Source organism: Sodiomyces alcalophilus (assembly GCF_042370955.1).
Source record: "Sodiomyces alcalophilus JCM 7366 unplaced genomic scaffold ACRALscaffold_2, whole genome shotgun sequence".
In the NCBI taxonomy this organism is placed as follows: Eukaryota; Fungi; Ascomycota; class Sordariomycetes; order Glomerellales; family Plectosphaerellaceae; genus Sodiomyces; species Sodiomyces alcalophilus.
In genome coordinates this window covers 6,959,273-7,031,361 of record NW_027263533.1, presented here as the reverse complement: position 1 = coordinate 7,031,361, position 72,089 = coordinate 6,959,273, and the positions used below count along the sequence as shown (strand labels likewise).

General features: G+C 39.1%; 5 protein-coding genes across 5 annotated transcripts; 2 read left to right on the top strand and 3 right to left on the bottom strand.

Moving 5' to 3' along the window:
- Positions 1-3,168: 3,168 nt before the first annotated feature.
- Positions 3,169-10,087, bottom strand: ACRALDRAFT_208312 (uncharacterized protein; the record flags this gene model as incomplete). The annotated part of the gene is made up of 4 exons (XM_071022438.1): positions 3,169-3,194; positions 3,265-3,299; positions 3,346-3,461; positions 10,079-10,087. The coding sequence occupies 4 exons, from the start codon at positions 10,085-10,087 to the stop codon at positions 3,169-3,171; spliced, it is 186 nt and encodes a 61-aa protein (XP_070878243.1).
- Positions 10,088-38,218: 28,131 nt separating this feature from the next.
- ACRALDRAFT_208310 (uncharacterized protein) lies at positions 38,219-41,737 on the bottom strand (the record flags this gene model as incomplete). The annotated part of the gene is made up of 4 exons (XM_071022437.1): positions 38,219-38,321; positions 38,356-38,398; positions 41,670-41,694; positions 41,729-41,737. 4 exons carry the CDS (start codon positions 41,735-41,737, stop codon positions 38,219-38,221), a joined length of 180 nt encoding a protein of 59 aa, XP_070878242.1.
- Positions 41,738-44,024: 2,287 nt separating this feature from the next.
- Positions 44,025-44,213, bottom strand: ACRALDRAFT_2098676 (uncharacterized protein; the record flags this gene model as incomplete). Its single annotated transcript, XM_071022897.1, has 1 exon — positions 44,025-44,213. A coding segment is annotated over one exon (189 nt), but the record flags the coding sequence as incomplete, so codon positions are not given.
- Positions 44,214-56,876: 12,663 nt separating this feature from the next.
- Positions 56,877-59,248, top strand: ACRALDRAFT_1062243 (uncharacterized protein). The gene is made up of 3 exons (XM_071016562.1): positions 56,877-57,514; positions 57,594-58,438; positions 58,513-59,248. Exons 1-3 carry the CDS (start codon positions 56,999-57,001, stop codon positions 58,634-58,636), a joined length of 1,485 nt encoding a protein of 494 aa, XP_070878240.1. The 5' UTR covers positions 56,877-56,998; the 3' UTR covers positions 58,637-59,248.
- A 9,764-nt stretch (positions 59,249-69,012) lies between these two features.
- ACRALDRAFT_208308 (uncharacterized protein) lies at positions 69,013-69,567 on the top strand (the record flags this gene model as incomplete). Its single annotated transcript, XM_071022436.1, has 2 exons — positions 69,013-69,029; positions 69,411-69,567. The coding sequence occupies 2 exons, from the start codon at positions 69,013-69,015 to the stop codon at positions 69,565-69,567; spliced, it is 174 nt and encodes a 57-aa protein (XP_070878239.1).
- Positions 69,568-72,089: the final 2,522 nt, after the last annotated feature.

Genomic DNA, 72,089 nt, shown 5'->3' with positions numbered 1-72,089 from the left:
AGTCTATTATCGGCTGAACTCGATTTCCTGATTAAGTATTGTAAGGACCGCTAAGCGCGCGAAAAGAAGGAGAAGCGCCTCCTTATTCTTTAATAAGGGAAGGACCCTGATACCTCCGAGTATATCCCCTAAGGGGACTCCTATAAAAGCTAGTATAAGGTCCTATAAAAAGTCCTTAAATAGGACGGGTAGTCCTATAACTAGTTCTAGATGTTTATGAAAGAAATCGAGGAGCGTTTTATACTCGATAAGGTTAAGCCGTCTGAAGCAGAGAAGATCTATCTTACCTTTACTATACTACTAAAGATTATAAAATCCTAATAATATACCTATTATAGGCGTATCTATACGAAGACTAAAGGTGCTACCTAGGAGGACCTTAATACCTTCCTAACTAAGTAGTTAGTTAATAATAAAACCTATAAGATATTTATAACTAAAAAGCTATTCTTAAATTAGACTATATAGAAACCTAATAAGACCTATACTAAGTTTATCGATAAGCTAGACTTATTATTTTATAAGCTATCCCTACTATTCCCTAATAAGTAGCGAATATAGTTAAGCTTAATAAAGCTTAATAAGCCGCTATATAACTAGATTATAGCCGCTAGTATCCCTACTAATAATAAGGCGTTAGGTGTTATAGTCTAATAGGCCGAGATTACTCTTTTATATAAAAATAAAGAAAAGACGCCCCGGAATAATCGCCTAAGGCAGCCCCGTAGTAAGAAGCGTGGGCGTAATGGGGCCCGTAATAGGGCCTATACTATAACTATTCGGCCCTTTATACCTCCTTAAGGTTTTATAGAATTAATTAAAGTAAACGATATAAAAGCCCCTAAGCCTTGTAAAAAACGTAATAATAATAGCGTTACGTACTATAGCTATAATAAAAAGGGTTATTACCGGAATAAGTACCCTAAAATACCTCTTAACTTAGGTTAGTTATTAGGATACTCTATTAGTTAGAACTCGAATAACCTACCGGTTAATATAAGGCACCCCGTTATTAGATAGGCTTAGGGCTAGGAAGGGCCGCCGTTTTAGCCGTTCTTTGCTAGTAAGAGGCCCATTAAGGCGACGTTAGAGTTATAGTTAAGCGGCGGATACGGCCACCTGAGCGCTAAGTTTAATAGAGGCACCGAGGTTAACTTAATCGACTAAAAGGCCTTACCTCCTAATTATAGTCCCCTAGGACTATTAAAGCGATTTAAATAGGTTATCTCTAGGGTCGATATATGATTTATTATGTCCTTTAAGATATATATTAAGGTTATAAATAGTTAGGACCGGACCCGGATATATCCGATTAAGTTCGAGGTACTAGATATAAACTCTAATAAGTCCTAAGTTACCCTTAGTATACCCTAGTTAGTAGAATATAACCCCGTTACCTCTTTCCGGTCCGGCGAATAGATATATTGACTTTAGTAAGAGGACCTTTAAGGCGTCCCGGGTTAAAGAGAGTTAAAGAAGGCGAAGGAGTATATATAGCTTATTATCCGCTTTATAAAGTCCGGTGCCCCCTATATCGGCTAAGTTATCGGTGTAAAGTAAAACGCTACGACGGAAGAAAAGGATATGTTACCTAATAGTCCTTTAATTCCTATTATCTAATCGGACCTATTATAACCTATACCCCCTATACCCCCTAACCCGACCTAACTAGATAAAGAGATCCTAGAATATCTTAATCCCGGGCCGTATTAAGAGTTACTAGATAAGGATAAGTTAGGGAGTATTATCTCTGAGTACTACTAAGAGTTTTTAGATATTGTAATATCGTGGGGGCCGGCCGTTTACCCGCCTATTAATATTAGGATCACGTAATTAAGATAAAGGAAGGTAAGTTACCCTTATTCGGCCCTATTTACCCCTTAGCTAAGTAAGAACTAGCTGTTTTACCAGACTATATTAAAGAGGCTATAGCTAAAGGGTGGATTCGCTTATCGATAAGCTCCACGGGCGACCTAATCCTATTTAGACTAAAAAAGGGTAGATAGCTATGTTTATATATAGATTATCGAGGTCTTAATAAGGTTACCTATAAGGCCTATACCTCGCTCCCCCTAATATATAAAATCCTTAACCGCCTTATATCCTCCACGGTTTATACTAAGTTAGGTCTTAAGGATATTTATTATCGCTTAAGGATTCGAGAAGGGGACGAGTAGAAGACGGCTCTTAGAACTAAGTACGGGCACTTTAAGTACTTAGTAATACCCTTTAGTCTAGATAATACCCCCGCTAGCTTTTAGCGTTATATTAATAAAACCTTAAGAGGCTTTGTCGATACTATCTATATTATATACCTAGACGATATCCTAATCTATAGTAAGGACCTTAGTATTTACCGCGTATATATTAAGGAGATCCTTACCCGCCTAAGGGAATAGGCCCTATTCGTAAACCCTTAAAAGTGCGTGTTCAAGATATAAGAGGTTAAGTTCTTAGCCTTTATATATAGCCCTACTAGTGTTTGTATAGGCCCTAAAAGTGTTAAGGCTATTAAGGATTAGGAGGAAGCGTTTTTATTAAGAGGATTTAGGTCTTCCTAGGTTTTACTGGTTTTTACTAATATTTTATCGAAGGCTACTCTAGGGTCGCTGCCCCTTTTACGGACCTATTAACGTTAGGGGGCAGACTAGGTATATTCTAGTTAGGGGATATAAAGACGGCCGTTTTTAAGAAGTTATGATTATTATTTTAGTCAGTACCTATACTACAGTATTTTAACCTAGCCTTACCTATTTATATAGAACCTAACACGTTTAACTTCGTATTAGGCGCTATAATTAGCTAGTATAAGGACCGAACCTAGCGACCCGTGGCGTTCCTATCTAGGAAGCTAAGGGGACCTAAACTAAACTATCCGATACTAGACACCGAGTTACTAGTGATTATAATAGCGTTCCCGTAATAGCATTATTATTTAGCGTATAATTAGACCCTAATAGAGGTGCTAACTAACTACTTAAACCACCGGTATCTATTAAATAAGCTTTAAATTAAGAGACCCGTTATTCCGACTATACCACTTGGTTATTCCGACTGTAGTTCATATATATAATATAGATAGACCCTTCGGAATACCAATACAGTACTTCGTAGCTACGGTCTGGTCTCTAACGTCCTTTGATAAGTTGATTAATTTGATCGCTCGGATTAATTGCGTTGTATTGATGGACAAGCTCATTAGTTCGATCGAAGCTAATAGCAGCAGTAATAGTAACGCCTTTTCCGCTTCCACGCCCACGCCACCCACGCCCACGCCCACGCCCACGGCTATCTTATTCCTGTGACGAGACAACAAACGCGCCGCCTCCTATTCCGTAGATTGACGATGTAGACTGACGACGTAGATTGACGACGTGGATCGTAGATTGACGACGTAGATTGAAGATGTAGATTGAAGATGTAGATCGATAAGGTAGTAGGAAGATTAGGTCTGATTGGAACTACAGTCGGAATAACCAAGTGGTATAGTCGGAATAACGGGCCTCTAAATTAAACCTTACCACGCCCGCTGACTAAAGGAGCTATTAAGGCTTAATTTTAAGATTTATTATTATTCGGGCGTTTAAAACCCCGTAGATAGGCTTTTATAGAAGCTATAGCTTATTATAGATTAGGCGGATCTTAAAGCAGAGCGGCAGAAGCCTATTAAGGGATTTACTAAGAAGTTCGTTATTAGCCTTATAAAAGCCTAAGGTATACCAAAGCCCTTAGGTCTATCTAGCCTAAAGGATAAGATTATCTTTACCTAGAAGGACGATCCCTTTTATATCTCCTTAGTATTAAAGGATAACTTAGCGGACCTATAGTCCTATAATACTTAGGGTACGGTCTATTTTAGAGACCGTCTCTTTATACCAAACTAGTTAGGTTTATACGATAAGGTCCTATAGGTATTTTATAACACACCTATTACGGGCTCTTATAAGTTAGGTCGGATTATTAAGAGAATTTCTAAGCCCTACTACTAGGAATACCTCTTACGAGATGTTAAGAAGGGCGTGCCTACGTGTAGTATCTATTAGAGGACTAAGCCACGCTAGTATAAGCCCTTTGGGTACCTAGTACCTTTACCTATACCCGAATAGCTATTCTAAGAGATCTTAATAGACTTCGTGATAGGCCTCCCCCTTATAACATTATACAGAAAGAAAACGGACTTTATCCTAGTCGTGGTGTATCGATATACTAAGTACACGGTTTACATTCCTTATAGGAGCTCTTTAATAGCTAAAGGTCTTACTGGTATCTTATAGGTATATGTTTTTACTATCTATAGCCTACCTAATAGTATCGTTTCGGATTAAGGGTCACTATTTACTAATAAGTTCTAGACTACCCTATATAACCTGCTGAGTGTCGAGCGGCGGTTATTAACTGCGTTCTACCCTTAGACGGATAGCTAGACGGAACGATAGAGCCAGAACTTAAAGCATGACCTACGGGTATTCGGTGCCTTATAATAAGATAACTAGGTTAACTAGCTACCCCTGGCCTAGTTTACTTATAATACTATATAGTATTTAGTTATCCGGTAAACCCCTTTTATTACGCTAATAGGTTTTAACCCGCGCGGACTATATAATATATAGATATATAAGTCGGGTAAGGTTCGCGCCGCTATAGCCGAGTAAAGGGTAAAGCACCTTATATCGAATCGTAGGGCTATAAAGGTCCTTATTAGGAAAGCCTAAACTATATATAGACGGTACTATAACGCCGGCTAGGCGGCCTAGTGCTTTAAGACTAGCGACTATATACTATTATCCTTAACGAATATTAAATAGTATCGCCCTAATAAAAAACTATTAGATAAGTTCCTCGAGCCCCATAAGATTACCTCCGTAATAGGCTAGTATAGGCTCGCCTATAAGCTATAGCTCCCGGAGTCGATAAAGATTTATAATATTTTCCTAATCTCACTCCTTAAAATATAGAAGTCTCGGGATAGCAGGTCGCCTATACCCGCGGATATTAAAAGCGAACTATAAGAGTCGGATAAATATCAGGTAGAGAAAGTCCTGGCTTATCGCTATAATAGAAATAGGCGCGAATACCTTATTAAGTGGGCCGGGTATAAATATAAATATAATATTTAGGAACCACGGAGATACCTCCTGTTATAGGTTTTATATAAGGAGTAAAGAGGGTCGTTAAGACTATAATAAGACCAGGTCACGAAGATAACCTTAGGGGGGAATGATTATAAGATTATTCGTTAAGCCCCTTTAACTCAGGACTTAACTACAAACACCCTACTTAAGGACCTGTGACTATCCTCCCTAGGATTAATATATAATAACCTAAGGCTCTAAGACTATAGGTCTTAGGCCAGCTTAATAATCCTAAAACATAATCGGTCCTAAATATCCCTAGGGTTAACCTTAGGACCGGTTCCGGGTTCTTAATATATTCCTTAACTCCTCTAAGTCCTATCCGATTCCCTCGAATAGAATATCCCTGACACTTATTCTAAGGCTCTATCTATAAGTTAATTCTTATTACCGTATCTTAGCTATAAGGCATTATCTTAGTGGTTTATCTCGAGTTCTTTAGAGGTCTTCTTATCGCGTTACGTGAGGTCCCCGGCTATCCCTTAGCTCTAGTAGTTCTAATATCTAGGAGCAGCTTATTATAAGCAGCTATTACTTAACTAATAATAATTCTCGATAATAATATACCTTAATCCCTTATAGAATAATAATATAAGTAATTATTATATATACTTCCTAAGCTTAACTAACACCCGCTTTCTAGTATAGCTCCTTAGAAGCGTTAGTTACGTGTAGCTAAAAGGTTAGCCCGTATACTTAAGCCCGCTAGTACTTCCCCCGCTAAGAAATCTATTACCCTTATAAAAAATAGTAAAAAGGCTAGCGGTGGCCTTAATACTATTATTAATAAGCCCCTTATCGTTAAGGGCGGCGTTATTAATAAGACCACTAAGAAAGGCAGGACTTATAACGGGTTAACTATACCCGGTACGGCGTCTAAGGCGCCTACTAAAGTATAGGGGCTGGCCGCGCCTAGTACGGAGTTACTTATAACTCCTATTAAAGCGCGCCTAAATAATAAAGGGTCCGCTATGCCTAGTATAGTATCTAAGATACCCGTTAAAATAAAGGGGTAGCCGTACCTAGTATAGGGTCGCTTATAACTCCTATAAAAGTAAGGGGCCTAGCCCTCGCTACTAAGGAGATCTTTATAGTTCCTAGTTATAAGATTAAAAAGGTTCTTACTCAGATATTCCCCGTGTTTAAGTCGGATAATGGTTTATTTAGTAGTTAGTCCGCCGGTACCTAGAGGACTCCGTCTCCGGTGCTAATAAGCTATAAGGATAATAATAATAATAATATTAATAACAGTATTATCGACTATAAGGGGGATATAACTATATCGGGTAGCGCCGATAGTATTACGGGTTAACCCCGTGGAGATAATCCGGTAAAGCACCGGATTTTCCGATTAATTATATTACGCGTCTAGTAAGTCGCTACGATATTATATTTAGGTCGTAAGCGCCTATAAAGATTTCCCCTTTTCCTCCTTTTCTCCTTAGCTTTAGATAATTTAATTATTTAGCCTTACTTTATAAATAACTCGTGGCCAGCCGCTTATATATATAAAGCTTAGCGAAACCTATACGCTACGCTAATAAAGATAGACTATCACTTCGATCTACCTCCTAGCGCCCCGCCACGCCTAGCGGGCGAGTCGCCTAAAGCTACGGAGTAGAGGAGGAAGGTTATTAACCCTTTATAGACTTAGGTTATAACCCTAACCACCTAGATCTAAGAATAATAGAATACTATTAATTAGCTACTATAAGCGATATAAAACTAATAACGTATAGCTACGCCTTGCCTTACTATACTATTAGAGAAGACTATATAAGGCTCTTAGCCGCCCGCCCCGACCCCTACGCCTAATATAACACTTACCCCGAACCTTAAAACTAAAGCATTTTTATTACTATAAAAGTTTAACGGTAAACGCTTAGAGTACACGAGCTAGTCGTCTAAGACTTATAAAAAGCTTCTACTTAATTAATAACTCTTCTAGAGCCCTTATAAGAAATAGTATTTTATTAACGCTTACTTAGATAAAGCTCCCCGCTATATCTTCGCCTCCTTCTAGGCTATAGGCGGAACTAATAGTTAATATAACCCTTAAAAGTTCCTTAATTATCTTAACCGTATATTTAAAGATATTAACGAATAACCTTATACGGCTAACGCCCTAAGGACGCTATACTAGTATAAAGACTAAGCGTTTAGAAGCTTTATACCCGGTTTCGAATAATAACTTATTATCGCTAGTAAAGGTTAATAGGATAATACCGCGAAGATCACGTTCCTAAAAGGAGCTCTTAGTAGTCGCTTTTATACCGCCCTGATTACTGCGAAACTACCGAATAACTATTATATATAAGTAACCGAAATACAGAGTATCGCTTAGAGACTTAAAGCCCTCGCTATAAGGCCATGGTTCGGCTAAGCGCCTCGTAATAGTAATAATAATAGCCACGCTTATAACCACGACGGCGATATAAAGATAAAAGGAGTTAACCGAGTATAGACCGAGAAGAAAAAGATAAGAGAGTGCTATAACTACGGAAAGAAAGGATACCTTACTAGGATATACCGCTTAAAAAAGAAAGACGCTAAGGATTATAAAGAGAACCGTGTAGCGAAGGTCTTAGCGGCCTCGGATAATAAAATAACTTATATAGGAGTCACGGATAACGATAAAGACTTAGAAAAAGAATAGCTCTAGTATAAAAACAGGCATTAAAGCCTATAATAAAGGAATAAAGGGATTAAAAAGAGTTTATATTATAGTCGCGTAGTAGCTATTTAGCTCTTATATAAACGCTAATAAATAAAAAGTTAGTTACTATTCTCGCCGATACTTAATATAACTATTACATAGCTATAAGTAAACGTCTTATACAGTCCCTCCGCCTCCTATTAGTCTATAAGACTAGAAGACCCCTCTCGGGGTTCTCTAATACTATAGGGTTTACTAAGAGTTCCGGTATCGCCGTATACGATCTTAAGATCGGTGGATATATATAATAATTATTCGCCTATATAATACTAGGATTAGACTATAATATATTCCTAGGGAAACCTTAGATAGAATATAACGATATCACTTATTACGTAAAAAGGCGTCGCCTTTACTATAAAATGGCTTAGATAGATATCCGACTCTAGGGTAAAGAAAAGCCCGATAATATTAAAGCTATTCGCGGAGCTTAAGTAATAACCGGGTCGGTATTTACTAGTATTATATACCGATTATAAAAGAAATAACGGTTCGGTAAAAAGGAACTCGCGCTCTATATAGTTAGTATTAAGGATATTTATAAGGCCCTCCGAGGTAAGTCCCTAGTTAACCCCCGGAAGTATATCCCCGAAAAGATATTATAACGGTTTCCGGACTTACTTTCCGATTCCTAAGCGAACCGCCTTCCCCCTTATCGACCCGGGGTTAACTATAAAGTAAACCTTATATAAGGGCCCGACGGTAAGGAACCAGAACTACCCTAGGGCCCTCTTTATAATATATCCAGGGAGGAACTACTAGTCCTACGGAAGACCCTTACTAACCTAATTAATAAGGGGTTTATATAAGCTAGTAGCTCCGCCGCTAAAGCTTTAGTTTTATTTATAAAGAAGCTAGGAGGAGGGCTACGATTCTATTACGACTACCGCGCCCTAAATACGATTACCTAAAAAGACCGCTACCCTCTCCTATTAATTATAGAGATACTCCGAAACCTAGAGTAAGCTAAGTGGTTTATAAAGCTTAATATAATCGCTATATTCTATAAGATCCGAATAGCCGCTAGCTATAAAGCGAAGATAGTGTTTTGAACCTGATTTAGCTTATTTAAATAGTTAGTATACCTTTTCGGACTTAGTAATACCTCCGCGTCCTTTTAATAGTATATTAATAAAACACTATAACATTACCTTAATAGCCTTATTACCGCCTATATTAATAATATCCTAATTTACTTAAACTAATCCTTATACCACTATAAGAAAAATATTAACCTAGTACTATAATTACTAAGCGATATAGGATTAACGCTTAACCCCGCGAAGTACGAGTTTAGGATAAAGACTATAAAGTACTTAGGGTTTATAGTCACCGCTAGTCAGGGTATCTTATATAACCCCGATAAACTAAAGGCGATCCGAGAGTAAGAGGCCCCGACCTTAGTAAAGGGAGTCCGAAGCTTCTTAGGCTTTATAAACTATTACCGTATATTCGTGGAGAACTTCGCCTATATAATAGCCGTATTAATAAAACTAATAAAGAAGGACCGAGCGTTCTCCTAGGGTCTTAATAAATAAACAGCCTTTAAGGAGGTTAAGAAAAGGTTCTAGGAAGAACCGATCCTGCGATAATAGGTCTTAAGTAATAAGACTTTTATAGAAACCGACTACTTAGGATTCGTACTAGGAGGCGTATTAGCTTAAAAAGATAAATAGGGATATTATTATATAGTCGCCTATTATTCGCGGCGACTTACCGGAGCCGAGTATAACTACCTTATCTATAGTAAAGAGATACTAGCGATTATAAGTTACGTGACGTATTAAAGGGCAGAGCTCCTAAGTTATAGTCGCTTTACGATCCTATCCGACTATAAGGCTTTAGAATACTTTATAATAAAGAAGATACTTAATAAAAGGTAAAGCCGATAGGCCGGTAAACTAGCCTAGTTCGACTTTATGCTAGAATACTATAAGGGCGCTAATAACTAGACCGCCTATACTCTTTCGCGAAAAGAATAAGATAAACTAAAGGACTTCTCCGACGAATAGGAATAGGCGCGATATATATAGCTAATCCCGGAGACCTTAATTCCCCTAAGGATCCGTCTCCTTCGCGAATACCTATAAGTATTTAAAGCCGACGATAAATTATAATAGTTATAGGACGCCACGGTAAAGGAAGATAACTAGTATCGCTAAGCTATATAAGCCGTATCTAAAGGCAATTAATAGTTTCCCCCCTTATTATGTCTCTAAGCCTAGATTACCGAATACATAATTACCTTATAAGGACTATTAATATTCCGAGATCGTTTATCGGTGCCGGGAGCTTAAGAAAGGAGTATATTACGAATATAAGTAATCTAATCTATACACGACTCTACGATTAGCGGCTATATAGGGCGAGATAATATAATTACCCTTATAATAAGACGCTTCTTTTAGCTAGGAATAAACCGAGATATACGTAGGTTTATATATAACTATAACGTTTATAATTAAAGCTATACTTAGAGGAATACTCGATAAAGACTCTTAAAACTACTCCCGATTCCTAAATAAATAAAGAGTAACCTATTAATAGACTTTATAACGGATCTGCCTCCCGCTAAAAAGAAGAAGTATAGGTACCTATAGGTTATAACCGATTAACTTATAAAGGCTATTACCCTTAAAGCGATAGACTCTATAAAGGCGGAAGTATACGCCGAATAGTTCCTATACTATTACTTTTAGTTCTATAATATACCTTATTTAATTATAAACGATAAAGGTTCTAACTAAATAAATCGCTTTTAGCGATATTTCTATAACTTAGCTATAATCGAATAATAATTAAGTGTAGCTTATTACTCCTAAACTAATAAAGCTACCGAATAAGCGAATTAAGAAGTATAGGCGTACCTCCGAGCCTTTATTTACTACGCTTAAGACGATTAGGATAAGTTACTACCCCCTGCCTAACTAGCGTTAAATAACCGGGAGAGCTTTATTACTAAGATAAGTCTATTCTTCCTTAAGTATAGATATTATATCGACCTAATCTAGGTTTACGAGGAACTAAGCTATAACGCTTAGGAGTTCGCGGCCTATAACCTGCTCTACCGCCTTTAAGAAGCCACGGAGTTCGCCTAAGCCTTAATAATAGCTATATAGCTATAACAGGAAAAGTCAGTAAATAAGCGTTATATCCCTACTAAACGGCTCCGTAAAGGCGACCTTATATAGCTCTTACTTATAAACTATTCTACTTTACGATTATCGCGTAAATTAAGTTAGCTATACTAAAAGTATAGGGTTACTAAGGTTATTAACCCGTATATTATAAAGCTAGACGTACCTTTAAATATATACCCGAGGTTCTACGTAGACCTTCTACGATATACGAGCAAAGACCCGCTTTCTAGTTAAATCTTATATAACCCCTAACCCGGACCGATTCGTGATAGTTTAAAGGAAGATAAATAGATAGTTAAGGAAATCCTATACGCTAGGAATAGGAAGGTAGGTAAAGGCGTGGTAAGAGAGGCGTTAGTAAAGTAGGAAAGATATACCTAGATATCTTAGGAACCGATATAGTCCCTATACGAATTAACGGCCCTAGACCGTTATAAAGAGAAGTATAGCCCTATTAAAGTTAATAACGGACTATACGACTATTACGAAAAGAAGGAGGGTTATAGGAAAGGCGATAAGGATTAAATAAAGGTTAGAATAATAGTAAAGCCGTCCACGTTAATTAAATCAGGGCGGATAAGCCCTGCCCCTAGCTACCGGGTTTAGGCGTTAAGATTAATATCGTTACGTTTATCCTCGTGACCGTTAACGCTTTTAGCGATAATAGGAAATAAAGTAAATAGCGCGACCTCGGCCTGCCTATCCTTTTTCTTTCCCTTAAAGGACTTAACGTCCTTTACCTTAACTATAACCCTTATAATAGACTCGACTACCTATAGGAATTAGTTAAGCCGGCGTAGGCCTTTTACCCCTATAAAGGTAATTATCACGCTAAGAATAGGCGTAGCGATAGTAAGAGGCGCCGTGATAGGTATAGGTCTACCTGCTTTAATATAGGAATCCTTATAAGGGGGGGAGGCGGTAGCTTATACCGATAAATAAGGCTTACCGGTATATAAGTCGATAAGCGTTAAGATAGGCTTATCTTTTTATAAAGTGCTAGAAGTCTTTTTTAAGACCCCGGACGCCTTCTAAAAGGCCGAATAAGCCGTAGTAAGCGCCTTTATCGCCTTAGGACTATAAAAGGGGTTATCGTTAACTACCTTCGCCGCCTTTAAGAATACTACTAATAGACTAGTTATCCTAGGTAAAGGAGGAAGGTATCTATAACCGCCCTTTAAATAATTATAGTATTTAGGATCGGGTATCCTTACTCTGGGTCCCGATTAGTCGCGGTAGCGCCGCCTATCCTAGCTATTAGTAATTCCCTTTATATAAGCGAAGTAAAAGACTAAACGGGTCCCTCTAGGAGGATGTTTTATTCTATAAGCGGGCTTCGCGGGGCTTTTAACTATTATAAAAGCTTCGCCCGCGGAACGCTTACCCTTAGCCTTAGCGGCTCGGGCTAGCTAGGCGCGGCGGTCTATAGCCGAGGCAGGAGCGGTAATCTCCTTATTAGCCGGGGCGGGAGCAGGTGCCTCCTTACCGGTATTATTATTATTATTATAGTTAGCCCCCTGTATTATATATATAAGTTAATAAATATTACGCGAGGCTTATAGGAAGAATAAGAAGATATACCTTAGGGGCCGGAGATAATCCTAAAAACTTAAATATCTTCTAAAAAGAGAGATAATAGGTTAGAATAATAAAACGGTATATAAAAGGATAGTAGGCGATAAAAAACGTACTGCTAATAGTAAAGGATATTATTAAAGAAGGGAAGAAAAAATAGAATAACGGAGGTAACGGTAAAGTTAGTATTATTAATAAGCGAGTTACACGGTTAGGGAAGGTATATATATCGGTTCCTTATATAGAAGGAATAATCCTATGGCCCGCCTACGAATAATAATAATATCTTTATATAACACGTTAATTAACCTTATAACTATAAAGGAAGCCCGCCTTGAGTACCCTTTAACGAATAAAAGGGTTATTTAGGGTAGGAGAGCTGCTAAAGGTCGTTGTTTAGTTAATAAAGAGACGTTATTTAATTAAATAATAACGCTTTACTAACACACCGAAGATTAACGGCTTACTAAGAGGAGGAGGGGGTAATATTACGGGTTAACCCTATAGAGATAATTCGGTAAAGCACCGGATCTTCCGACTAATTATATCGCGCGTCTAATAGGTCGCCGTGATATTATATTTAGGTTATAAACGCCTATAAAGATTTCTCCTTTTCCTCCTTTTCTCCTTAGTTTTAGATAATTTAATTATTCGGCCTTACTTTATAAATAACTCGTGACTAGCCGCTTATAGATAATATCCTTTATATTAGTAGCGATAAAAGTAAAGATAATAACTTTATCCTTAGCGGAGGTAAAAGCTTTTTACGTAATAATATTTTTAGTAATAATAACGTGACCGATAAAGGTCCGGGGGCTAATAAGGGCGATAGCGACGCTACGCCTCCTAATAACGGCACTCCCTTAGGCCTTTACCCGGTTTAGGAAGTGATTATAGGGGGCGACCTCTATGATCCTCTTTATTAGCGGTATTACTCTGGATTTCTTAATATTATCCTAGATAGCTAAGGTCCTATTGTATTTTATTTATACTATAATTCGGGCCGGTAGTTATTTAAATACTATTACTACTAGGCGGAGCAGAATAGTAAGAAGTGCGAAAAGGTATAGTTATACTCCCTGTCTAATATAGACCGCCCCGGGATACTAACCTATTTATAGATAAATCTCCGTGCCACTTATACCGCTATTAATATATAAACGGCCCTTATAAACGCGGTAAAATACGGTGGTTTTACCGATAAAGAACTTATAAGTTATCCTTGCTTTATTTTATTTATATACTTATACTAACTCCTTCCTATTAGTATACCGCCTATAAGCTCTAGGGAGAGCTACGCCGGGTATATACTAATAACTAGTATTATAATTCCCGCGACTTTAATAAGGCGCGGTATAAGTATCGCCGCGATAACACGGTTATAGAGGCTTAGGTGGCCTTATATAAGATTCGGGCTAAAGAAGCCTAGAAGGAGATAAAGGCCCTTTATTAGATTTATAATCTACTACGGGTTATTAGCGGTATTAAGGTTAACGGTAATAATAACGATAAGGAATATTTTACTAGTATATAGGCTTATAGAAAGAAACGGATCGAATAATCTAACACGTGCTAATAATATATATATATATTACGGTCACTACCACTTTTATTTTCTTTTAGCGTTTAGGATATAATATAATAACTTAAGAAAGATAACGATAAGACCCTCTAGGGTTATAATAAGGTGAATTAATAATGCTAATAAAGGACCCTATAGGGTTATAATAGTTTCTATATTTTTCGAGCCCTCTCCTCTTACCGATTATAATATACTTAAAGGAGTCCCTTTAGGATATAACGCCTTAGTTACTAGGTATTCTCCTTGTGCCCGTAGTCCGCCCACTTAACTAAATACCACCTCCTTTTCCTATTAAACAGAAAAGCCAAAATCCTCTCCACCTTATACTTCTCCGATTCCTACGGCTCTATATCCACCCCTATAGCCTTAAGGGCCTAATTATCGTAAAACCGCCAGGGCTCTAATAAAGAGATTAGGAAAATATTATAAAACTTTATTAACTATAGGAGGTCTAGCTTATATATAAGGCTATAATAACTAATAACTAAGGTGATACGGTACGGCCTAAGGTACTTATCTAAGAGTTTCTTACTAGGCCGCTTTTACTTAATATTATTCGAGGAGACTAAGACATAGTCCCTTATCTTAAACCGCTATTAGGTCCGCCTAGTATTATAGAACCTCTTATAAAACTCTTAAGCCTTCCTAATAAAAGTTTCTATTACTTAAGGATTAGTAATTAGGTGCTTTACCCGTTATTTAGCGGATACCGCCCTAATATTTAACGACTTAGGTAACCGAATATTAGTAGGGCTAGAAGGGTTATAGCCTATTAACGCCACGGAGGGCGTCTACTTAATTATCGAGTATTACTCGGTGTTATAGGTAAACTATATAAGGGATAGCTTATCTATTTAGTCGGTCTACTCCTATAAGCAATAACTATAAAGGTAATACTTAATACTCTAATTCTAACGCTTAGTCTATCCGTCGGTCTAAGGATAGAATATAGTGGATATCCTATAATAAATACCTAAAAGACTATATAGGGTCCTTTTAAACTTATTTATAAGTAAAGCACCCCGATCTAAAATAATACTATCCGGTAACCTATAAACACTAAAGACTCTTAATTATAGGATATTAGCTAAACCTTTAGCGGTTAGTATATTACTATAAGGGATATAAAAAGAATACTTTATATAACGGTAAACTACTATAAGGATCGTATCCTTCTTCTTTTCGCCCTAATTAATAGAAAGGAGACCCGTAATAAAGTTAATTAAGATCTCTTAGAACGGATAAGATAGAACTAAAAGACTAGCTAATAGGCTATAAGGCTTATACTATCTCCCCTTAGTCCTTTAATAAACCCTATATATAGGCACGAACTTCTTTATATCCCGGGATATATACTCCTAATAAAATAAGTCCGAAATCCTCTTAATCGTTATACTAAAACTATAATATCTAGTAGTAGGCTTATTATTAAAGGCCTATAGAATCTTTTTCCTTAACCCCTATATATCCAGGATAAAAAGGTGACCTTTAAAAAGGATTAGGCCGTCCTTATCCCTTAACCACGGGTCGGATAACCAGTCCTTCCTAGATAAAGAAACATAAAAGGGATTATCCCTCTAGGTATCGGCCACCTTTTCCTTTAAACTTAGTAATAAGTCCTCGGAAACCCTAGGTGCTCCGCCCGCTTTCTCTATAACTCTTAAAATAAACTTATAGGTAAACCTCTTAATTATCTTTAAACGCTCCGTGTCTAGGTCCACTTAACTAAAAGTATACTATAGCTTCCGTAATAGACTATTAGCTAGATACTAAGCTCCTGGCCGGTACTTAATCTTAAAGTTAAATACTAATAGCTCCTTTAGCTATTATATATACTATAGCTTAATCTTTAGCTTATCTATTAGGTATCGATAATTAAATTAGTCTATTATAACTTCTACTAGGGTCTAGCTATAAGCTAGGTAATGCCTTTAATACTAGAACGCCTTAATAATAATAATTAACTCCGTGTCTAGAGTCGAGTAGCTTAACTCCGTATCCCTAAGCTTCCTCGAAAAGAATACGATAAGGCATTATACCCGATCTATACACTAACTAATAACCGCCCCTAAGGTAAACCCCGATATATCCGGGTTTAGTCGAATAGGTAACTTAGAATTAAAATACTATAGAACTAGAGCCTCCTAAAACCTTTAGTATTACTTATTAAAAGCCTTTTTCTCCCTTATAGATAATATAAACACCCCTTTTACTCCACTCTTCTTCGTTAAGTCTATAAGCGGCGCCGTAATCTTTAAATAGTTATTAATAAAACGCTAATAAAACCTAGTAAGCCCTAGGAAGATTTAAATAGTCTTTACCGAGTTCGGCTTTTACTAATCGCGGATAGCCTTAACCCTAGACTAATCTATATAAACCCTATCTACTCTAATAATAAACCCTAGAAACTCTAGCTCTTAAGCCTCGAATATGTACTTTTTTAGATTCGCGTATAATAACTATTAATATTATACTTAGAATAAGTAATAATCTTATAAATATACTAGGTATTATAAATACGATATCTTAGTTATTACTTAAGTAAATAATGTGGCGTGATAACCGTCGCGTAGGCTATTAACGTAATAGTCGCCACCCAATCCTTTAGGGTCTTTTACTAGCCCCGGATCCAGGAAGAAATCCTAGAAGTTAGTTCTTTATATATAAGTGAAATAAGCAGTAATCCTACGGATCTACGAATTTAATAGTTATTTTACTTAATATTCCTCTTTTCCGCGCGTATAGCCTACTACTTATAGCCTAATTTATTAAAAGGTTATAAGCCCGGGTTAGTAAAGAAGGAAATCTACTCTTTTTTACCCTTTTATTCTACTCGAAATACTAAAAAAGACTCCCGCCTTTTTAGGCTATATAAAAATACCAAAAAGACTCCTACCTGCCTTTTTAGGCTATCCCTTTATCCTCCCCCGGACGCAGATCCTTATCTCCGACTATACGAAATCCCTTTATCTTCTAAAGACAGCTAATCGAATCAAACCGTTCGTTCCGATACCACGGTTTAAAGCTCTTTATTCTTCCTAATACGGTTACTAAGAGTCGTGCTAAGAGGCCAGCTCTTTATTCCTATTCCGGAAGAACTATATAATCGGAATAAGACTCTTTATCACGATCGGATATACTATTCCTTTATTTATAAAGGGACTTTTTAAAAAAGAAGAATAACGAATATATGGATTAAATATAAAGGCTCTTATAACTGCTCCACGAATAATAGCTATAATAATTAAGCTATTTAACTTACCGCGCTGCCTATAATAATAGGATATCATAACGTGGTATATAAGCTTTTAGTAAAAGGTCCGCCCGTGGAAATCCTATTATTCGCTTTATACGAGCATCGCTTTTCTTCGCGCCGCGAGATCTATAAATAGCTTTACTGTTTAGACCCACTTTTAGACCCACTTTTCGAAGCTAGGCTAATCAGAATTAGACCTTTAGCTTAGTATTCTTTGTTTCTGTCCTTTATCGATAACGTAATAACGAAAAAAGGAATAAAGGAAAACGAATAAAAATAATAAAAATAAATCGTTAAATAACTTAGTTAATTTTAACCTAAATAAATAATAAAAAATATCGTTCTGCTACTTAAAAATAGCTTAATAAGAGACTAGTAAAGAAATTTCCGTCCGGAAGCTCCAGGGCAGCATAGACTATTAAAACTGGATTATAGGAATACACGCTTACTTCGCTTATAAAGGAAAATATATTAAAGACGTTATAAAGCCCCTTCTAGTAAATCCTTCTATAAAATAGAAGGAGGAGTCTCTAAAAGTAGCTAGAGATATTCTCTCTGCTCTTTTAGACGGTCCCTTAACCTAGGTTTAAGAAATAAACGAAGCTTTAAAAGTATAGGAAAAACTAAAGGATTTATATAAAGTAAAGGGATTCTAGGCCGACTATATCGTCCTAACTTCTTTTTTTAACCTCTCGCCTTCGGAATTCCCTAATCTCGAAGCGTATTTATATAAAATATAAGAGAGACTTCTTACCTTAAATTAAAGAGGTATATCCTTTTCTGATAAGGTGATCTTTGCCTGGATTCTTAATAGTCTTAACAAGAGGTACGAATCTATAATAGGGTAAATAACTTAAGCTCTCTGTCACGATATTACTAGTTATATACTAGATAAATTAATAGCGGAATTAATAGACGCTTTAAGAAAGGTCGATTAGCCGTCGAATACCCTCCTTATATAAGGTTCGAAATTATAGAAGAATAATAGTAAAAAACCCTGGAAAAAGACTAAGGGTTTATTCTATAAGAACTATAAGAAGCCTGGCTATACGCCGACTAACTACTATTTTCTTTATCCTAAAAAAGCACCTAAGAACTAGGTAATAAAGGATAATTAAGGATTAAGGAAAAATACCTAGAATAGGGCAAATAAATCCTAGTCCTTTTAAAAGGATAAGGAAAAGAAAGGAGGTAGAAATACGCGTCTCTTTTAAAGAGAGAAACGTATAATAAACCTCGTACTAAAGGCAAAGGAATAGCACGCCTTAGATACGTCTTTAGAGGAGGAGAACGACGAATATGCTACGGTTAATATAATTATAGATTAATAGAATCAGTAATAGTATTAGCCGCAGGAAAAAGAAAAGGAAAAAGAATAGGAAGATAATAATAAAAACGAAGAGGCCGGCGTTATCTTTAAAGACGTCCTCCCTCCTCCGTTTCCTCTTCTAGACCGTCCTAATCCTTTTATACAGGATTTAATAGATATAGATCAGGTATTTATTATCTCTTCTAAAGTTAATAATAAAGAGAATAAAAATACTGACCTTAATATAGATTAGTTAGTAGAAAAGATTTATAAAATATAAGTAGAAAACAGTATTAAATTAGATCTGAATTTCTATATAGATAGCGGGGCTATAGCGTATATAATTATAAATAAAAGACTCTTTTCTACTTATAATTCTGAAAAAAGAACTGTTTATTAGGGTTAGGTAAAGGAAATAAAGATATAAGGTGAAGGAGACTATGTTATAAAATTCAGGGATACTAGAAAGCTTCTGCTTTTAAAAGAGTGTCTTTATATACCAGAAATAGGCACGAATATTATAAGTCTCTCTTATCTTAATAGTAAAGCTCGCGGTCTTACTAGAAACAAAAAGCTCTTATTCTTTAATAATAAAGAGCCCCTCTTTCTTTATATAACGGCTCTGCTTTATAACGGGCTATACTAGGCTATAGCACGGGCACTATCGTATAGGGGGGTTAAGTCTTAGAAAATAAATATAATAAATACTAGAAAAAACATAAAGAAACTGTTATAAAGAGGTATTTTACCTAAAGAATAGTCTTAAGACTCAACTAGAATAAAGAGGTTTTAGAGTTTTAAAGAATAGGCTTTAAAGAAATTAAATAAATAAAGAAAGGGGTTAGTTAAACCTTAATAAAGAAATAATATAAAAAAGAAACCTTAACCTCTTTAACCTTAAGAAGAGCTTTATAAATAAAGAGACCGTAATAACCGTCGAAGGACTACCTCTATAACTAAAAACACAATGCTATAGCATAACAGGATGGGTTATATTAACCCTGTTACCTTAAAAAGTCTTTATACTAATACTCTTAAAAAAGATTATAATATAACTAATAAAGAGTTAACTGAAATATAGAGCTATGATGCCTGTAAGCAGAGTAAGTCTATTACACTTATAAATAAAGATTTAGTTAATAAATACAAAGACTTTTCCTATTTAGAAAAGGTTTATATAGATCTTTACGGACCGATCGAACCTCTTTCTTATAATAAGAAGCGTTGGATTTTGTTTATACGAGACCGTTCCACCCGGTTTCTATAGGCATAACTGCTCTTAGATAAGGCTAGAACGACGGTAGTTATAGCTATAAAAGAGTGGAAAGCTTAGGTGGAAAATAATAATAATAATAATAATAATAATAATAATAATAATAATAATAATAATAATAATAATAATAATAATAATAATAATAATAATAATAATAATAATAATAATAATAATAATAATAATAATAATAATAATAATAATAATAATAAATATCACTTCTTTATTAAAGAAGTAGATATAGACGGTGGAAAAGAATTTAATAACGCCTCTTTTTAACGCCTCTTCGCAGGTGTAAAGCATAATATAAAGCCACCGTACACTTATGAAGCTTAAGGCTCTGTTAAACGAGTTATAAGCACTATAATAGAAAAGGTTCGAGCTCTTCTTTTCTACTCAGGGCTACCTCGATATCTTTGGGGTGAAGCTATTCTCTTAGCTGTTTATATATATAATAGATCACCTAATTCAGCTCTTCAATATAAGAGTCCCTTTAAGCTTTTATAAGGTCAGAAACCTAATATTAATAATATATGGGTTTAGGGTTCTATTGTTTATTATAAAAATAACGACCCGAATATGAAGAAACTAGATATAAGAGCACTTCGAGGTGCTTTAATAGGTTTTAATGACTATAGCTATAAGGTTTATAACCCAGTAACTAGAAAGACTGGTTAGTTTCGAGACGTTTATGTCTTAGAGAATTAGTTTCTTTACTCTTCTTTAGATAACTATAATAATAACTATACGCCTAAAAACAATAATAACCTCCCTCCTTATATTAATACTCAGGCATATAATAAATAGGTTTCTACCCACGGGCCTTATCAACCCGTTAAGTATAATAAAGGAATCACTTTTAGTGAAAATAGCGGTTAATTTTTATAAAATATTCCTTCGCGCGTTTCGAAACGTTCTGTTGAGTCTATTTAACCTGAAGAAGAGAATAATAATAATAGACGTAAGAGTCTTTGTCTATGGGCAGCGGGCTATGAAGTTCTAGTTGTTGATAATAATAATAATAATAATAATAATAATAATAATAATAATAATAATAATATTAACTATAGCCCGGCTAATAATAATAACAGTAGCCAAAGTACCAGGCTAGAAGTCCAAATACCTTTAGAACTATTAAAACCGGACTATAAGGATCTAATCTCCTCTGATAATAGTGCGTACTTGCTATATTATATAAAAGATATAATACTTGGAAACCTATAGTTTTAAGAAAATTCCCTATTTCTTTTAACTATAAATTCGATTAACGAACCAGCTACCTATAAACAGGCTATGAACTGCCTAGATAAAGATAAATAGATAGACGCGATGGTAGCAGAAATATCAGAACTCGAAAAGAGAAAGACCTGGGACTTAATAAGTATAAGAAATACGCCTAATAACTATAATAAAATAAAAGAAGACTACCATATACTAGGAGGTCGTTGGGTCTTTGAAATTAAATATAATAGCTCTGGCGAAGCTATTTAATATAAGGCTCGGTGGGTTATTTAGGGGTTTGATCAGGTTCTAGGTCTTGATTATCTAGAAACCTTTTTAATTACCTGCCGGCCAGAAAGCTATAAACTAGCTTTAATACTAGGCGTATCACGCGGCTGGAAATTCAGGCAGTTCGACGTTAAAAGCGCGTTCGTTCATACTAATATAGATACCCTGATATACGCTATATAACCCATAGGCTTCGAGAAAGAAGACGGTTTAGAAAATAATAAAATAACTCTCTGTAAGCTTAATAAAGCTTTGTACGGGTTGAAATAAAGTCCTAGACTGTGGTATAATTACCTGGTTAAGATATTAACTAAACTAGGTTACCGGGTCTCTAAATATAATAACGGACTTTTTACCTTTTATAAATATAATAAAATTAAAAGAATAGAAGAACGAGCTATTCTTTTGTGCTACGTTAACGATATAGTGGCTCTAAGCCCTTCTGAAGATACTTTGGACTATTTCTTTAAGGAGATATCTAAAGATATTACACTCAAAGACTTGGGTAAAATAAATACCGTTCTAGGTTATATAATAAATATAAATAAAGATAATAAGACTCTCTCTATAAGTCAGTTGCCTTATACTAATAAAATATTTAAAAGGTATAATAAACGAAGTCTACAAAGGGTTAACACCCCTTGTATACATAAGAAGGTCCTAGTACCAAATCCTGAACAAGCATCAACTAATAATATAAATAAATACTAATAGGGAATCGGGGCTTTATTATATTTAGCCTTATATTTAAGACTAGATATAACTTACGTAGTTAATTAGTGTTCTCGCTATATGAGTAATCCCTCGTAAGACCACTTTACTGCGTTGAATGGAATCTAAGCTTCTATAAATACATATCCTAATATCGGTCTTTTATATAACTGTAATAAAGAAGACCTTGGTATTTACGGTTATTCTGATGCCAGCTTTTTAGATATAATCGAGGATAGAACCTCGACTTTAGGATATATTTACTGCGTGGGAGTAAATAACACCGTTAGTTAGACCTTAACTAAACAAAAAGTCGTTGCTTTATTAATAACAGAGGCCGAATATATGGCTCTTATAGAAGCTTCTAAAGAAGGAATCTATCTTTATAATCTATATAAAGAAATACTATAGAATCTAGGTCTAGATTCTAATATAAGAGGCAATAATAATAATAATAGTAATAATAATAATAATAATAACACTCTTGAAATTCCTATTATCTTGATAGATAGTGAAAGTGTAAAGAAGCTCGCCGAAAACCCTGAATTTTATAAACCGGTAAAGCATATCGACAGGCAGTATCACTACTGCAGGTAATAGCTATAAAAAAATAAAATAAAAATCGTATATATAAATACGAAATTTAATATAGCTGATATAATGACTAAGGGTTTAGCAAAAGGGATTTATAATACTCTTTGCGGTTATATGAACCTAGGTCATAAGGACGATACGTTGCCTGAGTATGATTTGCCGCCTTATAATAATATTAAAGAATTAAAATACTAGGTTTTAATACTTAGTATTCCTAGTTCTTTATAAGGGGAATAACTAGGTTTTTTACCTTCGGGTTTTCCTAGACATCAAAGTTTTTTCTGAACTTTCCTTTGGATAATATATTATAATAATAATAAGGGTTTTTGAATTTTCCCTTGAATTAAAAAGAAGAGGTTTTTTCAAATTTTTCCTCTATGTATTCTAGTCTTAGATAGACTAGGATTACTGCACTATAAATTATATAATTATAACTATAATCTGACTAAGCTGCACTTATTATATAAGAGTCAGCTTACGGGGGGGTGTTGATATTATACTTATAATAAGTAATAATCTTATAAATATACTAGGTATCGTAAATACGATATCTTGGTTATTACTTAAGCAAATAACGTGGCGTGATAACCGTCGCGTAGGCTGTTAACGTAACAGTCGCCACCCAATCTTTGAGGGTCTTTTGCTAGCCCCGGATCCAGGAAGAAATCCCAGAAGTCAGTTCTTTACATATAAGTGAAATAAGCAGTAATCCTACGGATCTACGAATTCAACAGTTATTTTGCTTGATATTCCTCTCTTCCGCGCGTACAGCCTACTACTCGTAGCCCAATTCATCAAAAATAACTACTCCCTTAACCTCCTTAAAACCTCCTTAACGTATACTCGGTGGACCTTAAGGTCCTTACTATAAATTAAGATATCGTCTAGATACACTATATAAATCGTATCTACTAACCTATTTAACGCCTAGTTAATATACTATTAAAAGCTAGCTAGGGTATTAGTAAGCGTAAAAGGTATAACTAAGTACTTAAAATAACTATAGCGGGTCCTAAAAGCTACTTTCTATTTATCCCCGGGTCGTATATAAAGTCGATAATAGGTGTCCTTAAGGTCTAGCTTAGTAAAGACCTTTAACGATAAAAGCCGGTCTATAAACTCGTGTATTAGTAGGAGCGGCGTACGGTCTTTACGAGTAACCTTATTCAACCTCCGATAATCTATATATAGTCTTAACCTCCTACCCTTCTTTAGTATAAAAAGAATAAGGGTACCCTTAGGGCTAGTAAAGTGACGAATCTAACCTTTAGCGAGGGCGCCCTAAAGGTACTCCCGTAAAGCCGCCAACTCCTCCTCCGCTAATAGATAAATCGGCCTAGATAGGGGCGTCTTCCCTTCCTCTAGCTTTATCCTGTGGCCCTACTAATAATAACTAAGTAGCTTACCAGCCTCCTTTATATTAAATATATCTAAGAACTCGTGATACTACTCCGGCACGGCTAGTAATAACTCTTCTTAACCCGCGGGTAAAGGGTCCTCTAGGGCTTCGGGTAATAGTTTAGATAGGGGAGTAGGCGTGGTCGTATCCTCTAAGATATGAGCTTAAACACGGCTAACCCGCGCCACTTAGGTCCTAATAAGCCTAATAGTCACCTTTACCCTATTTATAGCCCTTCTTAACTCCTTCTATAAACCCATAAACTTTAACTCCTCCTTCTAAATCCGAAATATTTAACTTTTCTTTACCTACTTAACCATTAGGTTATACTTAGTTAACTAGGCGATCCTAAGGATAACCTCTAACCTATCTTTACTTAAGTCCATAATATATAGCTCTATACACTATATCTGCGTATAATTCTAACTATCTATAATCCGAACTATAAATAGAATCGATCCGAATATCTAGGTTATATATTTCTTATTTAACCACCTAACTTACTTAGGGGGTCTAGTAATTACTTTACTAGGGGGCACTACGCGTTCCTTAATAACATCGAATATAGTAGCGCTATCCAGAATCATAACTTAACGGTCCTATCCACTATTTAGTTATATATTAAGCTTTACCCTTACTAGACTGCGCGGGGGGGGGGGGGGGGGACGACTCTAATAGCGCGTTATCCTAGGCCTAACCCTATAAGGCTTAGGGTAGGGCCTATACCTAATCTAAAGTGGGTCGACTAAGGGCTATAGCCTCTTAATTAGGGTTAGTAGCTAAGGTAGAACTTTAGCCGGCCCGCCTATTCTGTAAATAAGGGTAAAATGGTCGAATATAGCCCTTCTCTCCGTATTAGTAATATTTCCGAGGGCCGGAGAATTCCGAGGTTCCGCTAGGGTTATCCCGCTATTAGGTAGGGGTAATAGTAATAGCCGCGGTTATAGTAGCAAGGGGCGTAGGCGAGTCTTTGTAAAAGCCACTAGCTTAGGATAATAAGGGTTTACTACTAGTTCCGCGCTTCCTCTTATATCCCTAATCACGGGGTATATAATAGCCGCGGTCCCGATTAGACGGTTTACCCTTACGTAATAACGTGATCTTAGCTTAGCGAGCCGTAACGTTGAGCTCCTGGAAGGTCCTGAGCAAAATCCTAGTAATAATTTAATCGCGTAGAGGTCTATTTAATTTAGGTATAACTAGCTAAGAAGGACCGTATAGCCTAAGCCGGGCTCCTAGACTAGTTAGGATAGCGGAGTAAGAGAATAATAATAATAATAATAATTTAGAGATAATAAACTATATACGCTACTTATCGGGAAGGGGGATAAATACCTTATTAAATAAGGAATCTAACTTATTAAGACATTAATCGTAGGTCTAACCGGGTTACTAAGAGGTCCGTTCCGAAAAGATCTATTCCGTAACTAATAACTTACGGGTCTTATTATCGACTAATTACTTAGTTAAAAAGGCCTTTAGCTCGGCCTACGTCGCTTCTATTAAAGAACCATAGGTCCTCCTCTAATAAGCTCGCTAATAGGACTTTATATTCCTCTTAAGGCAGCTAGCGGTAAAGTAAACCTTCTTCGCCTCTATTATAAAGCTAGCTAGAGTAAGGTAAAAGCGTTCCTTAATCTCTTCTATAAAGGTTCTTAACTAGTTATACGACTTACTATTCTATTTTAGGGTAGGAAGGTTTACCTTAAATAAATCGCCGTGACTACCTCGGGGATAATAATAGTTCGCCGAGTAAGGGGATAGGGTAGCGTCCGGGTCTTCGCCGCGATGAATAGCTTCTAGACGCTTTAACTTACGCTCTTGCTCCCTGCGTTCCTCATAATAGCTTAGAAGGAAGTCTAGCTCCTTAGGAAGCAGTTAATCCATAGGGTGATTCTCTAGTTCCTCGATATTATAATATATACTCGGCTAAAGCTTAGGTTATAGCTTTAGAGTATTAGATAAGGGAGCCGCGGGTATCTTACGCTAAGTGACTATAAGACGCTTATGCTAGGGTGCTAGAGACGGTTCTGGCTATAGCTCTAGAGGGCCCTACGGGATAATAGGCTCCTATTCCTTAGGTAGAGGCGCGATAGTATCGCTTCCGGGGCTAGGAGATAGCGTGTGCTTATAAACCGATTTATAATCTCTATCCTCGGGGGGAGCAGTACTAAAGCGCGTATAGGGAGGTATAGTTATTTATTAGCTAACTAGTAAAGGTGGATTATACTTATAATTCTTAATAGTTATTATACCCGTTAACACTATTAAGCGAATAATATATTAGGGGTTATTATATAAAGAGTAAAAAGATATTATAAGATAATTAAAAAGAATAATATATACTAATAGGTCGAATTAAGAGTTAAATTATTAGCTAAACCTCTAAGTTAGGAATTTAGCTTCATATATCTCTTTTATAGATAACCAGAGCCTTTTCCCCGGGAACCTTAGAGAATCCCCTCGAAACTATCCCTAGGACCACGACCTATCCGCCGGTAGTCCCCCCTATTACACTATACTAGACCGGTCCGGATAGTACTAATCCTAGAGCCGACTCGGCTACCTATCTCCGAACACTATACCCTATCTAATCCCCTTCGTGACTATCAGAACACATTGCTTCCTCCTATTCAGGCTATCCCTGGCTTCGATGAATTATGCCCGTGATAGTTAGAACGGTTATTAGTAGGATTAAGAGCCGCCGAATAATTATATACGATACCGTAATTAATTAATTCTTTATAAGCTAAGTATCTATTACGATCAATCCGTTATAAAGGTCTTTTTAGTCACTAACACCCTAGTTACTATTACTCTTTTAGCCCCGAATTTACTAATCCGAAAACCGATTAATAGGGCAGCTAACTAAGCCGACGGTAACCTATAGTATCTCCGTTTAGGGCACGCTAGCCCTAATATAATAAAGCAACTAAAAGAGTAGTTATAGGGCGTTAAACTAACGGGCCAGGAATAGTAGAATATTATAGAGGGGCAGACCTGTATTTCGGGTTAGGACGTTGGATATTATATGACCACTTAGTCCGAGAGATCTGGTCTTATATGCGGCTATTCTTCGGAATAGACCCACTATATCTAGCTAGCTTTTCGTCCGATCTTTCACGATCGTCACGTATCACCCATCACAATCACAATTTACGTTATCCTTCCTTTTTCGGCTATCTAGACGATCCAGAAGAGCCGACCGTAGGCCCGCCTGCCTATCTAGCAATTCGTTCCCCTAATCGGACCACTGCCGACCCTTCTAGAGGCCCGGCGACCGTCTCCTCGGGACCCTTTAGCTCTAGATACGGACCCGTGACGAGCCTGACCCTTCCTTTCGGCTAGCCTATTGGTTGATTGTTTGTTTTGGCCCTAGCGGAGCCGTTCTGCACAGTGACGGCTTCGCCTTTCTTTAGTATAACGCCTATGCCTAATTAAAGATAAGTCGTTAGATTAGCCGGCGGACCCGTATACCTCTAAGCTACGCCAGTAAGAGGTAGGCGATCGACCTCACGGAGTTCTAACAAACCGCCAAGAGTTATATACGTATTATATTCTTCACGGATCGATATAGCGGATTCATGGCCTATTACGTTATAACGTTAAAGAGGGCCTCCGATATCTATATAGTTATAAACTAATATATCCGATAGGTTTAGAGTTAATTTAATTAGCAGGGACGGATCTTTAAGTATAATAATAAACTAATACAATCGCTCGAAATATAAGGCTTAGCTCATGGTTTTAGCATCTAATTAGAGTCCTCTTTAGTAGAGACCCCCGCTTAGAACCGTGGTGCTAAAAAGTCTAAGGCTGTTCGTATACTAAAGGCATAAGCTATACGAATCCACTCCCGATTACCCGATTTCCTATTGGTTAAAGTCGTTCCTATTACCGCTTACGTATAAAACAGAACGCTAAAACAACGCCTTGGCTAGAAGACCCCATTTAAGGTCCTCTATTGACGTAAGCCGTAGCTAGGCCACATTTAAGCCTTTAGTTATAAGGCTTTTCCTATAACCAGAGTAGCTCCAATAAGGTCTACAAAGCTTTAAAATCGACTAGCGCCGCGGGCCTACATCGGCTACTTTATAGGATACGATTTAACTAATATTTACCGTATTTAGGTTCCTAGCCTTGGAAGGAATAGGATCGTTCATATATATAATATTATCTTTAATAAAAAAGAGTATTTTAACGGTAGTCTCGAAGCCCTAAAGGACGACTTACGTTAATTAACGGAAAAGAGCTAGCGGATATTATTATTAATCAGATCCGCCTACTCTATACACACGCAATTAAGTAAGGCGAGCTGTTATCGCCTAAGATATATATAATAGTATACTTCGAGCCTATTCTCTAGTCGGGCAGTGAGGTTAACGAACCTCTCCTAAGGGCTATGCCTACCGGCCACGAGGCTCGGGGGGTAGAACCGTTTATAGCGCCTAAGAGGCCGGAACGGGAGGAGGGGCTTATAAAGCCTATAAGACCGGAGATAAAAAAAGACACTTCCACGGCCGCGATTAATTACTAACACTTAGATAGTCACCTTCTAACTCCACTAGAAACCCCTCCTTAGGCAGGGCTTATAGCGGCTACTTTCACGGGCTATATACCTATAACACAGGGGGGAGCTAAATTTCGAAGCTATAATAGGAACCGAGTCTGGATCTCTGCTTTTAACACAGGAAGATATACCCTATTAGTCCGTAATTTAAATAGTAAGCCGCTAATAAAGCTAAAAATCAAAAAGACACTTAAGAGACCCCGTAAAATATACCGTAAGTAACTGCCGGCCCCTCCGAGAAATCAACGAGACCTTAAAAGCCACCTATACAAGATCCTATTCCGATAAGCCTCAAGGGATCACCTAAAGAGCTATAAAGAGATAGGCTCGTGGATTATAGTACTAAAGGACAGGGTGAAAGGGCATTAAGTGCTTAACTATATATAGGTAATAACCTATTATAGAGGGGCAGACCCGTGTTCCGGGTCTGGACGTCATGGATATCACGTGACCACGTACACGGTCCCTGTCAGGACACTAATATTATACGAAGTGTGACTTGTGTTTATTACAGACTATGAAAGAGAACCAGTCTACGATATCAAATATATAGGTAAAAAAGGGGAAATAACACTATGATATATCTAATAGAAGTACCGCCGTATTCGGAGCAGTGTGTGACGTGGCTCTGCGAATATAAACCTATCGGGCTTATAGGGTCTTTAGGCATAAATGCCTAACACACCCCCCTAGAGCCGCAGGATTGATCCTAACGGTTCTGATCGAATTGAAGCTTAAAATCTACGGTAGTTTAAGCCTTGATATTAATCTAAAGGTTAACGGCTTATTAAATAGCTCGTGCCTTATGATCCCAAAACGGTAGTCAAATTAACCCAAAAACAATATAATAATTATTACACAAATATAGTCAATCTAACGATCGCTATCGCGATCGTAATTCAATTCAAACCACTATTAAGGCGATAGTAATTGATCTAAACGCCGTTAAGGCGGTGGTAATCGATCCGCTTAAACTAAGCCGGCAGGGCTCTTTTCTACCCTAAGTATCTTAACGAACGTAGCGTGCTTTTACGGCGGTAACGCCTTCGTTATCCTATCGCTAACTATCTTATTAGTAGCGATCTAATTAATCACGATCTCCCGGTATTATACGATCTGCCGGATTCACAGGGCCAATATATCCATATACTTTAACTTCGAGGTAACCTACGACTAAGGGCTCTCTAGCAGCTAACGGGTCAAATTATTATTATAGTAGATAGTGATAGGGTTAACCTTAAAGGTTAATGTCAGGTCCTTTATTAAACGCAGCGTCGCGATATACTACCGGGCGGCGGCACTCAGAGCCACGAGCTCTGCCATAGTGCTAGAGGTAACAACGCTCGTTTACTTATTCGCCTTCTAGTCGATAGGACCTCTAAAAAGCATGGGTATATATCTCTAGGAGCTATACCAAGTCTCACGATTATTTCTAAAGGCGGCGTCGCTTACACAAAAAAGGGCGTATTTAGCTAGGGTTTCTTCGGAATCCTATAGCCTAAAGAATAGGCAGAGGGACCTCGTTAAGTCGAGGTACTTAAGGCATCTATTAGCGGCTTTATTATACTAACCGGATAGATTAGTGGCGAATTCGGCTAATCTAGAAGCAGCCTTTATAATATCCGGCCTTATTTAATAGGCGGCGTAATTAATCGATCTGACCTTTTAAAGATATAGGTGGATAGAGTCCTCTAACGCCTACTATTAACTATTCGGTTCTAATATATTAGGAAAGGCGAGCGGCGTAGTGACCCTTCGGCTAGTGATGATATTTAACGCCTTTATCCTTTTAGTGATATAGTTATTAAGGGATAACTATAGCTTTCGATATTAACGATCCCTTATAACCCTGATACTAAGGAACCACTTAATAGGACCTAAATCTCGGATCTAGAAGCGTTCCTATAGCTACTTAATCAGATCTTCGGCGGCGTTAACGTGCTCCTTTCGATATAGTAGAACTATATCGTTAACGTAGAAGGATATAAGCAGCTTATTACTTCGGACAATGCAATCGTCCTCCTTTAACTACGTAAGCCTATACTTACCTAAAATAGATAAGAGCTCCTGATGCCATAGCTTAGGGGAACGGCGCAGGCTATACAGGGCCCGGAGCAGCCGGTTAATCCCACGGTTCAAGGGGCGTAGGAGACCCAAAAACGGTCCTAATCCGGCCTTATTAGTGACCTTAGCGGTAGAGGCAGCCTATAGGATATTCTATCCCGGCGGGTCTCTAACGTAGACCTCTTCGTTAAGCCAGGCGTTCATGAACGCATTAACGGTATTAAGTTAGCGGGTCTCCAGATCAAAGTGGGCAGTAATAGCTATAAGCGTTTTAAAGGTCCTGCCGGCCAAGGTAGAGGCGTAGGTGCTAAGGTGGTTTTAAGGCTATTAATCGCCACGGACGCAGAGGCGTGCCTTAAATTTAGTAACGTAGCCGGATAGATTAACCTTATATTTAAATACCTATATCAGATCTAAAGGGCGGCTCGGAATAGTAGTATACTATTTTACTACTTTAAACGTGCCTATCTTAATAAGAGCCTATACCTCTTTAAAGGCGGCCATAACCCCCTACGTCCTGTATAGAGACCTTATTATCTGGCTCTAATTAATAGGCTCTTCGGGTATATCACGGCGCAGCAGCGGCTTTTTCGGTATATCAAAGTGGTTGAGATAAAGGAAGGCAGAGTCGGCGTATTACGGTGGTCAGCGGTTATATTACGGCCGAGTAGAGGCTGCCGGCGTGGTAGCCGGCGCTAAAGGTTCTAAAGATAGGGAACCCGCCGTGGACGAGGATAAACGGGTATCCGGCACTAGACAGTCTGAAGATAAAGGGCTAGCCGGCGTTAAAGAGGCAGCCGATAAAGGCAGCTATTAGGCAGCTGCCGTAGGAGAAGGGCTCGGGGCTACCGTTACGGCAGCCGTGGCGGTAGCCGTTATTTCGTCCTCAAAAACTAACTAATTAGGGGATAATAAACCTATGGCCGTGGTAGTGCCGGCGGCGCCGGTGGAGCCGGCGGCAGTCGTAATAGTATCGTTAGAGTCGTCGGAATCGGAAGAATCTTTATCTGAGTCATTATCGTTATCAGAGTCATCGGACTCTTCGTTAAAGGCAGCGGTAACGGCGGTTACTATTAACGTCGTGGGAGCTAGAGGCTTAGCCGGAGGAGGCGGCTAGTAGGCAACTATTACAGCAGCAGGTAGAATAGCTGCCGTAGGCGTTAATTAATATAAAGCTAGAGGCGTTATTATAGGAGGGGTTTTAGAAGAGGAAGAGGGCGTTATTTTAGTAGAGGTTTTAGAGGCAATTATAGCAGTAATTATGGCCGGCGTTATGGCCGAGCCCTTAGCTCGAGCGGCAGTGGCTGCTATAGTGGAAGGAGCAACCCGAATAGCCACTATAGCTACCGTTTTAGGCGGCTACGATCGCTATTATAACTTATCCACCCCCCTAGAATTAGGCGAGGGAGTCGAATTTTCTATTACTTTAACAGCTGCTTCAACCTCTTCTTTTTTAACCTGTTCAATTGCTTTAACTACAGCTCTTTTAATTACTTTAAGCTACTCCGGCCTTCTAATATCCTAGGACGACTTCATCGTCCTATTCTGCTATAACACCATAAATTAATCGAAAACCGATATCACGCTAATAAACGCCAGGGTATCCCTTTCGGTATCGTTAGGCAGATTAAGCTCTGTAAAAAGCTCTATTACTATAGGTAGGTCCATATCACGATCCTTATACAGGATCTTTTCGTTAAAGCTAACATCTCTTATACGCAAGACCCTCCCGAGCTTTAGCACCTAAATCCGATATATATTAGTGCTCTCGTATCCGATTAAATAACCGATATAAGCCCTGTCTATGAGCTTCTCGTTCTTCCGGCGCCCACGTTAATAGTTAGCAGTTAATAGATAGGCACGGCAACCGTATCTCTTTAGGTAACGGATTAATAGGGTATTAGTAATACGTTTAATACCTATCTTATTAACCCACTTATCCATATAACCCTTCGGCGACTTCTACCCGAGGTCACGGCGTAGGATTAGGTTATATAGGTATATTGCGGCACCGATAATCTCCGGCTATATATCCTACTAGAAGCCGGAGGCGATAGCGAGGGCCCGGCCGATAGCGTATATAACGGCCCTATAGCGTTCCGCTCTAGCGTTCTATACGGCGGTATATAATAACGACCTCTCGATCAGAATCCCTTTACTATAGGCCCAGTTATCGAGATTACTTAACAGGGCTCGTTTATTATCTAGGCGCATCACCATAATAGGGCAGTAATACTACCATACCGTGCATAGCTTAAAGGAGGTGACTAATAAAAAAGGTAGGCTCGGAATATTAGTTTACGGTTAAGGATTACCCTAAGTAGGGCGGCCTCTCTCCTTTATAGTACCTAGACGCCTTTAATACGGAAGTTAAGCGCCTCTAGTCTCCTAGCTTATATAAAGTATATAAGCTCGTACTTTATAGCCTCGAATTATAGCCTCGAAGTATAGCCCGCTTCTCTCTAACTAATCCCTGTATATTTCCTAGGCGCGTTATAGCCGTGCCGTTATAGCTAGGTTATCGTGTCTAAACACGATAATATTTATATCGTCTATAAAGCCTACTATAGCTATTCTAGCGACTCTATAAAGTTCCTAGTAAAGGGTGCCGATATATAGGATAAAAAGAATAGGTGATAAGGGTGATCCTTAGGGGACCCTGGCCCTTATTTCGGTATACGGCCCTGTTACGCCGTCGAATTATAGCTATACTCTCCTTTTACTTAGGTAGGTTCGGAGCTATACTATAAACTATATCAGGAAGCCTAGGTTATCTATTACTTCTACTAGGCGGGGGTATAGGACTATATTAAAGGCTCCTTAGATATTAAGCTTAAGTATCGCTATTATACCGCTACGGTCCCATGGTATCCGAATTCCTTCTACTATTACTCTTATAGTAATTATCGTGTTCCTGTGTTTACGGTTCCCTATCTAGCCGGGGGGGAGTAACCTATACTCTTCCGCTACGGCTATAACGCGTTCGGCTAGAATTTTCTTAAGTATTTTCCCTATAAAGCTAAGGAGTAAGATTAGTCGCTATCCGGACACCGTATAGTACGCTTCTTATAGCTTCCTAGGTTTCTTAAGGACCACGATATCCGCGCTATAGAACCGCCGCGGAAAGTATAAGGCCCTAAGGTAGGCGGTATAAATTTAGGCAAGGCGCTTCTAGAGCGGAGGGCTATAGGCCTATAGAAATCCGTTAGGCAGGCTATCCTCCCCGGGTACCTTCCACTTAGCGGTATATACTATAGCGTGCTTAATATCCTTTTCTATTACCGAGTCTTCGATACGTATTATTCGCGGGTACGCCGCGGTGCCTAAGGGTCTAGGGTCTATACCGTTCGGCGCCAGGAAGAATTTCTAGGCCAGGACGTCTACCTTCTCCGAATATATCTATATTAGCGGTCCGGCCCCGCTATAGTGCAGGGCTAGGATAAAGGGGGGCTCGGGTTATTCGTATCCGGCTATACACGCCTACTTCTATAGTAACTAAAGGCTTTTATAGTCCTACGCTATCCGATTAACCGCGCTACGCTAATATCTACGCTTCTCCCTTCTTATAAGGTAGTCTCTTTCCCTAGTCGCTTCCTAGAGGTCCTGCCACCGCCCTTATAACCGCCTTATAGAGAACCTACGGGTAAGGCGCGTAACCTTTTTATTCGCTATAGCGATCTCGGGGTTCCACTATAAAGGCAGGGGCTATAAGCGTAATAGTCCCTTACGCGGTACCGTGGTATTAGCGATATCGTAAAGGTTCTAGGTTAGTTACTAGGTCGCTTATTCGATGTCCGTTAAGTCTAGTTCGATCGGGTTGGTATATATCTTAGCTGCCTTAGCCTAGACCTTAGCCGGGTCTATCTTCCTCTACTACTAGGGTTTCGGTTCGCCCTTACTACGTTCGCTCTACGTAGACTAATATCGCCTATATAATATAGTCGGATCCGGTAAATTTATAGTCGTTACCCTTATAGTCGTATTAAGTATTACCGGTAATCTAGGTTAGGTCGAGTATACTATATTATCGTCCCGGATCTATTACTATTCGAGTTAGGTACCCTTTCGGCGTTATAAAGTTAAGGCGCTAGCGGTGCGCTATAGCGAGTAGGTCTTTAGATTATCGATTATATTTATCGTAGCCGTCCTAGAGCGGGTGCTTAAGGTTAAAGTCCCCGATAAGGATAGTGCGTCCTTATGGCGGCTCCGCTATTAGCCTATAGATCGGGGTATTCTATCCTACGCCTTTGTAGTTCGCGGAGTAAATTACCTATATATTCGTCTTCTATGCCCCCTCCCTTAGCGTCACTTAGGCTTAGTCGTCTCTAGCCCGCCACGTCCACGTAGCGGGTTCGTGTCTCTTATATATAAAAGGGAGGGCTCTCCCTCCTCCCTAGATTATCCTATAGTTATATCTCTTCGGGCAGGATAGCCTTCCCCTCCGATCTAGTCCTGGTTTTATAATTACTATCGCGTTATACCCGCGGCGGTTATAAAGCGCCTACCACGTCTAGTCCACCTTTACCCCGATATTCTATTATAGGATACTAATTCTTATATAGTTATTAGGATAGGCTTGGCCCTATATTTATCTCTATCTCGACTATCACGGGTTAGGCGGCCTTAGGTAGGCTTAGCCCTAGCTAGGTAGCCCTAGTCGCTATTACTTCCTATACCGGTTTATCGCGGTTCCGCTACGCTCCTATCTTATTAGTAGGCGCGGCCGGCTTTACGGCTAGGGGTATCGGCGTGTTTTTAGGGGTTACGGGGAAGAACTTCGTGATATTAGTCGCTACGCTACTAGCGTTATTATTATTATCGTTATTATTAGTATTATTATTACTGCTATTATTATTACTTTTTTCTTTCCTCGCCGCCTCTCTCGTAGCCGCTATATCCTTCTCCCGCTCCTTCTCGCGTACCCTCTCCGCGGCCTCCGTAATTAAGATATAGGATCCCGCGGGGGGTCGCCCTTTTTAACGCCGCTTCCGGAGTAACGATATTAGTCTCTGCTCCGCTAGCGCGGTAGCGTATTACTCGCTTAGTACTATGGCTCTTACCTTATCGATCTAAGTAAGATCGAATTCCTTAGCCTAGTTAGTATACGCTTCCCTGGTCCTGGCTTTTTCCTAGGCTAGGAGGGGGCAGACATCGCCGAGTATAGTATATAGTCCCTTATAGGCAGCGTAGCGCTTCCTAGCCTCGCCCCGGCGCGCCTTATAGTTACTAAAGTCGCCGTTATACTCCGATTTAGGGCCGCTATAATAGCTATAGAGGGGCTCTAGGGCACTATATTAGCCTGCTTTATACCTAAAGTATAGGTATTTATAATAGCGTAGCGGTAATAGCTTAGGGTTATAGGGCTTAAAGCGGTAATAGCCGTAATAAAAGAAGATCCCCTTCTTTACTATATATTCCGCCGCTTCCGGTATATTAATCTCTATTAAGAGGAGCGCTATATAGGCGTTCTTAATACGCGGAATCCTTATCCTAATCCGGTTAAAGTTAGTAAAGAGGTTATTAATCTTAAGTTCCGTAATAATATCGTTTTTATTATAGTTATATAGGTATCCTATTATGATTCCTTTTACGACTACTTAGTAGGTTTTCTTTTATATCGCGGCCCCTAGCCTAAAGGGTATAGGTACCTAGTCTCTATATACTTTCCTTTAGGTATTATCGGGGTCGAATATAATTATAATATCCGCGCTTAGTAAGTGCCGCGCTGCCTTCGCGTTACTTTTTCCGCTAGCGTTATTCACCGCCTATATAATCTCTGGTAGTATTCTCTCGCGTAGGTCTAGTCCCGTATCGGTACTATAGCGTATAGTAAGCTTATACGCGTATTATATAGGGATAACTTTCGCCGGTATAGTCTTAAAGCGGTGATAGGCGGCTACTCCCGCGACTTAGGTATAGGGTTTCGGGTTCCTAGTTCCTATTCCTTATAGTGCCTCCTTAACTATTACCTAGATAGTCTTAGTTATACCCTTAAATAAAAAGGGCGGGTAGTTACTAGGCGGAAGCTATAGCGGTGCCCCTTCGATTATTTTATAATAGCGGATATTTAGGATTTCCTAGGCTAGCTTAAGCGCCTCTTAGACGCTTACCCCGTTAGCTAGTATACCAGAGAAATACTTAGTGGCCTCGTCTAATATATTCCTATAACGCCCTCGGTGCGTATTCGATACGGCTCGTTCCGTTCGGTCCGGCTATAGTGTGTTATCTCCTCTTAACGCGTCGGGGCGGCTTCCTCCTCGGCCTCTCCCCCCGCGTCCTCCGCGGCCTTGCTACGCTATCAGTTCCTAGGCCTTTCCGGGTCCCTACGTCCGAATACGTGTTCGCTTTCTCGCTTTTCCTGGTATTTCGTCACCTTAGGGTTGATTTTATAATAGCTTTTTTATAGATATAATATAAATCTAAACCATTAGCATTATATAATAGCCCAATATTTAATCCGATATCTGCTAGCTATATAAACCTATGCTTTAGAGCTAGGTGGAGGCGACTCTATTAAGGTATTTACCGACGCGTCCTTTACTAATAATTTAATTAATCGAAGGAGTAGTCAGGCATTTATAATACGCCTATTTAGAGGCATAATAGCCTAGCGAGCTAATAAATAAGCAACGGTTATAACGTTGATAATAGAGGCGGAGCTGCTCTTACTAGCATAAGGTATAAAGGAAGAGATATTCACGAAGAGGCTATTAGAGGCGATAAGTATAATATTCGACGATCCAGGACTTGAGATACGATACGATAATAGCTAAACGATACGCCTACGAACGACGGAGATTGCTTAATTAAATACACGATTACGGCATATAGATATATATAACTGCTAGTTACGAGAGGCGTAGCAGTATAGAAGGATTAAAGTCAGCTACATTATAAGCGTCGATATAATCGCTAATAAATTAACAAAGGCCCTGTCTAAGGAAAGGTTTATAAGCTTCAGGGAACAGGTAGGAGTCATAGATATACAGAGATATCTCTATATAAATAGGCTAAAGGAGATCTTACCGGAGTATTCAGAAAGGCTAGAAGAGAAGTTCCATAGAAGCTACGTGGACGTTATAAAAGGGGATATATCGATAGAGGAAGCCTATAAACAACTTTAACTAAGTAACTATCGTATAGTTATTTAGTTAGGGCGGTGTGTCGTATAGGCTGGCCTAAAGCAGGTCCGGAACGGGTTATTCCGGGCCCGAAAGTAGGAGTGGAACTGCTATAAGAATAAGGGCAGGAATTTAGCACTACGATTAGAGATTTCCACAGAGTTAATTAAATTAACAGATCGATCGCTTATTTTTACGCAATTAAGTTATACGCTGTTTACAACAATATCTGCTTCGTATCTTCCCATACCGTAATATACCCACGCCTCTCTAGCTCTTCCTGTAGCCTGTGGATTGCCTATCCGTTCCCGACCAGGATCCAGGTGGGATTGGGTTGCCTCCTATGGAATTTGGGTTGAATTGACCCCGACCGCTCCCTCCACGTTATCCACGCCTTCGACCCCGACCCCGGGGTTTCGACCCTGACCCCGAACCCGGAGCGATCACAACCTTATTGTTGTTGTTGTTATTGTTGTATGAAGAATTAGGAGGCAAACGCGCTATTTCGACGTTATTAGGCGTTAGAGATAGATGGATAATAGTTAAGGGTAAAGAAGACCTTATCGTGGTTAAGTCCGCCTCCCGACTAACCGCTCACCCCACCCTCCCGATCTCCTTTTTCCAAACCTTTCCACCTATATAACGCTATAATCTAACCGCGTTTTTCCTACTATAGTATTATAAATCCCCTTTTTTAATTAGATATTCGTATTTAGTATACCGAAATACACGGAATAAGACCTTTAAAACACGTATAAGGATATCTTAGCAGGTAAAAGCCTACGGTAAGCTTACCGAGATCAGGGAGTGCCTTTCTCTACTCTTCGAGGCCGTATAAGCGGTAGCGTAACACGCAGGGAGGCTACTATACCCCTATAAAGGCTTGCCACCGAATAAGAGAGTCTTTTAACTAAAAAGATTATTATATAGGGGTCCGTTAGGATAGCCCTAACCTACGCCTAGATCTACGAATTTGGCTCGCGTCTCCTATATCTAAACGGCGACGACGTTCCCCTTAAAAAGCGATGGATAGAGGGCTTTCTTACCCGTAATCCTATTATAAAGACCCTCCGAGGTAAGGTAATTACGAGGAACCGCGTCGAAGGCACGATAACTAAGATTATCTAGGGATTCTTCGACCTGGTCGAGGCTCCGGCCCACCGCGATATTCTCCTATACCTTCGGTTCAATATAGATAAGACTAAGATATAGGAGGGGTTTAGTATTAACGGCCTTAGTATTAAAGAGTCTAAGAGGAAGTCGATTTATTAAAGTAGCCAAAACGAAGATCTAGACTACGATTATCGAGTATATCTTTATAACGGGAATATCCTTACCGCTGCTTATTATTTTTAAGAGAAAATTAGTCTAATAGTAATAGTTTCTCTAAGATATAGACGGATATAATAACTAGCGCTTTACTATTACTAAAAACGGCTAGATTATAAACGATATAGGCCTAGATTAGCTCGTGAATATGGTTAATCCTTTTATAAAGGGGGTAGCGGCTTAGGCCGATTCTCCACGCCTTCTAATCGTGGATAGGCATAGGAGCCACGTCTTAACTGACTTTATATACTAATGCTTTATTAGGAATATTATAGCCTTATTTCTACTAGCCTATTCTCGCCACGTTACTTACCCTCTTAATATATCGGTCTTTAGGCCCTTAAAGTCCTTATATCGGAAATATCTAAAGAACGTGGCTAATCTAGGAGAGTCGTCGCTTATCGGTAAACGGGCTTTTCTAGAGTGCTATCGGAAGGCACGGATTAACGCGTTAACGGCTTAGAATATTAAGGCAGGATAGAAAGCTATAGGGCTATATCCTATTAGTAGAAGGCAGGTCCTATTAAGTTCTTAAGTAATGGATAGGATTCCCGTTATAATCCTAATAACCCCTATAAAGCGGGTAAATCTATTAGATATATAGTGGATAGCTCCTCGGAGCTTAAGGGAGCTTAGGAACTTATAGGCGTTAATATCCACGCCGTTAGGATATATAAGACTTAGGGCTATAACCCCGCGCCGGTCTAGGCGACTGCTTTAGTAGGCAGAAAGGGCTATTAACGTTAAAAACCATTAGTTAGCTATAAAGGAGACTCGGATTAATTAGTTAAGCTATTAAATAGAGCGCCTATAGCCGTATAAACGGCTAAAGGTAGTACCGGATCCTAATACTCGATTTATTAGTATCGAGGCGATTAAGAGGGCGTAGACTTGTGGAACACAGCTTACTTAGCTAAATATTATTGCTACCGAGGAATAGGAGAGGCAGTTTAAGGAATGGTGTTCCGAATTCGTAATAGAATAGCTAGTAAATTAAAACTATTAGCCTTAATAATTTAAGTCGCTTCCTTAAGTTATATAATCGGGAGGGTGAGGTAAGCGGTTAATCAGGGGGTGGACTTATATAGTAGATAGGAAATTTTCTAAAAAAGAAAATATAAAAAAAAAATGATCGTGGATAGCTGGCGCCGGCTGCGAAAAAAGTGCCCAAGTCGGAATAAATAAATGCCCTAGTCGGAATAAGTGCTCCCTATATATATAGTCGTATTAGAGGTTATAGTGGTTATAGCTATAGGTAGCTCGGCGTAGATAGCTTTAATAAGTTATTAAGCAAATAAGACTCTTAATTATTATAAACAGCGTATAACTGCATTACGTAAATTAGGTGATCGATCTGTTAATTCAATTTTTTTCTATGTAAAATCCTGCCCTTATTCCTGCGGCAGATCCAATCCTACTTTCGGGTCCGGAATAACTCGTTCCGGACCTGCTTTGGGCCAGCCTGTGCGACAACACAGTAGCAGGAGTATATAGGTACCCTAAACTGTTAAGCAACAGTTTGTAAACGATTTGCCGAGGTAAACTATCCGCTATAACGGGACTATTCGGAAATAGTTGGATTATCTAATTGTTTAGTCACATCCTAAGCGTTTGAATGATCTAAACGTTTATATGTTTAAGCGTTTATAGTGCTAAACGCTTATAAAACACGCCTATAGCTTGGCCTTGTTTATGTTAACATAAACGTTTACTACGTCGAAGCGTTTACTATCGTTAACGCTTATGATTTTCCCTTATAAGAAGTAAACGTTTATGATTTCCTTTAATAGATTATAAACGTTTAGTATACGCTATAAATATATTTATAAACGGTTACCGTCTATTATACATTTCGCTTTATAACTAACGTTATTTATTTAGTAAATAATAGTATTCTGTATTAATGTTATATGGTTAACGACATTGCTTTATATATCATAGCGCCAGTTGACTGTCCTATGTCCCTATTAACGCCTACTAGATAGCAATGTAACTCTGTTTTAGTCCTTAGCTATATTGAATCTTCTAATCGATATAGAGTAAATGACTAGGCCGAGGCCCGGTTCTATCCGCCGTGATCGCGAGCTCCTATACGCCGTTATTAATCTCGGAAGACACTATATATAGATGCTCTGTGTAAATTAACGGCAGGCCGATAATAGTATATTCGGGCTCGAACTTGAAGACACGAAGGCCAGTAATCGGATTATCGGTAGGAGTCTGGACGATTAGGGTTATAACGTAAAAAACACGAGATTAGCCGCCTATTATATAACGTGCGTGTAATAATTAGAATTAATTTAAGATATTAGTGGAAATAACCTAGCCGGGATATAAGGGGATATAGTTAGTGGACTTAACGAATAGACTAACCTCGGTGGTCTTAGTGCACGAAAATATGGTCGACGGCAGCTAATCTATGTCGCTGATATTTATGTTCTGGGTCCGTACTATCTCCATAGTCGGTGTATCGTATAAACTCGCCGCGGTTAATCGAGAATCGTTTACCCGGTTATTCGCTAACTATACAGAATATTTAGTTAGTGGAATAACGCTATACGAGTTAATATATAGGGAACACGGTATAACGAATTCTGAAATAAGTACTGCGAAGTCTCCGAGCTTATAACGCGTTAAAGAGTCCTGGTTAGTGATATAAGCCTTTAGTGTTATATACTAAGTGGAGCTTGATTACAGTAAGACGCCACTTACCGTGAGGCTACTTGGCCTGTATAAACGATATAGCTTACTCTCCACCTTATATAGGCCACTTAACCTGCGTATATTTTAACTAGCAGCCACTTAGTTGTGTTATAATATATAGCAAATAAAAGGCTCCCTTATACTCTCCCCCATATTATAAGACGAAGACTCCCGTATATTATTCTAGTATAGCAGGCTAGGGTTTATCTCGATATACCTATTATTAAAAGAGAGGCGTTTCCACTAACTAATCCAGTTATTCGAGCCGAATAACGTGACCGGATTATTATAGCTTATCTGGTATGCCTTAGTAAGCCTGCTTCTGAATTAAGAATCTATATTGTTTTCACGAAGGGGTATCTTAGCTAACTAAACAGTAGATGCTTTAATTCTCGTAAACACGGCCGTATTAGGATATTTATTATCGCTAACGATAATCTGCTTAGTTAACGCAATATCTTCTATATTATTATCGCCGTCCAATTATTTAACCGTCTATGATACTAATGCCGTTATGAGATTCCGGAATAGGTTAGGGCAGGCATCCCTAAGGCGTTTAAGCTATACTATTATATCAGGCTCTTCGGTATTAAACATATTAAGCAGCACGAGGCGGATAGTCTACTAGATGTTTTCGAACATAAATAAGTCCTTCTTAGGCGACCGATAGTTTATACGATATATAACGGCCTTATATAATCTAGGTGTTTTGAATTATAGGTAAGTACTTACGTATTCGATATATTACTCGATAAATATATATGGGTATAGAACTAACTTATGCTTTATTTCTTTAGCGAGTACTATTATAAGCGATGGGAGGCTATACTCCTATATTATATCGGCGTAATATAGCCTAATATATACGTTAGGTCGAGCGAGCCACTAACGGTACTTAGTGGCCTTACGGGTAGATAATTCCTCGTTAAGGAGATCGTCGGGTTATCGACCTATCTCTAAGGCCTTAGTGCTTTCGAAGATAATAGCCTCTTTGACTATATTTATCGATACTCTAAGTGCAGCGAGCTTACTAGTTATATTAGCACTAGTAGAAGCCTCGGCTATAGTGGAAGTGGTCGACTCTACTAACCCGGCTCAGGATCGTCGACGGCTAGAGGTGGCACTGGCCCCTATATTACAGAACTTCTAAAAAAGACCCCGCGATCTTTTAATTTACTCTATAAATTAATAAGAATCGCGGTTATACTCCGGGAGATCGGAAGAGGTAAGAAGGATATTTATGCGTATATTATTAACTAGCACCATAGTAATAATATTAATAACAGACTTACCTAACCGACTTTCATCCTTAAAGGCTGATTCGATCCCCTATATGAATACCTTCTTAATAAGGGTCTTCTTTAACTATAGGCGTGTTAATATAGCGATCTAAACAGACTATCGGGTATACTCCTATAACGAATAGCTTAGCAGGTAGTAAGGCGAGTATATACGCTTTGTATCCTAGTAGCGAAGGAAAGAGCCGTAAGATTTTAACGTATTACGTAATACCGGTAGGTATAAGTATCTAGTCTATAATCAGCATATATAGTATCTTAGTAAGACCGCTATATTCTGAATAGGCAGTGTTAGGTGGTTAAGAACGGATAATATATAAGGCCGGCGTAATAACAGAGAGTATAGGCCTCTCTACTGCTATACCGTGCTTAGTTACGTATATCTCCTTTCTGTTCTTTATTACTAGGCTATCGATATACTAACGTTAACGCATAACTTCGTAGTGGAATCACGCCTAGGCACCGCTACTGATATCGAAGATTAGATTACCTCCGTTAGTATACGGAGTTATGCAGAATCGGCAGCCCTGATTAGCTATAGGCCGTTTAAACCCCGAATTATCTTATTATTACGGGAAATCGCCGATATCTGCTATAATAAATATAGTAAAGAAGTAATAGTCGCTATAACTATAACTCTGGTGATATATACCCTCTTCGAGATCTTTTAGATACCCACTAATAGCTTTCTAGACACTATTAGGATTAGACCTATAAGGGCTAAGTGTTAGAGGGATAATATTATACTAATAGTTACGATATCGGCTCTTAAGGGGTGCTATAAAGAGGTATATACCTATAATACATTTATGTATATTCCGATACAGGCTAAACCTATTAGTAAAGCAGAGAAGAGGTATACTACGCACTATTCTGCTTCTAGCGAGGTTGTTAATTAAGGTATATCGTCTAAAGTCCTTAATTTCCAGCTCGCCTCAGACTAGTATAGTCCTAACGATAAGGAAGATAGTCCGTGATTGCTATAATATCTTATAATAAACGACCTTTATATTATTCTGCTAACCGATCTATATACTATCCGTAGGTAACGTCACTAAGCTATCAAATAAGTAATTAATTAATATATCTCTTTCTTAGACAGTAATATAGGCTACAGGAATCAACTTAGCCTTATCATCGACGATTATATATTTATTTAGGGGCACGTCAGCCTCTTCCACGCCTAATAAGGCACCCTTATCTAGCAGAAAGTTAGGAATAGTCTGTATATAGATAGCGGGCTTAACCTTGGCGATAATTAAGGTAAGTGGCGTCTTTCTTTTATTATTCCATATCTTAGTGACTCTTCCTAAATAACGTTAGGTTAGGTTCTATATACTACGGCACGTCGTATACTCCGACTTATTATACTAAGACTATATAAAGTCTGATGGTAGGATAGGTTCCGGTTCCCTAATACTATTATCGGCGCTATCGACGATAGGATAAAACGCGAACTATCCCGAAGTGCTACGGATTAATAATACACAGGCAGCACTATACTAAAGTTAAGTCGGCCTATTAATAAGCTCTGCTATACCGAAAAACATCTTCTCGACCAGCGTTAATGCTATTACTCGCTATAGGAAATCGACTAGGTTAAAGAAGAATATATCTTAGGTATATATAGCCTCGGCCCCCTTAACGCGAGTGCTAGGAAGCTTTTCCGGGTTTAGCTATAACTTACTGGACCTAAGCTTAAGAAGTGGTAACCTTATACGGAAATTCCTCTTAATAGTCGCGACACTAGTAGGTAGTATCTCGATACTATATTAAATCTCCCCCATATAGGCTTATAGGACCTCCTTTAGGCCTTTATAATACCGATGTAAAAGACCTATGGATATGCACTAGGCCGTAAAGGCAGTATAGAAATCAGATATAGGCTATATTATCCGTTTATTAACTATAGGGACCGATTTATCTATTATAATACTAGGTGTTCGTGGGGTCTAGGGAGGAACTAGGATAGGCGGTATAAAGGTGATAGATAATATGCTTATATCGCCGGTATCTTTAGACTCATCGATGTCTTAGGGGCCTTCGATATCGACGCCGTCTACATTAACACCTTCGATTTTATCGTCTTTAACCTTATAATCAGCTACACCGAGGTCATTATCTTAGTATGTAGCAAGCTGCTATAACTCTTTAAGACTTAGTTACTTATCGATGCCTTCGATAGGGATTCGCTTATCGTTAATTATTAGCGTTAACTAGTTAACTTTATCGCTAACGGTTTGCAGGGCTTTATATAGCGTATCTTTATTAAAATCCTGTATACTAGACTATTAGATAACACGAATACGAATAATACTAAATAGGCAGAGGCTAATATCGACTTAGTTCGAGCATATACGGTTATAAAATCGGCGATACTATCGCTATCGGTTTCGGAATCGATACTAACGGCTTTATGCTTATCAGCACGCTATACAGCAGCTCGAGCGGCAGCAGCTCGTAAAAGGGCAAGCTATCCAGACCGTCGAAATAGTCTTAAGCGAGGTATCTATATATACGACCCTGCCTATTAACGGTTAGCTATGCTTTGAAATTTTAAAGATATAATATACGAAGGAGAATATTAGTAGCCAGTGGTTTTAGTATTATAGAGGTTAAATTAATTAAGAGTTAAAAAATATCGTATAGGTAAAATCGTATAGTTAACTATAGGTAGGGCTAGGCATAGTGCTAGTATAGAGGAAATAGAAGGAGGTGGTGATATAAAGTCTCCTGGCTGCCTTCTCCACTTAGATATTATATCTTCCTCCAGAACATATATAACTTCGCCTATATCCTTTCTTTTATTTTATATTATTATATTATTCTCTTTTATATATAGACTTAAATAAGGATATTAGGATATACTCGTTATTCTATAATCTATAGGTTCTATTATATATAGCTAGCATAATTAACACCACTATATCTCTATTATCTCTATCATTAAGTGCCTACTAGCTACCTTTATAATTATTTTAAAGATACCTCCTATTCGTATACGCCGACCTTTATATTTAGCCTCTCCCTACCACCGTTATAACCGACCTCCTACGGAGGATAAAGTATTAATATCGTTTATAACGACTTTTAGGGTTAGCTGCTAAACGGTAGACGGCTTCGGGTCTCCTATTTTAGAGAATACCGGTACTAGTAACACGGCGGTCTCGAATAATAATAATAATACCCTTACTATCTATATCACTGCTAATACAGAGTATTAGGTAACTTATAATCTTAACTCTTAATATATATATACTTAGCTGTATACTAACGATACTATTATAGGTTTAAGATATAGACGACGTTATCCTTTCTTTATTACCGAATAACGAGCTTAAGCTCCTTTCGAGTCTAGCACCGGTAAGTAACTATATTATACTATATCTATAATACTATTAGACTATATATATATATAAGATAACTAACGAGTAATATTATAGTCTAATACCGCCGAACCCCCCTAGAATAAGGATTATAATATAGACTACGAGAATAGCTAAGAGGAGGAAGACGCTATATAGTAAATATTAAATAACACTTAAACTACCTAAATAAATAATTTTATTTTTTAGGAGGAAGAAATAAAATCTAGCTAATATATAGCTTTAAGTAATATTAAAACGCCTGTATAGTATAGTGGTGGTATACCTGGCACACGGTTAGAGGACCAGGTCGGTTCGAATCTGGCTAGAGGCGCACGTAAAAGAGGGAACCCGTTCCTTTTTTACGCTACTCGGATCCTGTTCTAGGGGGCCCTTATCTGCCTTAGCATATACGATAAGCGTTAAATAGGGGGCCCGTTAGACCCACCTTCCGCCTAGCTTCGCTAGTCGATAATAGGTGCTATAGGGGAGTTAGTCGCCTTACCGTGGAAAACGAGAAGACGGTACCGCGCTATCCCTAAACGCGTAAATAAAATACGCGGCGTCTCTTCCACGATACGGAGGCAGCCTTTTACGCTATTACGTAAGCGTTCTGCGTGGGCACGTAGCCCGCGTTAGCTCCACCTATAGCTATAGAACAGGGAAGCTTAGGAGCTTTAAACCCTAGGAAGCGTATATATAAGTCGCCTATAAGTGGGCCCGCAGGGTTAGCCCTAGGGTATATAGAAGGCGTATAAAAACTAACCGAGATAATCACGCGCGCGCCGTTAATTAAGCACGTAGTCGGCTTTAAAGCCGGTATAGGCAAAAACGCCACCGGCTTCCTAGAATAGAAGCCACGAGTTTCGAATATATATTAAGTTAATAACAGGACCCCCGCGGTACCCGTATAAGGCAGTAATCCCAGAGGAGGAGGGTATAGGGGTTTTTATTTAAGTCTTATACTAGTTCCCTAAGTCTTATACTACGGTTTTCCCCCTTATAGGCATCTAAGAAGGACCGTATAGTTAGAATTCCAACTCTTAGCTACTTAAGGTAGGATAAGGATAGCGGAGTAAAAGACAATAAATAAATAAAAAAAGTAATATTAAAACCATATATAACTACCCGAATAACACTTTCCCGAATAACACCTAATACTATACTAAATTCTAATAATTAATTCTTATTATTATCCTCTGATTTAGGAGGCGGCGCTATCTTTACCTGCTTTAGAGTAGTAGTATACTTATTGGATTCCGTTTCTTAGCCTTCTGGCTACGCGCATACTCGAACTTCTTAGCGCACTTATCCTTCGATATCTGCCTAAAATTATTATAGGTAGGCAGGGCTTCGTAAAAGGTAATAAGGCTAGCTTTAGCGCTAGCCTATATAAGCGGCTAGGACCTAGCGGTCCGTGTATATTTAGTCGTCTAAAGGGCCAGATTTAACTAGCATTCGATTATACACAATATTAGTATAAGGCTTACTATCTATATATATATATAGATTTAATAACGATCGAATAGCGACGGAGAAGATCCGATAGTATATTAGTATCTAGTAAACGAAATCTAAGATAATACCTGTAAGACAATATCTGTAAGATAATATCTATAAAATAATATCTATAAAATAATAAGAACTGGCAGACAATAAGAACTAATAGGCAATAAGAACTAATAGGTAATGTCTGTAAGACAATATCTGTAAGACGTCTATAAGATAAGAACTGGCGGAGATATAAAATAGCTAATAAAGGAGTTAGAGATATAGACTTACCCTTTATATAATATTAAGTAATAGGCTTAGTCTTATCGAAGCCGATATACCCGGCTATATAGTACCAGGTTTTAAAAAAACGCTAGGGCGACTAGCCCTTCTTAATCTCCCTCCTAAACGTATCTTCGGCCTAGGGCACTTATAAAATAAGAACTATCTAGTAGCTCCCCTCCTCCGCCACCTAAGACTCGAGCTATTACTAATAAACTATTAGTATATAATAGACTAGTATAACGTAAATTAATAGACTAGGCTTACCTTTATCTTCTTTAGTACCTAGTATTTAAACTGCCGGTGCTTCCCGGTAAGCTATATACGTAGCTTATTAAACTTAGCGGAGTCCTTATCGAATTCGGGGCCATAGACCCCTTAGATAACCGTCTTAAGCCGGTCGACCGGCTACCTATAGAATAAAAAATACTCCTACCTCGCCGCGCGGTCAAGCCGCCGCAGCTTCTTATTATCGGCCGTAATAGCTACGGCCTCCGTAGTACTGGCCTGCGCGTGGGCGTTAGGCCCGTATATAGCCTTCCGCTTCCTGCTGCCCTTAGTTATGCCTCCTTAGAGGACTTTAGCGCGGTCCTGTATATATACGAAATCAGTATATATATACTATATATAGTTATTAAGATACTATATATATAGGTGTAACAAAAGGAAAGTTCGTAGACTTTAGTTAAGGAAAAGATATTATAGAAAAGGCTCGATAGCTTAGTATCGCAGAGTAATCGCAGTATATTCGTCAACCAAGCGCTAACTTCAAACCAAGACTTTAACTTAAGGGATTAAACTGATCCCTCCATGCGCGTGCAGAGATAGGTTCGGATTGGTGGTCCGTGCGCGGCCATCGGTCCGACTATATGCCGATAAGTCTACGATTATCTTGTTACACTGCCCCCCCCCCTGATAAGTCTGGTCCCGTAGACTTATATTATCGTGATACCTTCGATTACGCGCTTATCGCGATTAATTATCTCCATCTAGTTCTATACGAGCCCTCGTTAAAACCCCGTGGGAAAAAAGAGTAGCCGCTCCTTTATTTACCTACTCGTCGATATTCTATCGCTAACTATATACTTCGTGATTTATCTATATACCTCGTGATTTATCCGAATATTACTATAAAAACTCCGCGATACTTATTATTATTACTTATAGTTATCTAACCTTTCGCGGATATTATGCCTAGCGCTAGGCAACCGTTCGGCGATAAGTATATAGTTCCGTTACGTAATTTTCCTTATAGTATTTGATTTTCCTCCTATAACTATTTTTTATTATTATTATATCACCGATTATTCGGCGATAATCTTTTATTTACTATTCCGTTTACCTTCGTAATTTCGCTAAACGCTCGCCGCCACTATATCCGATATTTCTTTATAGGTGGTTATCGCTATAAACGAAAGGCCGTTTAATAAGGCTTAAGGATGGTTTAGCGCTATCGACGAGGCGCTATGCTAGCGCTACGTTACGCGCTTAGGCAGCCATATCGAAGTTAAATACTTCGATAAGTCCACTAGCCGAGTAGGCGCTAGCCGTTACGTTACCTACGCTTATAACTAATAGCAGTGCACCGCCGTATATTCGACGATCTTTCGGCGTTTCCTGTTTCGTGCTAAGAAATTTTTATTAGATCCCGGAATTTTTATTAGGCGCCGCTTAGCTGCTCTAGAACTATAGTAAGCGTATACTCGATAAAAATAACGATCTAACGCCGATAGAGCGCTAGCGTGCCTACGCACGTATTTCTAATACCTGTAAATGGTTTCGGGCGGTCGTCGTTTTGCCGGCCGCACAGCGACTCCTCGCCGTAGTTATACACCCCGCGCTAGTCCCTCTATTAGCCAGCTTCCTGCCGCCGAGCCGGCGCCGGAGTCTCCTTATCCTCCTTGTCGATATACTCCTGTCTCCCCGCCTACCGCTAATAATAACGATAAGGAGAAAGCGGTCCCCGGACCCTTCTATCCTAACCGCTATCGCCGTTCGTCCGGCGCTACCTTGGGCGCAGAGACCGACTTTTATAGCTTTAACGATTAATTTCTTTTCTTTCGCCCGCCGAGCCTTTACTAGTATTAATCGCCTATAACAGCGTTAAACTTTATACTAATAGTTTAGGATTTAGGACTAGTCGGGGCTTAACCCCGTTTATTTAGTTACTATAAAGAAAAGGTTATTATAACCTATAATTAAGTTTTTATTTTTATATCCGATAACCCTTCGGCGCCTTATACTATCTTATAATTATCCTACCTTTTATATATATACTTCTTATATTTCTAGTACCTTTTCCGGATCCCTAGAGCGTTTTCTAGGTGGTCCTTTAGTTCCTAGGTATTATACTCTACCGGCTAGCCTACCCACTTTATAAGATAGAACGTTTTCCCTTATTCTTCCTTATAACTAACGATATCTTCTACCTCCTATTTATCTTACTCCTCCTCTAGAAGCGGGAGATCCTTCGCCGATAGCTCTACGGCTACTTAGTCTTTCCGCGGTTCTAATAAGGATACCGGGAATATATCGTGTATCCTTATATACTATAAAAGAAGGCGAACCCTATACGCCTACTCGCCGATCCTCTTAGTTACCTATACCCGAATATATCGCGGTGCTAGCTTCGACCCTTACCGGAATCGGAAGTTCTTCGTGGATAGTTTAACGATATCGCCCACCTTATACTACTACGGTTAGTGGCGCTTATTATAATACTAAGCCTAATACTCCGTGGCACGCGCCTAATATTCGCGGACCTTCCGCTAAACCTCCGCTAGTTTCTTAATACGTTCTCGAACGCCCTATACCCGGGTATTATCCCTAGGTCGAATATATTCTATTATACGTGGGTGGTACCCGTATAACGCTTTGTATAGCGAGATACTAAGTAAGGAGTGCTCGTTATTATTATAGGCGAACCCTGCTTCTAATAACTAAACAGGCTATTATATTATCGTATTACCGGCGATTATTTATAGGTACTTAATCAGGAACTAATACGTTTATTCCGTCTAACTATCCGTCTATGGGTAGTATACGGTGGATAGTCGCTAAGCGTTTACCCGCTTATAGCAGAACTCCGTCTAAAACTAACTAGTAAATAGCTTATCCCGGTCTATTATTATACCCTCTAGGCTACTAAATCGGTACTCGATTTTCCTATATAATAGCGCCGCTAACTAGGGTGCTATTAGGTCTTTCCGCGTTAAAATAAACAGGGTATACTTTATATACTAGTTAACGACCACTAAAATAGTATTATACGTTTACCCGTCGGCCCCTTTTATAGGCGGTAGACCCGTAATAAAATCCATACTAATCTCTTAGAACGGATATATAGGTAACGGTAGCGTTTATAGCTAACTATACGGCTTATATCGTAGCACCTATACCCCTTAACACGCCGAATATATAGCGATATAATCGCGAATATCCGCCGCTAAGTCCACCTAGTAGAACTTTCTTAAAATCAGCTTAAGCGTCTTATTTACTCTTATATACCCGGCTTAGGGGTTATCGTGGTGCTATCGCAGGACCTCCGCCCTTAGGGCGCCCTATATAGGCAGTACTAACCGTCCCTTAAATAATAGTATATCCTTATCTCTAAGAAAGTACCCCGCTCTTTTTCCGGTCCCTTAGCGAATATTCTTAATTAAGGATATATAATCCGGGTTAGTAGTCTATAGCCCCCTAACTAGATCTTTTAGTTCCTTACTAATAATACGCCGACCTACTATTTCGTTCCTAGCTAGCTCTCTAGCCACGGAATATAGGATATACTAATCCGGTATTATAGTAACCCTAGCCTTAGCCTTAGGCGTCGGTAATATCTTATCGGCGACCCTTTACTAGGTAATCGCCCTATACCCCACGTCTTATATTTAGGAGCGGGTAATAGTAGCGACGATAACACGCCGGGTGCTATTAATAGGACGCAGGGGTTATAGCCCTCTTCTATCCTTGTATTCTTTTAAGCTAGGTAGGGCCCCCTTTTATAGAGTCTATACCCGCTTACGTTTATTAGGCCTATATTCGGGTAGTATTACCTGAGCGGCTTAAACGTATACGATCTTTACCGCGTTACTTATTAGGGTAAGATAGATACTCGCGATCCGTTAGCGAATACTTATCGGGAGGTTACTAACTAGTTATAACCTTTATAACAGGGTAGGAAGTATGTTATCGTATAGCGTCTTATCTATTATATAATCCGGCTATCTTAATAGGCCGTTTACCGGGTTCGTCTTACCCGGGCGGTATTAAACCTCGAAGTCGAATAATAATAATCGGTATACCTATTTAGCGAGCCTTCCGCGAAGGTCCCGCGCCGGCGTGTTTAGCATGCCCTTAAGCGCCTAATAGTCCGTTAGCACTATAAATACCTATCCCGTGCCTTCGAGATAGTAGCGCTAATACTTAAGGCTCTCTATTATAGCTAATAGCTCCTGCTATCCTATACCTTATCGTTACTCTGTTTCGGAAAGCTTCCGCGAGAAGTAGGCGACCGGTCGCTATCTAGTCTTATACTTCTAACTCAGGATCCCGGAAATAGCCTTATTCGAGGCGTCCGTTTCGACCCTTATACCTAGCACTGGGTTCTAGTACCGTAGAATAGTCGCCGACCCGAAGGCGACCTTTAGTAGTTTAAACGCCCGCTTAGCGTTATCCGGGAACTTAAAAGGTCCCTTCTTTTTACCCGCCTAACTGCCTTTTAATAGTATAGTTAGCGGCGTTATAACTCTAGAGTACCCTTTAATAAACCTCCTATAGAAATTAGTAAAACTAAGGAAAACTTAGATATCCCGGAATAACTCGGGCGCTAGCTACTTGGCGACCGTATATATATATTCCGGATTTATCGCGATACCCTCGCGGGTTATTACGAACCCTAAGAAATCCACTTAGTCACGGTAAAATTCGTACTTTAATAGTTTCGTGTATAGCTAGGCCCTATAAAGCTAATCTAAAACCTTTTTTAGGTCCTTCGTATACTATTCCCTTAATATAGAATATATAAGGATATTATCGAGGTAAGCGATATAATATATATCTAGTAAACCGGTAAGTGCTTAGTAAACGTACGCCTAGAAAATAGCCGGAGTATTCGTTAGCCCGAATAGTATAACCGTATACTTATAGTAGCCGTATCGTATTCTAAACGCCGTCTTCTAGCGGTCCTCCTTCTTAATCCGGATCCTATAATAGGTATCTCGGATATCCACCTTAGAAAAGTACTTTACCCCGGCGAGCCTATCTAATAGCTCGCCGACTAGGGGCAGAGGGTACCTATTCTTAATCGTTATAGCGTTTAACCCTTAATAATTAATATAAAGTTATAAGCTACTATCCTTCTTAGGCACGAATAGTACCGGCGAGCCTATAGGGCTTGTTAACCGTTAGATATAACCGCTCGCTATCCCTTTAGCGATATACTTCTTTAGCTCCTCTAGCTAGGCTCGAGATAGGGGATATAACGGCCCGAATAGCGGTTCCTTCCCGTCTTATAAGTTAATCGTGTATTTAGCGTCCTTTAATAAGGGTGGCTCCTTCGTAGCCTACTCTAAAAACACGTCCTAATAATTAGCGATTTCCGGCGGTAGTTTAACGACTAGTCCGTATATCACCTTATCGTTATCTATAGACGGAATAGTTATATCCGGCGTCCCTGGTACGATAATAGTAGCGGTAGCGATATATATAATGTACGCCTTTGCTCGCTTTTCGATAACCTCGCGAGCCTATAGCTCGGGGTCTATAATTAAGATCGGCCCGTAAATAAATATTTAGTAAGCTATATTAATTATAATACCTTCCTAACCTATACTATTATTTAAAAGCAGTAATTATCCGGTACCCTTAGGTCGATCTATATACAGGAAGACCCTTTTTAATAGGCGTAGCCGTCCCTTTACGTCTAGTAGATAAAAAGCTAGGCTATACGCTCCGCGAACCCGTACTAGGTTACTATTAAAGCCTTTAATCTCCGGGGTCTTGACCTCTAAGAGCGGTTTTAACCCTAGGCGTTCCACTAACGCCAGGCTAATAATATCTACCTACGTATAGGTATCTAAATCTATACTAAACTCGATCTCCTTTTTATAACGGCTTATTATCGCTATAGATCTCGCTACCTCGCTAACTATGATCGCTAGCCGGTTATCGGGTATAGGTTCGGCCTCCCTATCTATACCGACTCGTTTCCTAATAAATAGAGTTCTTTAACCCGAATATCATTATTAAGGTTATTATATATAATATACATATTATTAACGCGGGCGCGACTCTTCACCGCCCTATTATCGGCTATTATCCGCTATTCCTTATTACTATAATAGTCCTTAGAACGGTAACCCTTTTTACTATAGTTATAGTACTTACCCGTAAAGGCACGCGTGCTAGGCTATACTTATAAAGGCTCTAGGCCTAAGCCCGATACCTTTTAACCCGTTAGGGGCGCCCCCTTTAAGTCCGTCTTGCCTGGCTCGGCGGGCGTATACCGACTAGTCGCCGGAGTGCTTACCCGGCTTAAATAACCGTCTAAACGCTAGAAGTTCGATAAGGTCCTTTTACGGCTAGTATCCGACCGCTTACTATTCGCCTTCTCGATAAGGCTCGTATCCTAGAACAGCTACGCCTCTTAAGCTAGCGTCATAGCCTTATCTAGTTTAGTCTTCCGCTCTTATATCTTATCCTTAATATATAGGGGTAGCCGACTAAAATAGTTATAGGCACGCTCTTTACTTCCGCTTATCTCCTAGCCTAATAGCCTATATAGGTTATCCTACCGTTTAAATAGCTTTATTAGCGTTATATCGCCGGTTATTCGTAGCTTATAAAGTTCTTTACGGTAATAATACCGTTATATATCCCGGGATAAATACTCTTACCGAATAAACGCCGTAAAGTCGTTTTAATTTAGGTTAATAATCTTCTAGGTATAGTGCCTCTAGGATATCTAAAAGGCATATTCGAGCTTTATTAAAGCCTATTCGATCTGCTATAGCATTAGGGTACTAGGTCTAAACTAATTCCTAGCCTTAATTACTACTAACTAATCGTCGATTTCTATAACCATAAATAACTCTTTAATCAGCTTATAATTATATACTAGCGGTTTTTCGTAATCACGCTAGGGCGCCGGTTATTTAGCGAGCTTCTCTATAATTACTCGATTAATCTCGCTCTATTACTAAAGATACCACGAAAATATCGTAATTAACGCCTCTTATATTAACGTTAAGGGGCTAGCGATAGATCGTTAATCGACCTATAAACCACTATCCTTAGGACCGAGCGTAACCGGCGCATCCGTTAACCCCTCGTTTTTATCCGATAGTCCCTATTCGGCTATTATCGTTATTAACTTAGGTATAGCGGGCGGCTACCCGGTATCCGCTTCGCTAGCTCCCCCCGGGGGAACGCTCATTCCTCGAGTCCTTCTCGGTGGTATCTTCGGCCTAATTACCTTAAAGGTATAGAAGTTAAAGAATTATAACGAAAGGAAAGTCCGTAGACTTCAGTCAAGGAAAAGATATTATAGAAAAGGCTCGATAGCTTAGTATCGCAGAGTAATCGCAGTATATTCGTTAACTAAGCGCTGACTTTAAACCAAGACTTTAACTTAAGGGATTAAACTGATCCCTCCACACGCGTGCAGAGATAGGTTCGGATCGGTGGTCCGTGCGCGGCCATTGGTCCGACTACATGCCGATGGGTCTGGGATTATCTCGTTATAATAGGCTTATATTAACCGGTATAGGTATACTCGAGATAGTTTTACTATCTTATAGCTATATATACTGCTACTATTATCGGTCTTTATTCTTTATATCCTAGGATAAGTCGTCCCGTAGGGAGGCGAGGAGGTCGGGGTTAACTAGTATATATACGGACGCTATTAGAACGGTCTAGGGATAATATAACGCTATCTAAAAAATCGTATAATAACTAGAGAAAAAGGGGTAATCTGGATAACCGATTACTTAGGGGAACCGATAACACTGTATAGCTAGAGATAATAAGACCAGACTCGATAGGAGATATGGATAGACTGGATTATAATAGTTAGGTTTTCCCTAATCGTTTATTATATTATAAAACGTTTTAGGACGAGATATATTAGTAATCCCTAAGCGTTATATCTTATTATAACTATCGTGATATTAATAAGTTACTCCTAAACGCTTCGCTAAAGGCTATATCGAGGTTCTTATAAATATTTATATTATAGTCACGTTTATTCTACTATAAATTATTTATTAATAGTTATATTAGCCCCTTAACGTTTAATAAACATAAACCATAAATAACGTCTAAACGCTTAATAATCTAAACGCTTAGGAACGATCTAAACGCTTCTGATGATAAACGTCGGCAAAAATAAACGATTATAAATATAAACTGTCAGCAAACGATAACACTTATCTAAACTGTTGGGCAACAGTTAATTGTACCCACCAAGTCCTGCTACTGCAGTCTCTCCTTTTTTACTTTCATTGCAATGCGGCCTCGATTTTCGGTCGCATGACTTGAAGCTTCAGTCAACCGCTTACCCCTCCCTTAACGAGATCGCCCAAATGCCTAGCCCGACAAGAGAGGGGACCATCCCCTCCCACGGGTACACATTCGTCCATACGACCGATCCCCTGCCGCCGTCTTCCCCTCGAACACATCGAGCGCTACGCAAGCTTCAGTCGGCGCACAACCTAGGCGCCAGGGTCTCCATCGTGAGCCAGCCTTCTCTCATTACCCAGCAACGCCTGCAACAGCATGATTTCTGGCCTGCCCAACGTGACCTCTCCCATAACCACGTCTTCGCCGCGACGCCCACTTCCACCAACACCTCCCCGGCTTCTTCTCATCATGTTCGCCAGCGGGCCCGCGCCAACAGCGATGCTCCACCAACGGGCCTTTGTGTCAGTTCCAGGCATACTGACAAGCGCAGCATGATGGGTATCAACCCAAGGTACGCCCAGATCTCGTTGGCACAGCACCTTCGTGAGGGCCCTCCCGAGGATGATGTTCTCGAAGCGCTCGGAGCGGTTCGCCGCAGAGTCCTGAGCGAAGGCATCAAGGCAGATACGGATGGCATGGTATGGCCGCCGGACTCCTCCCTTCCCTAGATCTTAAATGACGACAGCCTCCCTGGCTAATGATGATCCTTCCCCGCAGTCCCCGCTGCGCATTTATGCCTGGTTGATCTTCCTCGACGCTCCCATTATCGCAACCGACGATTATCTCGGCCTCATCCACCGTGGCGCCTCGCCCGCCTATTCTAAGATTCGCGACGACACCTTCCGCACTCTTACCACCGACCCCCTCTTCCGCCGTCGCGTCAGTGAAGCTAGTTTGATACGACTTCTCAACGCCGTCGCCTGGAAGCTTCATGATACCCGCGCGGCACAGCGTTTTGGAAATCGTCCGTCAAGGCAAGATAGCGTCACTGTGACGTCGTCCTCGGCTTCTGTCTCGGGCTCGACAACCCGACCTTCGACGTCACACTCGCGACCCTCATCCCAGGGGGCCGGCTCGACTTCTTCCCCTGCCGTGAAACATCGTGCCCGGGCCCTGACCCTGACCACCGAGGCCTCTTCCAACGACCCAGGCCTCGCGTCTGAACCTGGCACTTATGTCCAGGGCATGAACGTCCTTGCCGCGCCGTTCCTCTATGCGGCTCGTTCCGAAACCGAGGCTTTCGTCGCCTTCCACACTCTGTTGACACGCGAGTGCCCAGCCTACATCCGCGGCGCTATGGACGGCGTGCATCGGGGCGTCGCGCTTGTCGATCGAGTCCTTGCCACTGTCGATTCTCGCCTCAGTGGCTACCTTCTCTCCAAGGGTCTTTCCGCCGAGCTCTATGCCTTCCCCAGCGTGCTCACCCTCTGTGCCTGCACGCCGCCTCTGCCTGAGGTGCTGCGCCTCTGGGATTTTCTCTTCGCTTATGGTACGCATCTCAACATCTTATGCATTGTTGCCCAGCTCATGGGTATGCGCGACCAATTGATGAACTCGCCCAAGTATGTGTGACTTGTTCTAACCGCGCTCCCCAAGGTTTGAGGGACCTCATGTTAGCTAACTCTCCGATATGCAGCCCGAATCGGTTGTTAAGGGCGCTTCCTTCGCTACAGGCTGATAAGGTCGTAGAGCGAACACTTTGGATTATCGAGAGAATACCCGACGACACCTATGCCGCCATTGCAACCCATGCGCTCTAGGGGAAAGGCGAGACTTGGGTCAAATACGCGCCGAGAACATATAGTCCGGGCATTGGCTTTCCGCTACAGCTGCTGTATGGTGGCAAGATACATTGAAGGGATGTCACGCGATGGACGATACACATGCATTGGTTACGGTTTGGTTGGCGTTTTCTGGATCAAGGAGGTTCAAGACACCGGGCTGTTGGTTTATGATTGCAATCCCCGGCAGGCATGCGGGATCATGATAACCACGACGACTAATAATTAAGAAGACCTGTATGACGATTAGCCACTCAGGTCGGGCGAAAAACGAACAGTCGCGCTTGTTATGGAAAATCCGAAGCTGTCTCAGTTCTCGCTTATTTCATGTGAAGTGCGAGGACCAACCCTCCTACACGTACATGATATTGCATAAACAGCGTATATAAAACTTAGCAGTTGTCAGGACACTAATATCGTAGGAAGTGTGACTTGTGCTTATTGTAGACTGAAAGAGTACCAGTCTACGATGTTAAATATAGGGCTTGACTGGAACGACCGTAAGTCCTACTATCCCGACCGTAATAAGTGGGTCCATGTGGGACGATAACGTGACACCAAATGTCCCCAAGTACCCTAGCCAATTTGTATGTATATATAAGTTAAGTAGGTATATATAACTGTTATATCTATGTATCTATCTTATCTATAAAAAAAGGAAAAGTCGGATAATAATAAAAGGAATAATAAAAAGAGTAATAAAAAGAGTAATAAAAAGAGTAATAAAAAGAGTAATAAAAAGAGTAATAAAAAGAGTAATAAAAAGAGTAATAAAAAGAATAATAAAAAGAATAATACAATAGCTAAGCAGCTAGTATCTTCTTAAGCTTATATAATTCCTTTTACTTATCTAGGATATCCTTCTTAGCCTGCCTTAATAATGTATCTATTATATCCTTAAACTTAGCGGAAATATGCTTTAATTCGTGTTCCTGCTAGGATACCGTATTAATCGATTCTAATTAATCGAAGATTCGAGTAGACTTTCGGGGGGCCTGTGTCCCGGGCTTATATCCTAGTATTAGGGTAGGAGGCGTAGTTAATAGTAGGGGGGTATTAAGGGTATCACGTTATTCCTTAAAAGCTGCGATTTTAAAGCCCGATAGTAGTCGCTTAGTACTATTCTTACCCTAACCCTTCTTCTTTCCTATAGATGATATCTCTAGGGTTGCTTTTAGCCGGCCGTTTCCTTAAATAGTTATTAGTTCGAGGGGACTAAGGGAAGAGTGTATAAGTGTGGTATTATCGTTATTATTAGTATTAGAGCGATCCTATTACTAGTGGATATCGATTAATATAATACGTAGAGGCTCTGAGTCGCGTAGATAGCGGGATAGTATATGCCGGCAGGGCAGGCTATAAAGGTCGTGATAGTATAAGGCAGGCAGGGTCCTAGCTGCTGCTACGAGCCTAGCTACGAGGCTAGCCGCGAGGCCGGTTATAAGGCTGTTTATAATAGTCGTGATAGTTACCGCGCCGATTCCAGGGTAATAAGCTCGATTTTAATCCGCTTAAGGACTTATAGGACGACCTGCTATCTAATAAGGCTAAAAAAAACGCCACTTATATATAAGTGCGTTCTATGAATTCGACTATTCCTCTTTAATTATAAGTCTGCCTCTTAATTCCTTTAGTATAGCTTTAAGCTATAGAAGATAGTTACTAGATTACCGGTAGGGGAGTATATATACCTCTTAAGGCTAGCGTAAGAGGACTCTGCGATAGATATAGTACGGTGACTAAAATACAGGACCCTATTCGTAAAGTAATCTATAATCTTCTTTTTATAGGGCTGGATCCACGTATTTATAGCGTAATTAACTCCGTTTTCGGGGTATTTTCCTGGTTACTTAAAGTCTCTGAGTCGCTAGGCGAATATTTTTTCTATTAAACTCGTAACTAGGGCATTCTAGCCCTTTAAGAACGTCTAAAAAGTAGGGTAGCGAGTAACCCTTCTATTACTAGTCTTTATAGCCTTAGGGAAGAAGGATTTACTCTTTATAAGCACGTTTACTATACACCACTATCCGGCACTATACCAGGACGCAAAACCATATGGCTCTAGATTAGTGCCAGCACTATATAGGTACTAAACCCGTATAGCGCTAGATTAGTGCTAGCCCTATACTAGCACTAAACTAGTATAGTGCTAGATCGGTGCTAGCACCGTCTTAGCACTATACCTAGTATAGCGCCTAGCCTTAGATAGCCCGAGGTTCCCCTATAGATATATATAGCCGGAACCTTGCTATTAGGGACATTCTATTTAAGAGAATCGGATAGGCCTTAGAGGCGTTAAGGAATATATTAAGAACCCGGAACCGGCCCTAAGGTTAACCCTAAGGATATCTAGGACCGAGTTATATTTTAGGATTATTAAGCTAGCCTAAGACCCTATAGTCTTAGAGCCTTAGGTTATTATATATCGATCCTAGGGAGGATAGTCACTAGTCTTTAAGTAGGGTGTTTCCCGTTAAGTCCTGAGTTAAAAGGGCTTAACGAATAATCTTATAATTATTCCCTCCCTAAGGTTAGCTTTATAACCTATTCTTATTATAGTCTTAACGACTCTCTTTACTCCTTATATAAAACCTATAATATTTTATTCGTTTTAACCGTTTACGGGTATAACGACTATTAAGAGTTCGAAAAGACTAAGTTATTTTTTAAATCCTATTATTACCCTAACCCTAACTAATACCTAAGATACCCCCTAAGCTTACCACCACTATTTATACCCAGGATACTTCCCCTGCTAGTAAAGGAGCCGAAGCCGGGCTATTAGGCGCCGATTATAAGTAATCCCTTACGCCTAAGTTAGAGGATAAAGATAGTAACCCCGAATTCGAGATTCGTGGATAAGCTAACCCGGATACTTATAATCCTATAATAGGACTATTACTTAACTAAAGGACCCCCTAAGTTATCCGCGTAGGACCCTAATTCGATATTAAAGACCTTAAGAGCCGCCCCCCTAGCACTTTATTATCGGCGGAACTCGATTTCCTGATTAAGTATTATAAGAACCGCTAAGCCCGCGAAAAGAAGGAGAAGCGCCTTCTTACCCTTTAATAAGGGAAGGACCCCGATACCTCTAAGCGTGTCCCTAAAAGGGACTCCCGTAAAAGCTAGTATAAAGTCCCGTAGAAGCTCCCCGAATAGGATAGGCAGTCCTATAACTAGTTCTAGACGTTTATTAAAGAAATTAAGGAGCGCTTTATATTTAATAACGTTAAGCCGTTTAAAGCAAAGAAGATCTATCTTACCTTTACCCTATTACTAAAGATTATAAAATCCCGATAGCGTGTCTATTATAGACGCGTCTATAGGAAGACTAAAGGTATTACCTAGGAGGACCTTAAGACCTTCCTAACTAAGTAATTAGTCGATAATAAAACCTATAAGATATTTATAACTAAGAAGCTATTCTTAGACTAGACTATATAGAAACCTAATTAGACTTACGCTAAGTTTATTAATAGGCTAGACTCGTTATTTAATAAGGTATCCCTACCCTTCCCCGATAAGTAGCGTATATAATTAATCTTAATAAAGCTTAATAAGCCGCTACGGGACTAAATCGTGGCTGCCGGTATCCTTACTAATAATAAGGCGTTAGGTATCGTAGCCCGATAAGCAGAGATTATTATTTTATATAAGAATAAAGAAAGAACGCCCCGGAATAATCGCCTAAGGTAGCCCCGCGGCGAGAAGCGTGGGCGTAATAGGGCCCCTAATAAGGCCCGTACTATAACTATTCGACCCTCTATACCTCCCTAAGGTTTCGTGGAATTAATTAAAATAAACGATATAAAAGCCCTCGGGCCTCCTAAAAGGCGCTACTATAATAGTGTTATATGCTTTAGCTATAATAAAAAGGGGTATTACCGGAATAAATACCTAAAGGAACCCTTTAAGTCAGGTTAGTTATTAGGATACTCTATTAGTCAGAACCCGACTAACCTGCTAGTTAATATAAGGCACCCCGTTATTAGATAGGCTTAGGCCTAAGAAGGGCCGCCGTCTTAGCCGTTCTTTGCTAGTAAAGGCGCGATTAAAGCGAAGTTAGAGTTACGGTTAAGCGGCGGATAGGGCTACCGGAGCGCTAAGCTTAATAGAGCTGCTAAGGTTAACCTAATCGACTAAAAGGCCCTGCCCCCTGACTATAGTCCCCTAGGACCACTAAGGCGACTTAGATAAGTTATCCCTAGTATCGACGTATAGTCCCTTAGGTCCTTTAAGACGTATATTAAAGTTATAGATAGTTAGGACCTAACCCGGATATATTCGATTAAGTTCGAAGTACTAGATATAAACTATAATAGGTCCTAAGTTGTCCTCGGTATACCCTGGTTAATAGAATATAACCCCGTTACCTCTTTCCGGTCCGGTAAATAGATATATCGACTCTAGTAAAAGGACCTTTAAGGTATCCCGGGTCAAAAAGAGTTAAAGAAGGTAAAGGAGTATATATAGCTTATTATACGCCTTATAAAGTCTGGTGCCCCCCGTATCGGCTAAGTTATCGGCACGAAGTAGAACGCTCCTAAGGAAAAAGAGGATATATTACCTAATAGTCCTTTAATCCCTATTATCTAATCGGACCCGTCGTAACCTATACCCTTAGTGCCCCCTAACCCGACCTAACTAGATAAAGGGATCCTAGAATATCTTAATCCCGGGCCGTATTAAGAGTTATTAAATAAGGACGAGTTAGGGAACGTTATCCCTAAGCACTGTTAAGGGTTTTTAGACGTTTTTAATATTATAAAAGCTGGCCGTCTACCCGCCTACTAGCGTTAGGACTATATAATTAAGATAAAGGAAGGTAAGTCACCCCTATTTAGCCCTATCTACCCCCTAGCCGAGTAAGAACTAGCTATCCTTTAAGACTATATTAAGGAGGCTATAGCTAAAAGGTGGATTCGCTTATCGATAAGCTTTATAGGCGCCCCGATCCTATTTATACTAAAGAAGGGTGGATAGCTGTATTTATATGTAGACTATTAAGGTCTTAATAAGGTTACCTATAAGGACTATACCCCGCTCCCCCTAATATATAAAATCCTTAACCGCCTCGCGTCCTCTATAGTATATACTAAGTTAGATCTTAAGGACGCCTATTATCGTTTGAGAAATTAAGAAGGGGATAAGTAGAAGACGGCTTTTAGAACTAAGTATAGACACTTTAAGTACTTAGTAATACCCTTTAGTCTATATAATACCCCCGCTAGCTTCTAGCGTTATATTAATAAAGCCTTAAAGGGTCTTATCGATACTATCTACGTTATATACCTAGATAATATCCTGATCTATAGCAAAGACCTTAGTACCTATCGTATACACGTTAAGGAGATCCTTACGCGCCTAAGAGAATAGTCCCTATTCACGAACCCTTAGAAGTGTGTATTTAAGATATAGGAGGTTAAGTTCTTAGGCTTTATATATAGCCCTAATAGTATCTTTATAGACCCTAAGAGGGTTAAGGCTATTAAGGATTAAGAGGAACCCACCTTTATTAAGAAGATTTAGGTCTTCCTGGGTTTTACCGGTTTCTACCGATATTTTATCGAAGGCTACTCTAAGGTCGCGGCCCCTTTTACGGACCTATTAAGGTTAGGGGGCGGACTAGGTATATTCTAGTTAGGGGATATAAAGAGGGCCGCTTTTAAGAAGTTATAATTATTATTCTAGTCGGCACCTATACTACGGTATTTTAACCTAGCGCTGCCTATTCGTATAGAACCCGATATATCTAACTTTACACTAGGCGCTATAATTAGCTACTATAAAGACTATACCTAGCGACCCGTGGTATTCCTTTTTAGGAAGCTAAGGGGACCTAAACTAAACTATCCGACACTAAACACCCAGTTAATAGCGATTATCAAAGTATTCCGGTAATAGCGCTACTATTTAGCGTATAGTTAGACCCTAATAAAGGTACTAACTAACTACTTAAATCACTAGTATCTACTAAATAAGCCTTAAATTAAACCTTAACACGCCCACTAGCTAAAGGAGCTATTAAGCTTTAATTTCGAGATCCGTTACCGTCTAGGCGTTTAGAACCCCGTAGATAGGGTCTTATAGAAGCCGTAGCTCGCTATAGATTAGGCGGATCTCGAAGCATAGCGGCAGAAGCCCGTTAAGAGATTTACTAAGAAGTTCGTTATTAGCCTTATAAGGGCCCGAGGTATACCTAAACCCTCGGCCCTATCTAACCTAAAAGACAAGATTATCTTTGCCTAGAAGGATAATCCCTTTTATATCTCCTTAGCATTAAAGGATAACTTAACGGACCTATAGTCCTATAATAGTTAAGGTACGGTCTACTTTAGGGACCGTCCCTTTATACCGAACTAGTTAGGTTTACGCGATAAGGTCCTCTAGGTATTTTATAACGCGCCTACTACGGGCCACTATAAGTTAGGTCGGACTATTAAGAGGATTTCTAAGTCCTATTACTAGGAATACCTCTCGCGAGATATTAAGAAGTTCGTGCCTATATATAGTATCTATTAAAGGACTAAGCCACGCTAGTATAAGCCCTTTAGATACCTAGCACCTCTGCCTATACCCGAATAGCTATTCTAGGAAATCTCGATAAACATCGTAATAGGCCTCCTGCCTATAACCTTATAAGGAAAGAAAAGGGATTCTATCCTAGTCGTGGTGTATCGATATACTAAGTACGCGATCTATATCCCCTATAGCAGCTCTTTAATAGCTAAGAGTCTCGCTAGTATCCTATAGGTACACGTTTTTAGCACCTACGGCCTACCAAATAGCATCGTTTCGGACTAAGGTTCCTTATTTACTAATAAGTTCTGGACCACCCTATATAGCCTCCTAAGCGTTAAGCGGCGGTTATTAACCGCGTTCCACCCCTAAACGGATAGCTAAATAGAACGATAGAACCAGAACTTAGAGCACTTCCTATAGGTATTCGGTACCCTATAACAGGATAACTAGGTTAACTAGCTACCCCTAGCCTAGCTTACCTATAATACCGTATAGTATTTAGCTATCTAGTAAACCCCCTCTATTACACTAATAAGCTTTAACCTATATAGAGTACACGATATATAGATATATAAGTCGGGTAAGGTTTATGCTGTTATAGCTAAATAAAGGGTAAAGCACCTTATATCGAATCGTAGAGCTATAAAGGTCCTTATTAGGAAAGCCTAAACCACCTATAAACGGTATTATAATGCCGGCCGGGCGGCCTAGCGTTTTAGGATTAGCGACTATATACTATTATCCTTAAAGAATATTAAGTAATATCGCCTTAATAAGAAACTATTAGATAAGTTCCTTAGCCCCTATAAGATTACCTCCATAATAGGCTAGTATAGGCTCGCCTATAAGCTATAGCTCCTAGAGTCGATAAAGATTTATAACGTTTTCCCGATCTTACTCCTTAAACCATAGAAGTCTCGGGATAGTAGGTCGCCTATACCCGTGGACGTTAAGGTCGAACTATAGGAGTCGGATAAATATAAGGTAGTGAAAGTCCTGGCTTATCGCTATAACGGGAATAGGCGGGAATACCTTATTAAGTGGGCTAGGTATAAGTATAAATATAATATATAGGAACCACGAAGATATCTCCTTAACACGCTTATTAAGGAGTATTATAATCGAAAGGGTAGGCCTAGTTAATAGTATCGTCGGCGCCCCGCGGGGACTTTTCTTATTTAGGTCTAGGAAAAAAAAAAAAAAAAAAAAAAATCAATTAAAAAAAAAACAAACGCTAACGCCCCCCCCCCCCCCCACCGCGAATACCCCCTAGCCCGAGCCTAACGACTACCATAAGGAGTCCTTACTTAGTCCTAGCCGGCTTTTTTATAAAGACCGGCTAACTTCGAATTTTATTTAACTAACTAGCCTAGATAGCGGGTAATAGTAGTAAAGTAGCGCTCCGTACGAATAGGAGCATCGCGCCTCTTACGCTCGGCCTCCTTTTCCTCCTCCTAGCGATAACGCGCCACGGGGTTAAACCCCCTATTATCCCGGATATATTTCTTTATAGCCTCGAGGGCCTAATATAACTTAGTTTAGGCCCGATAGGCCCCGCGCTATATATATTAACGGTGGTCTTTACAAGGATATTAAGCTGACTTATAGACGCCTAGTCGTCTAGACTATTACCGCCTCGTATAGCCGCTACTAATATCTTCTATAGCTTCTTAGCTACCCGCTCCGCCTATAACGAAAGCTATATATCTAGTTAGTAACCTTAGGAGCGGTTAAAGTAGAGGGGACTATAGCTATATAAATATACTAACTTATAGTCACGGCGATTACTATTATAATAGTAATAGTATTTATTAGATACCTTACTACCACGGCAGGGCTATATAGTGATAGGACCGGTAACGCTATTACACGTAATACTAAAGAACCTAGTATACAGGCGCACCGCCTATAAAGAGCATAAAGCTCTAGGCCCGACCTAACTAAAATAATAGGACGTACTGGTATTTCGACGCTATCGCTATCGCTAAAGTCTAAGGGTTTATCGCTAGACCCGGTTATAGATAAAGTAAACTCCGACGACGATAACCTATCGGAGTTAGCTTCCTTATTATTAAAGAGGGTGGCTTTATCGGCACCGCCGCTTATAATAACGTCCTAACTAATATAGTTAAGTATACCCTCTGGGTCACTAAGGGGCTTAAGAGCACCTTATAGCGAATTATTACGCCCTAAAGGGAGAGGGTCGGTTAACTTAGTAACCGGAGTAGCCGTAGTAGCCGGCTTCTTAATGGTCCTAACCGATATAGCTTATTTAGCTAGAGTAGCCGCCATACCCGGCTACTCGATAGCTTTATCCTCCGAGGAGGAAAAAGACGACGAATCTAAGGATAAATCCGATAACGAGTCCGATAAAGAGTTAGACTACTACTACTACTACTACTATTATTACTACTACTTAAGAGTAGCCGCTATAGCCGCGGCCTTAGCCTTAGCCTAAGCCTTCTTAGCGGCCCGCTATACCTTCTTCCTAGTAGTCTTAGTCACCCCCTTATCGATAACCTTAGGTACTACCTTAGTAGACTTAGTGCCGACTATATCGGACTTTTTACTAGCCTTACCGGACTTCTTAAAGGACTTACCGGCCGCGCCGGACTTTTTATACTTATTAGCTAAAGCAGGAGGCGCTATTATATAATAGTGGTCTGCTCTAATACTATAGGTTAGCCTAAGGTCTACGCGAAGGGGATATAACACTTATATAGTGGTAATAGTAACGGTAATAGTGATAATAATAATAATAATCTATAACGATATTAGCCGAATTCTAAGCCGTACGCGATCCTATACGCGATACACGGAACCACGTAAAGATAATATATACCCTAAAAAGGAGTCGATAGGATAAGTTAATACCCTTAATATAGACGGGGATAGATAACTTATTATTATTAGCGATACTATTATTATTATTATAGAAAGGTAAATAAGAAAGGGTAAGGAAGAGGAAAATAATAAGATAAGCTAGGTAGATAGAAGAGTCCTATATCAGAATAGTCGTATAACCTAATATAGGCCCTACTTATATTATTCCTTCCCCTTTTACCTAGATATAACTACCTATTACGGGTTCCTATAATACGGTTATTCAGTTAATAAAGGGCGCGTCCAGAGTGCTATTATAGTATACGCGTCTACGGATAGGCTTTATTATTATTAATATTCACGATAAATATCACGCCTTATTATTACCCGGCCTTAAGCTAAATAAGCTGCGAGAGGGCGATAAAGGAAATAGAGCCAGTTCTTTTATTATTTAGGGATTATAGCGTGGAGGGCCTTATTCTAAAAGTGTTCTTTATATAGGCTTTTTAGGCCGCCTTAATAATAATAGTAGTGTAAGGGGCTTACGAAAGCAATAAGTGTTACGATTCACTACCGACCTAATATCTGCTTTTAGAGTTATAGTTTATTCTGACTAAAGCCCTTTATTAGATAGGGCCCCGGCCAGAGCGCTTAGGGCTTTATTATAGTATAGTCGTAGTAAGGAAGATAAATAAAGGAGGCCTAGGAGAGTTATGCTTTATCTAAAGATAACTAAGCCACTCGGTTTATAAGGACTACGGTTATACTACGCGAGGTGAATAGGATTAATTAGAGGGTTAAGTTAGGTTAAGGGGGACGACTAATTTAGTTTTAGGAGGATAAGGAGGGAGTTAGTAGGAGTACCACTATTTGCAAGCGGCCTGTCTACTATTTGCAAGCGTCCTAAACCCAATTAGGAAGGTTACGCGACCCCGCGTAGTAGTATGTATACGCCACGATCTTGGCTATAGATGTCCCGTACCGGTATATATCACGATAGAATTTTTATGGTATTGAGTTTTGAGTGAGTCTGAGTGAGACTTAAGATTCCTAAATTAAATTAAATTTACTAGTAAAATAGCTTGTTTCTGAATCGACTATCTTATTTAAACCTATCCTAAACTTAATCGCTGTGTATCGTAAAATAACTATTTAACTAAGGCCACTGATTACGCTACGTTGCCTACGCCTACGTTGCCTGCGCCTATGGCGTAACCTAAAACTCACTTCTAGCCGCCTATTAATTTAGGTTCGAGTTATTCCGACTGTACCACTTGGTTATTCCGACTATAGTTTAGATATAGACCCTTCGCAACCACGGTCGTAAATCACTTCGACGTCTATTTTTATTAATTTAATCGCTCGGACTTAATTAATAGATAGCTTGTTCGTTCGATCGAGCTAGTAGCAGCAGTAGCAGTAACTCCAACTCCTTTATCTTCGTCTTTGTCTTCCTCTTCGTCTTCCTCTTCGTCTTCGACGTCTATACCCACGCCCACGCGACCGCGGCTCTCCATTTCACTTTATATAACGAGGTAACGGAATGCTGCCTGTATCTGTAGATTGACGACGTAGATTGACAATATAGATTAATAAGGAAGATTAGTAGGAAGATTAGTAGGAAGATTAGTAGGAAGATTAGGGTCTAGGTCTGAACTACAGTCGGAATAACCAAGTGGTATAGTCGGAATAACTCGAACCTTAATTTAACGGCGGTATGTCTGTGTATGCCTGGAATAGCTCCTGTTAAGTAGACTGATATACCTGCTTTTAATGAATTGGGCTACGAGTAGTAGGCTGTACGCGCGGAAGAGAGGAGTCAAGCAAATAGCTGTCGAATTCGTAGAATCGTAGGATTACTGCTTGTTACGCAAACGCGTAGGTTATATGTGTAAAGAACTGACTTCTGGGATTTCTTCCTGGATCCGGGGCTGGCAAAAGACCCTGAAAGATTGGGTGGCGGCTGTTACGTTAACAGCCTACGCGACGGTTATCACGCCACGTTATTTGCTTAAGTAATAACTAAGATATCGTATTTACGATACCTAGTATATTTATATTATTATTATTATGATTATTAGTTATTATAAGTATAATATTAACACCCCCCCGTAAGCTGACTCTTATATAATAAGTGTAGCTTAGTTAGATTATAGTTATAATTATATTATAGCGTAGTAATCCTAGTCTATCTAAGACTAGAATATATAAGGAAAAATGTAAAAAAACCTCTTCTTTTAATTCAAGGGAAAATTCAAAAACCCTTGTTATTATTATAGTATATTATTTAAAGGAAAGTTCAGAAAAATCTTCAATATCTAGGAAAACCTAAAGGCAAAAAACCTAGTTATTCCCCTTATAAAGAACTAAGAATACTAAGTATTAAAACCTAGTATTTTAATTCTTTAATATTATTATAAGGCGGTAAATCATACTTAGGCAACGTATAGTCCTTATAACCTAGGTTTATATAACCGCAAAGAGTATTATGAGTCTCTTTTGCTAAACCTTTAGTCATTATATCAGCTATATTAAATTTCGTATTTATATATACGATTTTTATTTTATTATTTTATAGCTATTGCCTATAGTAGTGATACTGCCTATCGATATGCTTTACCTGTTTATAAAATTCAGGGTTTTCGGCGAGCGTCTTTGCACTCTCACTATCCATTAACATAGTAGGAATCTCGAGAGTATTATTATTATTATTGCCTCTTATATTAGAATCTAGACCTAGATTCTATAGTATATCTTTATATAGATTATAAAGATAGATTCCTTCTTTAGAAGCTTCTAAAAGAGCTATATATTTGGCCTTTATTATTAATAAAGCAACGACTTTTTATTTAGTTAAGGTCTAACTAACGGGGTTATTTACTCCCACGCAGTAAATATATCCTGAAGTCGAGGTTCTATCCTCGATTATATCTGAAAAGCTGGTATCAGAATAAGCGTAAATACCAAGGTCTTTTTTATTATAGTTATATAAAAGACCGATATTAGGATATATATTTATATAAGCCCAGATTCGATTTAACGTAGTGAAGTGGTCTTACGAGGGATTACTCATATAGCGAGAATACTAGTTAACTGCGTAAGTTATATCTGGTCTTGAATATAAGGCTAGATATAATAAAGCCCCGATTTCCTATTGGTATTTATTTATATTACTAGTTAATGCTTATTCAGGATTTAGTACTAGGACCTTCTTATGTATACAAGGGGTGTTAACCCTTTTCAGACTTTGTTTATTATACCTTTCAAGTATCTTATTAGTATAAGGTAACTAACGTATAGAAAGAGTCTTATTATCTTTATTTATATTTATTATATAGCCTAGAAAGGTATTTATTTCACCTAAGTCTTTGAGTATAATATCTTTAGACATCTCCTTAAAGAAATAGTCTAAAGTATTCTTAGAAGGGCTTAGAGCCACTATATCGTTAACCTGGTATAAAAGAATAGCTTATTCTTCTATTCTTTTAATTTTATTAAATTTATAAAAGGTAAAAAGTCCGTGATTATATTCAGAGACCCGGTAACCTAGTTTAGATAATATCTTAACCAGGTAATTAGTCCAGAGTCTAGGACTTTGTTTCAACCCGTATAAAGCTCTATTAAGCTTGCAGAGTGTTATATAATTATTATTATTATTTTTATTATTTTTCAAGCTATCTTCTCTCTCGAAGCCTATAGGTTGTATAGCGTATATCAGGGTATCTATATTAGTATGAACGAACGCGTTTTAAATGTCGAACTATCTGAATTTCTAGCCGCGTGATACGCCTAGTATTAAAGCTAGTTTATAGCTTTCTGGCCGGCAGGTAGTTGAAAAGGTTTCTAGATAATTAAGACCTAGAACCTGATTAAACCCCTGAATAACCCACCGAGCCTTATATTAAATAGCTTCGCTAGAGCTATTATATTTGATTCTGAAGACCTAACGACCTCCTAGTTCGTGGTAGTCTTCTTTTATTTTATTATAATTATTAGCCGTATTTCTTATACTTATTAAGTCCTAGGTCTTTGTCTTTTCGAGTTCTGATATTTCTGCTACTATCGCGTCTATCTATTTATCTTT

Bases quoted from the DNA above. Each gene is read 5' to 3' on its own strand.
- ACRALDRAFT_1062243 (XM_071016562.1), top strand. From the start codon at position 56,999: ATGCCTAGCCCGACAAGAGAGGGGACCATCCCCTCCCACGGGTACACA. The intron at 57,515-57,593 runs GTATGGCCGCCG...CCTTCCCCGCAG, and splicing joins AGGCAGATACGGATGGCATG to TCCCCGCTGCGCATTTATGC. The intron at 58,439-58,512 runs GTATGTGTGACT...TCCGATATGCAG, and splicing joins CAATTGATGAACTCGCCCAA to CCCGAATCGGTTGTTAAGGG.